The sequence below is a fragment of the Haliotis rubra genome, unplaced genomic scaffold (assembly GCF_003918875.1).
Source record: "Haliotis rubra isolate DU_JTF1 unplaced genomic scaffold, ASM391887v1 Scf1274, whole genome shotgun sequence".
NCBI lineage: Eukaryota > Metazoa > Mollusca > Gastropoda > Lepetellida > Haliotidae > Haliotis > Haliotis rubra.
The window spans coordinates 112356-184444 of NW_025765197.1; the positions used below are offsets into that span (position 1 = coordinate 112356).

The window sequence follows — 72089 nt, forward strand, 5'->3', positions numbered from 1 at the left end:
ATAGGAATTTCGTTGGCCCAAAAAGGGTTGTCGTTGCCTCCCTCCTTGTGTGTACATAAAGGGAGTAGATGAACACCGAGTGTTGTAAATACAAAGACCTGTGAGTACGAAGTATTTCGGTTGCGTGTATGGAGTTTCAAATGTAAATATATCTCTAATTAGTTCTGTGATCTAATTGTCACAATTTCATGAAAAAAGATCCACAATTAGTGAAATCCACGTTCTCATATCTTTGCGTGCATTTTTTTGTTGCTCTCAGCTCTCTTGCTGGCTGGTATTAGAGATGATGAACGCTTAAAAATACCGACAACCTAACACGTATGTAAACGTTTCAATTGTTTATACATGTCAGTGCTGTATACATTACCCACGCTGCTTATTGTAAACCCTCCATCTATAGAGCTTTGTTAGTATCCGAGATACAATACACGTAGCTTAAGCAAGGTTGTAATCACCCCATACTAACGACAATATCAGAAGGGAGCGAGAATACTGTAATTAAAAGTATATAGGTTATGTTTCTACAGAGGAGTAGCTGCTACTGACAAACGAACGCTCAACAGAACCAACACGTTTCGATACGTTACGATATTTACACTATTGTAGTCAATCACATCACGCTCGTGGTAAAGTGTGAATGTGAGGTCAGTCATAAAGTCACTTTGGTCGAAGGTCATCTACCTCACTGGACGTTTTTGTAATAGCCTTGAAGAAAAACTTACTGCTGGTGTAAGATTTTTTTACACATGATGGATGTTCACACATAGCTGTCTATATACTGCTATTGTTCTGTCATGTTATGGACAGATCTTATGTCCCATGACGACGAGAAAGTAAACAAAAAAACATATTCTTTTGTTTGGGGTGAGACAGGGCAGCTATATAAGCCCTCGTAAGTCTAGCACAGATGCACTGTCCACTGACACTCGCTGTTTTACACCATGTACTCGTCGTTGTTCACCCTTGCTGTTATCTTGGCGGTATACATGCCGTCAACATTTGCTCAAGGTAAGTGCAACATTGTATCATAATACAAAGTTGTAGTCTTTTACACTCAAGGTGTGTTATAGGTTTCCTCTACTATGTGTTAGTCTATTTTAGAGACTATCTTATCAAGAACACATTTTTAATTGGAATATTGAATTAAACTACGATTATAAGGAAACAATAATCTTAGTTCGTTATATGCATTTCGACTGTCATACATCTGAGATCAAGTCTACTAGAACATAATTGTCATTGATAGATTATATTTATTTTCTAATTGTGAATTAGCATTAGGTACATTGTATATTTTTTTCACTTCGACGACATAAATCATATATTCAAATGATATAGATAACTGCTTTTCTAACCTGATAACTGTATATAATTATATTTTTCAGAAATATCAGTGCTCTGCGCTTATTTCTCATTTCTCATTTCTATCTCATGTTCATCTAATTGTTAAACTGCATGAACTTGTCAGGAAGTGATGTCAGAAAAAAGGCTTTGAAAGATTTGTCAAGATGAAATGCAAACTGAGTTCTTTGAGAGATTGTACTTCGTTTGGTTGACAGCACTGTGCGACACTGCTGGTTGCCTAAATGGCGTCTGCGTCCTGCCACCAGTTACAATTATCCCTACGTGCAACTGTACTACAGGTTTCCAGACGACTCTAATCGACCCGAATGTGTGCTCCAGTAAGTTATATGTCACACATAACCTCGTACTTCGTAGCACAAGTAATGAAAACAAATATGTCAAGTATTTGACAGTCATTACTTTTCCGAATCACGAAAACCGGATACTGGATACATTTCTCATTACTACGGTATGCGACAATCCAAGCAAAACTCATCATGAATGTGAATTCCTTTGTTTCAGATATTGACGAGTGTTCAGAAAATAATTACCTCTGTGGGGTGAGTTATGAGCCCAATCTCCGCACCTATGTCCCCAGTGGGACATGCGTCGACACTGCCGGGTCCTTCAGTTGTCAGTGCAACCCCAACCTATCCCTGCCATCCTTCGACAACAGGACCTGTTTCCGTAAGTTGTGTCATGTGCAATTATTGGAGTGAGTGAGTGAGTGAGTGAGTGGGCTTCACATGTAGGGAATCGAACCCGGGCATTCGGCGTTGCGAGCGAACGCTGTAACCAATGGGCTTCCACTCACTCACTCCCTGGTGTCATTCGCAATGATATTGCTCAAATGTTGGAGTACTCGGGCACTCACTCACTCACTCCTGGTTCATAAAATAGTCCTACCCCACCGCCCCATAAATCATTGATGACCTTTTCTTTTGCTGCTTAGTATATAATAACCAGTACAAATATTTGGGGATATATGAATCCATCTAACCCGTGTGTATTCATTGGCATAGGGTGATGTAAATTAGCATTGATGATTCGGGCACAGAACTGTTCTGTGTGAAAAATGGTTTATGCAATGCACGCTTCACATTAGGGACAAATACATATTGATTTGATATTTGATTGTTTTCAGCTCTGCCTGTTCAACAACAGCAGCAGCAGCAACAACAACAACAACAGTTATTTCAAAGGCTTTTGAACCAGCTCCTGTTATCGGAGTTGTTGTAAATTGAATCTTCAATAAAACTTCCTATTCCATATTGAGAGAAGTTTGTTTCTTTACATCAACGTGGAAGGACTGCAGCTTGCCCTGTCCATAATGGCCAATTATATATGATCTTTTTCTATTTGAGATATACACATACTGACTGTGCTTCCAGGTGTATGGGGGCGGTGGGTAAGCCTAGTGGTTAAAGCGGTTGCTCCTAACGCCGAAGACCCGGCTTCGAAGGGTACAAGTGTGATGTCTGTTGTCCCCGCCATGATGTTGCTGGAATATTGCTAAAAACGGCGTAAAACCATAGTCACTCAATCGCTCACTCCAGGTTTATATGGGCTAGCACTATAAAAAACAGCTTAAGTCTGGGCTAGTACAAGCAGCCGCACATACACATACACACGCATGCTCGTCGTCATATGAGCGAAATATTCTCAAGCACGACGTAAAACCCAATTTCACCTCACCTCACCTCCAGGTTTATAAGGTAACAAATACAAGATATCGCTTACCAGCCGCAAACATGACATCAGTTAATAGTGCTTCAACTGAATTCAGAAAAAAGAACAGAGGCTTTTGCAAATCTGGATAAGGCATATATGTATTTCGGTTACCAGAAACTCATTCACCCCTGGTTAGATCAGTTACGACTCGTAAAGATACGGGTAGGAATTATTATTAAGCCACCATGCTTGTCATTGGCTCCTAAGACCCTAGAATGGGGTCATTTGGAGGCCTGGTTTTGTTTCTGAAACTACTGTGCCTGGCAATCGTTTTTAGCTCAATGCCGATCTCCTTGTTTGACGGCCGATCATAACTTTCATATTTCATGAACTCTTACATTGTTTGGGGATTAATACAGACACTGTAGACATGCATTGGAACAGAACACAAACACTATACCGATCCGAATGTTGCAAGAGAATGAAAATGTGTGCCGAACACTCCTTCCAATTGTCATGGGCAGATTCATCCAGACTATACCACCCATTTGATTGTTGACGACTGCAACTACAATGGCACAATACTTCTCATCTGGTTTCAGAACATTATCACACTCCATACAATATTAAGACATGGTAACCATTGAATAATGTGACTTTTTATTTGGAAATCTGAAACTCCAATATGCCGACTTGTGGCGTTGTGGCGTAAATTCCAAGTAATCTTTCCATTTATTGACAGGTTTATAAATCAGGTAGACAGGAACAAATTTAAGAAAGTGCACACATATGTAAAGGAAAGAAAACCATGAGCCATGCACAATGTACATTCATTTCTCTGTTTCTTCACTCTGCGCAACTTATTTTATGAATTTTGATAAGCATACTTGTAAATCCTTGATGGATGGTGCCCTGAATTGCAATATAGTGAGTCCAATAGCTTTCATTAGAATACAATATGTGTAAAATGTAGATCAATGAATACAGTATTTACAACGACACCCAAGAGCACGTGTTTCTGTTTTCAGTTCAATGAGATGCTGAGAGTTCCCGGGGGAACATGATGCTACCGAAACATACAGAAATATTCTTAAAAAGACGTCCTTGTTACATATGTATTTCGAAGCGCTTATTCCGCCACCTAGGGGCAGCATAGTAATCACAACCGGACTTCATATCCCATAACTAGTATCACAGATTCTTGGCAGTTAAGCATTTCCTTTCTGGAAAGATGGAATTCAAGCCAGTTGTTTCGTTAAAATGACAGCAGAGCCAAAACTATACACATTGAAATGAAAAATCGCAACACCTATGGTTTTTAACCCCAATAAACCAGACTATATCAATATCCTCAATATGTCTATTTGTATGATTATTCCGACACTTAAGGTGCACCATTCATTGACTTTAGACATGTGTATCCGTCATTAAGCAAATATCAATAGTTCATCAACACCGCAGATATAGTAAAATCACACAAAATTCAATAATTGAAAAATAACCGCATATAACGTATCAATGCTTCATGATTTACGAACGCTTATCTACATTTGTATCAGAAGGCAATTGTTGAACTAAATGTAAACAAGCAAAATTATCATTTGTATACACAAACAAAAAACACAATTATACTCTGAAGGTAAAGATCATTCGTTATGTAAGCTGATATTTGGCATCAAGTGTTTCAGATCTCCACAATTTCATTTCTTGATTAACAATGTCTGGCGTGTACCTCGATCGCTGAGCTAAAACAGAGATTACCCTGATGTTTTTTGATCGACTAGTGTTGTGACCGTTAGTGCTACAATTTCGACTAAACTAACAACCTTTGCTGTGTATTCCTACATGCACAGGGGCGGTGGGGTAGCCTAGTGGTTAAAGCGTTGGCTCGTCACGCCGAAGACCCGGGTTAGAATCCCCACATGGGTACAATGTGTGAAGCCCATTTCTGGTGTCCCCCCGCCGTGATGTTGCTGGAATATTGCTCAAAGCGGAGTAAAACCAAACTCAGTCAGTCAGTCCCACATGCACATGTACAAGAGGCAAAACAGGCTCACATGATGAAATTGAGACTGCCGTGAAGTGAAAATGTTGCAGCTTTCAACAACAAACGCATCAGTTTACAACACTGACACACCTGCAAAGACTGCCTCCGTTGTGTAGTGCTTAGAGCGTTCGCCCGGGGAGCGCAAGGTCCCGGGTTCGATCCCCTGTCGGATCATATCAAATTACGTAAAAATATAGTACTTGTTGGTCCCTCCCTGTATTAATGGGTACAACAAGGACTGGTCGGCTCAGTATAATGTGTCTGAGTTGGTATTCTTGGCATGGTATGCTACGGTATGGTATCTCCGTGAGCTGGCACTATGAAACCAGCTTAAGTCTGGGCTAGTACAAGCAGACACACGACGTTAAACCCTGATTCACCTGACCTCACATCACGCTTGTAAATAATACCTTTGGAGCAAAGTGAGAAAAAATGTCCAGGATTATGCAAATCAAACTTATGCAAGGGTATTAACGAGTGATTTGTTTCAAGTGTTTACGGAATTTGTTGAGTTCAGACACCTCTGTGTCACGCCTGTGGTCAGAGCTCCACGTTACCCTCGCCAGTGGTTGCGCCATTTAGGTCAGCCGGACTGGCCTTGGACTTCATAAGCAGCCGCCGCTACACGGATCATAAACTAACTCTAAATTCTGAAGAGTAAGATAGCCGTGTCGCGTTTAGTGATGATAAATTCGCAGATTACGTTGGAACGTGTACAAAAAGAGGTTAACTGCTGTTTTATATGTACAGATCAAAAGGTTGTTTAATGTTAACGATGTATTTGGCCAATTGCATGAAGATGCGGTAGTAACGGCAGGAGGAACTCCTTCATTGTCAGTTGTGTCAAGTTCAAGTGGGACACACACACACACGTCACTCTCTCTCACACACACAAACACAGGTCACTCACACACACAAACACACACACTGTTATTTTGGCAAGAAGAAAGATCAGTTTCACTGCACAAATACATACTGAGTTACATTGAGAAAGTTACAAAATTATACTTTTATAGAATGATAAACAATTACGGTTGGAAAAAGAACAAATGTTCATAAGGCTGTTTAAACCTAAGCTTAATTCAAGAATATAATCTTGTCAATGTAACTCAGTATGTATTTGTGCACTGAAACCAAAATGCATACACATCCACCACTATTGTTTCTAACTATGACGTCAAAAACATGATGACATCACAAACGTAACCTTACTGTCACCCATGACTACGTTTTTCGTCTCCCGCTATTGTCACTAATTGTAACGTCATACGCATGATGACGACATAGCTATTACCGTTACCTATTTATGTGTCGCCTATGACGACACTCAGCTTTCATTGTACACCTGAAGAGCCGTTGAACGGCGAAAGATCTTGTGTTGATAAAAAGGAGTTTGGGAAAGAAGAAATATCTGGACTCATATTTTATATATTTATTGCTTATAGACCTGGAGAAATCACTTATATATAAAAGTGACGAAAAAGTGGTGATGAAAAAGTGAAATATATAAACATGCCTACACACACATATATACTCAGCAGCAAAAATACGCCAGTACGAATTCAAAATTGATAGGCACTGTTATCAAATCATTACAGATATGGACATAAGTAAGCGGATCAAAAACATTTTTGTGTACAATATCTGGACCCACTCTCTGGTTCAGGCCTATTCCACCCCATACCATGACGCTTGCACCTCCCCATGAGTCTCTTTCGATAACACATCGGTCTGAGTAACGCTGGCCACGTCGTCGCCATATTCTTGTTCTGCCATCTGCAGTTGATACGCAGTACCGACTCTCATCTGTGAACAGAACAGTTCTCCATTGCCTGCATCGCCAGTTTTGGTGTTGCATGGCAAACTGTAGACGTTCACGCCGATGACGAGGGGTGAGGATAGGTCCACAGTAAGTTCTACGGCAATGGAGGTTCCCGCTGTTAAGACGTCGGCGTACTGTATAAGTAATGATTGGTCTTCCGTGTGTTCCCACTGTCTGGCGTGCTGTTTCGGGTGCCTGCATGAAGTGAGTCTGTACATGTTGTCGCACAACATGGCGGTCTTGTCGTCTTGTGGTCACCCTTGGTCTGCCAGTACGGGGGCGATCATTTGTGGTGTTGGTGGCCCGGAAACGTTGCTGCAGCCTGTAGATGGTCCGAACGTTAACCTGGAAGTGATTGGCAACGGCTTGTGCAGTGTGGCCAGCTTCATGTCTTCCTAGCGCCTGGTTCCTCTGAGCTGTCGTGAGTCGCGGCATCCTGCAGACGTTGTAATGTGAAAGTTTCAACTAGGTTTGGGGGTGCATTTTATAGGGCTGGTCTTTGTGAACAGCACGTGCAGCATGAGTTGCATGAAAAAGATCAGGTTGCGTTTTTGTGACCATTTCCTGGGTTCCATTCTGAGTTTGGGAAGGAATGTCTTTGCTCAGGTTAAGTTGGAGATGTTGTCAAAAATTTACAATCAAAATCATTAAATGAGCTTACAGTTATCCGTTTCTACGACGGAAAATTCCAAACTGACGTTTCTTTTGCTGCGTAGTATATATGGACCATATTTATGACTTTTCCGTACAGTCCAGTCCTTGTTGCATCGTTGCATTAGCATAGTTCAATGTAAAGCAACCCCAGAGATATATATCCCACTGGACCTTGACACAACTGACTATGAAGGAACGACTTGTGTCCCAACTACTGTCCCTATTGAAGTATGAGGACAATGGCATATGCATATGAATATCATATGTGTGTATGTATGTACGTATGTACGTACGTACGCACGTATGGATGGATGGATGTGTGTGTGTGTATGTGTATGTAAGTATGGATGGATGGATGGATGTGTGTAGGTAGGTAAGTATGTAGATGTGTAAACAGAAAATGGAAAAATCTTACTTTGAAAATGTTAACAAAGATACTTTTAGGCGTTCCTAAACACTTTTTTCACAATATCAAAGACACGTTGGACTTGTTTTCACTAATGCAAATCAACAGAAACTGTTTTGAAAGACTGAAATCATAGGAATGAGTCTTTTACACACTCTACAACAGTTGTTTCTTGTTTTAGTAGTTGAATAAATGACTTTAAATGGTATATATTTGTTTCACAGGAGATTTTTATTTCAACCTTTCTTTTGGACATCTAAGTCAGTGTTATTGGATAATTCAACTCTTCTCTAAATATGAATGCATTTGAGAAATTGTTGTCTTGATTTGCATAAAGCTGTGTTGTTAAGCTTTCTTGTAATTCATAAATGTTCGAGGGTAACGTTTCTTTTGGCGTTTAGTGTATATCTATAAATGGATAGATATGAGTAAGTGAATGAGTGAGTTAAACGTTTACCACGCATAAGCAATATGTTCAGCCATATCGTGAAGACCATAGACAGACATACAGGCGGATAGATAGATAGATAGATAGATAGATAGATAGATACATATGCAGATATATACATATGCAGATAGATAGATAGAACAACTAACAGTCTCTACCATACTACTCGTGTATTCTTACAGATTAACCTGATACATGCAACATTTAGACATGGTAACCGTGAAATATTGTTTATTTAGAAAGGTATAAACGAAAATCCAAAATGCCGGCGTGGTAGATATGTGAACAATTCATTTGTTAGTAACATGTCTATTTCTTAATCAGACAGACACAACTAATGCCCCACTACATTTAACTAAGATACATGTGAGAAAAATATGTGATTTATGCGAGAAAAAACGCAGTTCTACCTAATCATGTGGAAGAAACAATTTAATGATTGTGCACAAATATAAGAAAGATTTCCGTAAGCATGCATAGGAGTTTCTGTTTCATTCATCTATATCATAGTATAACCTGTAAAGAAGCACATATGTAAATGCATGGGAGATGGCGTTCTTAGTTAAAGCCCTAACGTGTGCCAATTCCTTTGCATGGAATATAACATATAATATATTTGAACAAAGTTCTTCAGTATGGTTAGGAATGACCAGTAGATGGAGAACAACAGATGTATTTACAAATTCATTCCTGACATTGTTTTCTTTTAAAAGTCATGTTCATGTTTACACTTCCTTGATAAACATGATGCTAATGAACGTACACAAAACCTTTAAAAAAATGCCCTTGTAACGAAATTATTTTACAATGCTTTTCCCTCAATCAAAAAAACGCGAAGCAATCAGAAGCATAAGATTTCCCTTCTCAGATATCACACATTTTCATCAGTTAGGATATTATCATTCATATCCCTTAAGAAAAGCAATGGTTACTGTTCCATATAGTTCTTGAAACGCTGTGATGTGTGTCAGTTGTCCGTGGCAAAGAATGAAGACCCAGAACTAAATAGCATTATCAACACTCTGACTACAAGCTAGCGTCCACGGCAGGAGAATGACCTGCTCTAGAATGGTTTTATTTCACGCCTCTTCGTGTTTGTCCTCCACTGAGGTGATGGGTTGAAGAACATCACCCTTCTGGCCTGCAAGATTCGCCTCCCGCCATTCGCTACTCGGTTCCAGTGAATTTGTGAATTTCTGAAACATTGTTATATGTTTGTAAAATTATTAAATATCATGCTACAATCTCCGTTAAAGGCCGTGGTATAGGTTAGTGGTTAACGCGTTGGCTTGGAACGCCGAATATTTAATTTACATCACCCTATGCGAATGAAAACACACGGGTTAGATGTATTGATATATCCATAATATATGTACCGGCTATTAAATTTTGGTAAATAGGTCTTTAATGATTTATGGGGCGGTGGGGTAGCCTAGTTGTAAAAGTGTTCGCTCGTCACGCCGAAGACCTAGGTTCGATTCCCTACATGGGTACAATGTGTGAAGCCCATTTCTGGTGTCCCTCGCAGCGATATTGCTGGAATATTGCTACAAGCGGCGTATCCTCCTACTCACTCGTTCACAATTTCCGTTAACATAAATGAACAATATTAACGATCCTCCTACTCACTCGTTCACAATTTCCGTTAACATAAATGAACAATATTAACGGCTAAATTTACATTTGAAAATGTGTTATGCAGTTGTAACCTTAATCTGTCGTCATCGATGTGATATTTAAGATTATACTATTTAAGCATTTTCACTGCAATATAAAAACTTATCAACTTCTGATGTAATTAGTCAAAAGCTTTTTAAAAATGAGATGTTGAAGATGTATCTTGTTAAATCTCCTTTTTCTGTCCCAGCATTCCAATCACATGTTTGGTAATACATGTACTAACCTCTTTTAGATTGGATCCCTTTGTTTTCCATACTTTCCAGACAAACACAGTCGGGAAGGGCAGGATCGAAGCCAGAGACACCATCCATCCGATTCCTGTTGCCCATGGAGGGTAGTCATAGTCTCCATATTTGGGAGGTCGGTAGGAATACAGGGAGTAGATGAACACCGACTGTGTGAACAGAAAAGGCAATGAAAAATAGATGTTTCTTTTATGTGCTTTAAAGCAGGAATATGTGGCGTTTGAATGTAATACATCTGCAATCACGAGTATATATATACGACTGACGCACTCGGTTTATGAAGGCACAATACCATTTAAAAAGTGGTCGAATGCAACATATGTTACATTTGGGATTACACTTTCTGAGTAAAGTAAAGACTCTAGTCCTGTTTATGGGTTGAGTCTCATCCGGGATTCGAACCCACACTATCAGAGTAAGGCACCTGATCGCCAGTACACCCACTCAGCCAACGAAGCCTCCACAAAACGGGAGTCGGACAACTGGTGGTCTAGACCACGACTTTGTGTACTCTGATGAGTGTACATGGCACGGCTTCCACGACCGAAAGCTTTGAATGCACACTGTCATTTAGAAAGTGGTCGGGTTCGAATCCCCACATGGGTACAATGAGTGAAGCCCATTTCTGGTGTCCCCCCGCCGTGATATTGCTGGAATATTGCTAAAAGCGGCGTAAAACTGAACTCAGTCAGTCAGTCAGTCAATAGAAAGTGGTCAAGTGTATCATTTGGATTTTCGGGATTACACTTTCCCAGTAAAGTACAGATTCTAGTATTTTTTTTTAGTTGAGTCCCGTCCATATATAACATATGTTATACTGGGTTTATTTCCACATAACCCGTGAAGGTCTGGGTTAGAATATTGGCCTTCAGTAACCCATGCTTGTAAGAGGCGACTAAAGGGATTGGGTGGTCAGGCCCGCTGACTTGATTGACACATGTCATCGGTTTCCAATTGCGCAGATCAATGCTCATGTTGTTGATCACTGGATTGTCTGGTCCGGACTCGATTATTTACACACCGCCGCCATATAGCTGGAATATTGCTGAATGCGGCGTAAAACTAAACTCACTCATTCCGTATTTCCACATAAGGATCCACTTTCAGATAAGTTGTATATATGTATATGTCATATTTGTTTAGAACGTTTCATTCGTTCACTAATCGTAAAGATACTGAAGTATACTACGCACTGTCACCGCTATACATGTGTGTTAGTATTCGAGATACTAAAGTTATTAGCAAGATTATCGTTGTCCCCATCATCACGCTTGTATTTGTAAAGAGTGATAAAAATTGTGATCGTGTATATAGAATATTTGGTTTGTTTGTTGTTTAACACAACACTCAGCAATATTCCTGCTCCGTGGGGTGATCTGTTAACAACTTTACTCTGGACCAGACTATCCAGTGATCAACAACATGAGCAACTGTTCTCGTAATTGAGATACGATGACATGTGTCAACCAAGTCAGCGAACCTGACCATCCGATTTCGTTAGTCGCCTGTTACGACAAGCGTGGGTTGCGGAAGACCAATTCTAATACGGATCTTCACGGGCCACATACAATACAAAATATACTGGCCACATGCCCACAGAAAATGTAGATATAGGCACACAGCGTCTTTATACATAAATACAGGCGTGAACATAGCAAGTATTGGAGACAATCAAACGCTCATGCACGTGCCAGGCGACGTGACGTCATTGATAGTGGCCTATGAACTTGCAATGTGTTACTGCACGTGCAGCCCGTGCAGCTGCACACAACATGTGAAACTTAAAAATTGCTGTCAGTGTCGAAAGCTTGATCTTTGGTCATTCAAACGTTCACAAATTCACATGACAAGTCACATGCACATCATGCCAAGATTAACATCTGCTCAACGTCATGAAGCCAATGGAATGGTTCGAGCAGGAATGAGCCAACAACAGGTGGCAGCACATTTCCAATGCCACGTAACACGCACAATATCTGCATTGGTCAGGCGTAATTGAAACACTAATGACGTCGCCGACCACCCACGGTATGGGCGTCCCCGACGTAACGATGCCAAGACAGGACAGATGGATTCGGGTGACTCATCACAGACACAGGTTCAAGACGGCAGTGACCACGTCCAAGACCATTCCCCAGGCCTTCAATGCTCATTCAGTAGCCTCTATGCGTCGTCGATGCACTGCTGTGCTTCACGCACATGGTGGTCATACCCGTTATTGACTTTGTGACTTCGTAGTGTGACGCCGTACCCGATTTTGAACTTCTGACGTCATCGTTACGGATATTGTTCTTGCTCTTTCCACATTTTCTTGTGGTCCGATACTTCAGGTTATAAAGTGTCTACATCATTTCGTCTTTTCTGTGTTGTATTCCAATTCTGAAGGAATTTTCTGTGTGCACAGTTTCTTTATGTGGCTAGTATATTTCAACTTTTACTTACAACAGTTTCCATTACGATTCATAAACTATTTGCAAGCAAGACATATTCTATCTGATCATTAATGTTTCAGGGTTAGTTGGATTGCTCTAAACAGTATTCCGGTCACATAACGGTATATGTACAGTTCAGTAACAATATTCAGTTGCTACACCATGGTGATAATTGCATTTGTGTGTATGGTATCACAGGGGCTGAGTGTTTCATCATGCGTTAATATTCAATACGTATGTGTTACAGGTCGTGTACTGGCAGTAAATTGGATTGAGTTAAAATTTAACGCACTGACTTTATTTCAGTCATATAGCGAAGAGATCAAGTAACTATTTAATATTACACCAAAATGCAGCACAATTACAAAATCATTAGAGACAGAATTATTATCATTTTCAAACATAACATTGGGATCATGGGGGACCTGCGGAAACTCAGCTCCATGCAGTCGTTGCTTGTTAGTTGTTGGTTTGTTTGTTGTTTAACGCAGCATTCAGCAGTATTCCAGCTATATTGCGGGGGTCTGGACAAGACAATCCAGTGATCAACAGCATGAGCATCGATCTATGCAATTGGGATACGATGACATGAGTCAACCAAGTCAGCGTACCTGACCATCCGATTTCGTTAGTCGCCTGTTACGACAAGCGTGGGTTGCTGAAGATCAATTGTAACCCGGACCTTCACGTGTCAGTCATGTTATCACTAACAGTCTCGCTAGGACTTACCAGCAATAACACTGGACAGACAAACTTGATTGCAATCATCATTACACGGGGGATAGCCTTTCCCCACATCGCCTTGATGTCTTCCTGTAATCTGCGTGTGCCTTTTGATGTACAGAAAGAGTGGGAACATTGGGAACAGTTTTATCAGTTTGACAATGACAACAATGATGAGAGATCCAATAAGTTGGATCCGGGTTAGATTGGTCTTCAGCAACCCATGCTTGTCGTAAGAGGCGACTAACGGGATCCTGTCGTCAGGCTCATCGACCTGGTTGACACAACAGCTTGAGCATCGATCTACGCAATTGGGATACGATGACATGTGTCAACCAAGTCAGCGAACCGGACCACCGATCCCGTTAGTAGCCTCTTACGACAAACATGGGTTGCTGAAGATCCAATAAATATATCTGTTGAGACAGAGATAACATTCACTACAGTGGAAACAGTGGAGACGGAAAAAACATTGCAAGCAAGGTGTTATTTTTGTTTTGAGTTTTGTTAAACCCAAGCCTCAGCGACATTCCAGTCATATGAGGCAGCCTTGTCTGTCTTGATCTGATGATCCTGTAATCATGTAATGTGAGTAACAGGGGTATCCTGGCTATCTACAGACAGCAGGAATATAGCTCATCGCGACGTTAAACAGCAAACCAGCCAACCTTTGGTGCCCTCAAGATTACGTCTTGCATACATGTAGGTTATTGGGAACTAATTCTATTCCCAATATCGACAATGGGCTGATATCATTTTGCTGTTTAACGCTGTACGAAGCAAATGTCAGCTGCATGCCAGAGGTCTGAAGGTAAACGAGCCTGGACGAGACGATGCCGTGATTGTCATAATAAGCCGAGATCTGAATATGACATGCACCAACCAAGTCAGTCTGTCCACTCTATGCATTTAGTCGGCGGTTGTGAGAAGCATGTGTTGCTGACACCAGTTCTAACACAGATCTCTATGGGTCTGCAACAGTCACAGAATTAAAACAGGAAAATCCAACACATACAGTCAGTGAGTAATATTTACCATAGCACCATCCTACCACAATGCATTCAATGGTGGCAAAGAGAGCAATCGAAGGAAAGTAGGCGAACCAGTCCACTAGAGTCAGCACGTAGATTCCGCCCTGCGTAAATAATAACGAAGCATTTATCACGTCATGTGACACACTGGCTAAATGGTGCAGGTGTATGAAAACGTGAAGGGTTACAATATACATTCCAAACTCACCTCCATCTGGTATAATATCAAAGTAGTGCAAAATAATGTAATCATTCAGAGACGATTGATAATGTTCTACAGGACTGTTGGAGCAACACACTTAGTCAGTCACTCACTCACCCAATAACTCACTCACTCACTCAGTCACCCAACCATCCAATAACTCACACACCATTGTGTGATAGTAATATGTTAAGATGTTGTTCTTTTGGGGGGTAAATTGCTCATGTTAGATTTATAAAAGTGCTCAATTTTCCTGGAGCTGCACTCATTTGTTGCATGCGAGTGCATCTGCACAAGTGATGAGAAAGTTACCTGCACATACCTGAGTAATGTACAGGAGACCAACGAAAAAGTAGGTGATCAGTAAGATGGCAATGACAAGCCAGCGTCGCTCAGAAAATCGCGGGAATCGATCCCGTACTGCCACAACTATGTTCTCAATGGGCGGAACCTGGAAACGATTACAGAAGCACAAGAAATACTCAGTGTATACCTCTGCCTTCCACGATAATATCTTTCCATACCCAGTGGAACAAGAAAATAATAAGCTTGGGAGAACCATCAGGAACATTCATCCATCAGCTTTAAGAGTTAAGTGAGTGAGATTTGAGTTTTACACTGCTTTTAGCCATGTTCCAGCACTATAACGGCGGGGCACACTAGAAATGGGTTTCACAAATTGTACCCATGTGGGGAATCAAACCCGGTCTTCAGAGTGACGAGCGGAAGCTTTAACCATTTGGCTACCCACCGCCCCACTGTTATCAACCGTTATTTTTATGACATTTAATGATTCTAAACAATACACAAAAGTATCTGTTATCATATTTTGTGGAAATATACACAAGATATATACACTACCAGAGTATCTAGCTCCAGGGTAATCAGCGTAAGAAAGGTCAAGGCCGACCACAACTGTGGCAATGGGAGGTAAGTGAGGACTTGTGGAAAAACGATAAATGCGAGGTTGAATCCTGAAACAATGAACGTTGGTTATAAACACATATTCATCTGGAATGACTTGAAACTGAGGATGGAATAGGCAAGAATGCAGTTATGTATCCTTTATTTGATAAACATGTTTCTTCTGATACGAAAATAACAATAAGGACTGAGTTTACTATTACCAATTGCCTGAACTGTTTTTCAGATCCATCGATCACTTGACTGTTTGTTCTGTTTTTACAGGCCGCCTTCACTTAACGGGGGGCACAGGATATAAATACTTAAAACCTTGAAGTGTGTACCAGACATTCTTATATTTCTCGCGAACACCTATTGTATCTTCTTTGAATTGCATTTTTGGAAGTTGGAGAATCAGATGAGAAACATTTATGGATGAACAACTTCTTTATTCAGGTGGATGCGACGTTTCGATAGGGATTACCTGCTGCAGCAACGGTACAAAAATCTGTATCGAAACGTCACATCACCTGAATAATGAAGTTGTTCATCCATAAAGTTTGTCCTTATCATTAACCTGTTGTATCACCGATTTTCGGTGATCCATTCGTATAATCTTCACAGTTCTTTCTCCCATCACCCAAAGGAACGTGTTTCTGAGTAACGTCAAACTTGGGTGGTTATGTTTTATATCACATGCTCTTAATCCGGAGGTATGAAAAGTAGTTCACGAAATACCTGACGATTCGAACGCTTCTACAGGCACCCCTCTCTGGTAGGCAACATGACCAATGATAGCAAAAGCCAATCCGATGAGGATGGTAACCAGCATATCCCCAATGCAGACGACAACTGAGTCTCTATTAAATAGGACGAAATGACCATCAAATTAGCACCTGGACTCAACAGAAGATCCTAAAAGCAAATCAGCTCAAAGCTACAAGAAGGTTGACCACGCCTGTCAAGAGTTTGTTGACAGCTCCGCGGTAATAAGCATCAGTCAAATCAGGGATCAAAGAACGAATTCTTCCGTATGTATTAATGATTGAAATAACTTAATTAATTAGATTAAAAAATGTTTTACGACCTTTTCGCGAAAATTGAGATGTGCAATTTTAATGTCAGTGTTACAGTTGTATAGGAATGGTAAAGAAAGTAAATCTTAAAAAATGACAGCTTTGCTAACTCATTTAAAATGAATGTTGAAAAGTTCATTTTTTCATATTGTACTTACTTGAATATGTATTGGTCACAACTAACCTGAAACAATTATTCCCAAACCTACTGTGGCTTGACAATGTCACGATTGATCCCATTGCAATTCCAAGCGAGTATAGGGCGAAATTACAACCCTCAATCCATACCTGGGCATAGAATGAAACGTGTTACACAACAAGACGGAATTACATTACAGTCGTGCAGGTACACCCAAAATATTCTTTATGAAAATATTTGTTTGATTCAATCTGTTATGGGGGACAGTCAAAGCTTGGTATTCTTCTGCACTGAGGTTGTTTATATGCAAAACATACGACGCGCAAAATTTTATTTCTGTAAGTGACATTAAAACGCTAGTATGATGAAGAGGAACGCTTGTTTATGGATCGACAACCTCTTTATTGCAATAGATGCGACGATTCGGTGTAGATCGCACCTCGTATGGATGGGAAAACCGCAATAACTCGGTGCGCCTAGTGGCTGCAAGAGTTGTATGATCTCCAGGGAGTTGAGATTGAGAGTATATGTCGTTGAGATTGACATCCAATGATCGAGGGGAAAAAAATACCAGCGCTTTGAGCATGCACTTGTGCGTGGATATGTGCGCTATATGAATATCCTATAATAATAATAATTATAATAATCTGTTGCAATAAAGAAGTTGACCATCCATTAAAATTGTCCCTCTACGCAAAAGTTAATCGACGAATATGATTATGTATATTAAAAAAATACCTCAATTTGACACATTCGGAACAAATATTGTGCAACATGTCGAAAAGTCAGTCTTCTACCTTAGGTGTTGTCAGTGTCTCGAGTTTGGGAACAAGATAGAAGTAAATCCCATCTGCCGATCCCGGCAAGAGACATCCCCGGATGAGGAAGATGATCACGAGGATGCAAGGGATGGCCACTGTCACGTACACCAGCTGTAACACATTGAAACGTGACTGAAGTGCCCTTGTGAAAAACAAAACAGTTTTGTACAACTGAAACGTTTGGCCGCGGAGTGTTCATAACGTGTAATTATAACATAGAAATGCAGGTACATATACCATATGGTACATGTACCATTAACAGATTAACATTGCCTGATTAACAAAGAAAAAAATCGTTTTTACTTTTGACTTCAATCTGGACTCAAGTTAACTTGGTACTGTATCTCAGTACATCACTGCTTTATAAACGTACCGAGTAATAATGAGTGAGTGAGTTGGATTTACGCCGCTTTTAGCAATATTCCAGCAATATCACGGCGGGGGACACCAGAAATGGGCTTCACACATTGTAACCATGTGGGGAATCGAACCTGGGTCTTCGGCGTGACGAGCGAACGCTTTAACCACTAGGCTACCCAACCGTCCTGAATAATAACGAATGGGGAACGGGCTATCAACTAAAAGGCACTACTCATTGGGTTTATGGAAGTGGTGGAAACTTTATTTATTCGAGAAATACCAATACTGCTGATCATGAATAGAGTTATGATTTCCTAACAGTGACTCTCCGCATTAAGATGTACTGGAGACTAACAGGTTGTTGTTGTACCTTTCCTGTAACTTTTATTCCTCGAAACACACAGAGAAATAAAACGGTGCAGCTGATAGCCAGGCTAATAATCAGGGGCAATCTTATGCTTCCTATGGTTTCTAGGCCATCTGTCATCTGCAAAACCTGGAATCTACAACATACATTAGACACCTACGTTACCGACACCTGGCGTGGTGTCGTTTAATATATAACCCGGTTCAGTTGTTTACTTGATAGGGCGTCTGCCCGATAAATGAAAGGTAGGTGGTTCAGTACTGGTTGATTTCCAAGACGTACCATGCTGGTAGAAGGACTAAAATAATATACTGAGGGAAACAAATAAGGGAACACCACTTCGTGGCAGTGTTCCTTTATTTATTCTCAGATTTCCTCCCACAGCTCTATTCAAAGCTGGTGATGAAAACTGGAACGTTTGAATTTTCCTGTGTTCCTTTGTTTGTTTCTCTCAGTATATATAATAACCGACAAGCTGAGGGTCAGCATACTAGGGTACCCATGGTAAACTGTTAGAGAGCTAACTCTGTACAACCGTGTAAGACTGTAAGTCACACACGCACGTACGTACACACGCTCGCTCACTCGCTCAATCATTCACTTACTGACACACACACACACACACACACACACACACACACACACACACACACACACACACTGACATACATATACGTAGACACACACACACACACACACACACACATACTTGTAACTTACAATATGATACAGTAATCAAATTTTAAACCCTATTTCAACGCTGCCTACCTTTAATCTTTAACCTGATTTAATGATGGAGGTCAACGCCTAGCACGCCAGTAGAACAGGTTGATGATCGGTTCACTGGCAGTTAAATTTTGTCATCCTACTAAGGCAACGTTTTTTCAAAGACATTCATCGCGAAATATTAATTGAAACTGATGTTACCTCCAGAACTCTTCTTCCGCTGTCATTCCAGCAACAGTACCATTGATGTCAGTTGCATCGTTGACCAGGCTGTAGCTGGTGCCGTTGACCGTCATGTTGGTTGCCGACGTTGAGTTGCCGTCACCAAACAGGGAGATACAGGTAGGAGTGTTCCAGTCATTGCCACAGTGGGCCCACGGTAGATGATTGGAGAAGGACACGTAGAAGTAGTACACGAACCAGCTGAAGATGACGATGAAATAGGATGCATGAATCCAAGTTCCCACGACGGTGCCCACACCTATACCTGTTAAAACAACAAAAGTGAGGGGTTTATTCCGTTTGCAAGGATCGTTCGCCTATAACTGGTCCTTCTACTCCACACTTGTAACCGTCACAGCTCCATGGACGACTTTGGTCGATATATTGACGTTTTGATATTTGAAGTAAACGCAATACGACTGACTGCCACTGTCACTCACTCACTAATGTTCATACTGTTCAACCGGGTAACGTTAATAATTTATGGCGGGGGAGGGGGAAGAGAGAGAGGGGTGGTGATGATGATTTTTAAGGGGATCACTCATTTATTCTGGGGAGGTAGGGGGGTCCACAATTTTGTACATTGAAAATTTAAAAGTTATGCTTAAAAGCATGGGAAGGGGGGATCACTTACTTTGTACATACATTTTAGGGGGATTCACATTGTACATGCTTCTCCAAAAAAAGCAGCATCACCACCACCACCCACACCTTCCTCCTCCCTTTGCAATTAATTATGTACGGTCTCTTATTTGGTTATAACCAAGAGGTTATAGTAGAGCACGCTAAGCTTGTTGTGTATAGCGGGTGCAATCGGTTGGGCAGTACATTTTCCAGAACACCTGGTGTCGTCACTGATTTTCAGCGATCCATTTACATAATTTCCAAAGCGATTTTTACCTTTACATCAAAAGGAATTTGTTTCTGAGGAGAGTCAAGAATGGGTATTCTTTTGCGCTTTCTATATTACATACGGACGTTTATATCATCCCCTGTTCAGAGGAACAACTATGCCTTTGCTTACTGTCTTGATGTCCTCCTATAGTCCGTGTGTGCCTTTTGTAGTACGGAATGAGTAGGACTACTGGGAACAGTTTTATCAGTAACACAATGACAACAACGATGAGAGATCAATGTTTTGTTTTGTTTGTGTTTTAGCGCTTCACCGTGAAGGTCTGGGTTAGAATGTACCTTCAGTAACCCATGCTTGTCGTAAGAGGCGACTAACGGGATCGGGTGGTCAGGCTCGCTGGCTTGGTTGGCACATGTCATCGGTTCCCAATTACGCAGGTCGATGCTCATGGTGTTGATCACTGGGTTGTCTGGTCCAGACTCGATTATTTACAGACCGCCGCCATATAGCTGGAATATTGCTGAGTGCGGCCTTAATAATCAAACAAATAAATAAATAATGCTGAAGGTGCAGTTTAGCCCGGATCTTCACAGGTATACCTAAATTCTTTGAGAGGCATTAACAAATTTAAGGTCACATGCAACGTAAAACACAACTTTGCAGATTCTGATACCTTTCGGTATGGACTTACCGAAACAAATCGTCAAAAAATGCAAATTCAACTTATAAAGTTGAAAAATAACGCGATGAAAAAAAACGCGCGAAATCGGAGATAAAACGTTTCACTAATTTTCCCCTGACTTTTGGGGGAAAACTGGTTTCAACAGCTGGGCTGCGCTCATAGCATGTGCGCAGTGAAAAAGGTTCGCGCAGCTTGGAAGCGGGTTGTCCGGTGAATACTCGGTGAAGGCTTTGGTGTGAGCTATTTTTCTAGTGTTTTGTTGATATCTCACAGGCGCGAGCTTTTTTATATGTTATGACAGTAAATTAACTGTTTATATAATTTCATTTGTCTATTTCACCACACGTTCTTCTTACCGAGTCACTTTCTCAGTACTCAGATACTTAAAAGCAATGTCATTATTTAGCGTCGACAGAATTTCTAACTGTGATATAGATATGTCGTTGCCACAGACAAAACTCAATGTCTTGTTTTATTGACACCTGTGTGTCTGCCTGCCTGTCTGCTAATGACAATATTCAATACACAGCTGCTATCACTGACCACATGCAATTTGAACTTAACACCAATCAGGCTATACACCATAAACAAAATGCATTGATTCATGGCCCGAGTTCGGTCTCTGTCACATTATGTAATTACACAGACAGGCAGGTGTGATACTTGAACACATGACATGTTATGATGTCTGTTGATTGCAAAATGTTATACACAAAAAATGAGCATGTATTTACAAAACCCAACATCTCTATATATACACACACAATGAGCCGTGAGGGCATCTGCAAATGAACCAGCCGTTACACTTCAGTGCACACCCAACCGCTCTGACTGGGTTCGGTATCCCGGCTGCTTCGTTTCTTGGGAAGTAAACCCAAGTACACAATATTGCACTTTTGATTTGCGATTGTACGCTTATAATTTTGTTTATATGTTTTTTCATAAGCAGCAATGAATATTATATGTCATGAATAAGTGATAATTGTGTTTTAATCATGTTTGATTTTTTGGTTGCATGTGACCTTTAAGATTTACGATCAATAAGGAAGGATGACAAAATACGGATGATCACTTGTTTGATAACTGCATTAGAACCTATACCGAACCGTCGTTTTCACTGTAATTAATATATTAAATAATTAATATTCATATATTATCCTCCTTCCTTATACCCAAATGCTGGATCCGGATATAAACCCATTGATTAAAGGTGTGTTCCGACGTTAATGGGATGCTTTGGGATGTACAAATGTATAAAAATATTGTCACCTTTTAAGTATTCATTGCTATGACACGTCAGCAAGATGAGACGTTTATGCAGTTTAGTCATCACTCTATGAATAATTATCCTCCAATGAACTCTCTCAAAAACAAATCTACAACAAAAGGGATACTGTTTCATCAGACATTTTGTGTATATTTTAAAAAAATGAAATGCAAATCGTACTCTTATAGTCAACTGCATATGTCTGGTCCCATTATTCGTCGGATGCCAGCACAGTCATCATGCACGTAGGCCGGCACATGTCAGAGACTGTAGACGTGTTAAAGGACACTCCTTGACAGGTAGAAGCTTTAAGTACAGCTATTACCTCATAAAGATACGTGGCTATCTGCGTAATTTCTTCATAATTGAGAAGCACTGGAAACAGTCAGTTCGCGGATGTTTCGATGGGTACACCTACAGAATACCAGCCATATTGTTTAGTGTCACGTCACCCTAATTTATAACCCTAATGCTAAACCTTACCCTAACTCTAAACCTAACCCTAAACCTTACCCGAAACCTAACCCTAACCTTAAACCTTACCCTAACCCTAACCAAAAGTAAACAAGCTTTCAAAGATGGCGGAAGGTATCCGGTATTCTGTAATCTTTCCTTTCGATGTTTCGATGCAAAAGTTTGGTCGTTGTTATTCAGTATTTCGCGGTTGTGTCGAACATTAACATAACTCGAAGTATTTACGTAGGTCCCTTCAACTTCGACAAAACAGTATCTGAATATGATTATTAGAGAGCTGGGGTTTAGGAACATGTCTCTGAGTCTGAGAACCTCCTTGTGGTAAGCGGGATTCAGGGGCCATCGGGACGTAAATGAAATCATATTTGCTGAGCAAATACGACGATGGTCAGTTTGAAAGTTCCTTCACAGATTTATACTTGTAGCAATATCACTTCAAATAGCACTCTGTTATGACCAGGAGTGCGTGCGTACATCAACATTCGAGCAATATCAGAGCAAATGACACCAGATAGTATGTTGTAGCCCAGTGGTTAAAGCGTTCGCTTGTCACGCCGAAGACCGGATTCGATTCCAACATGGGTACAATGAGTCAAGCCCACCTCAGTTATATTGCTACAAAAGTATAATATTGATAAATGCGTTAAAACATACTCTCATTTTACTTATACCCACTCACCTTTAAATGGCGGACACAGATTCCAGACTTCAACTGGTCCTTTTTGGGAAAACTGACCAATCACCATCTCCACAAACACAACAGGAATTGTCCCGATGAAGGTGAACAGGATGAAAGGTATTAAGAATGCGCCTGGAATATTTAAAACGATTATCACAGTCGAGAGATTATTATGTCCCCGGATAACCCAAGTAGCCCGTGGGGCGTCAGGTTACTAGTCACATGACTTATCCCATCGGGTACACATTTTCTGCTGGGTGACTAGAGGTAATTTTGAACAAACCCACATGTCTAAGGTGAGACCACATGCATCACATGTGCTTCGTTGTGGGACAGGACTGAAGTCCTAGAAACTTTCAGGAGTCGAGCTGCCAAACACGGTCACCCATCCAAGTCCTCTACGCGCTCAAGTCCTCACCTGATCAGTGACCTGAGCTCTATGCACCAGACCACACACCACCACATAGTTTAGTTAGAAAGCGTAATCCCAAATTTGAAATTTTAACAATTTTGATTTATATAATTTAACATTTGTTACGTTATTGTAATTGTTGAACATGTCTTGGAAATATTATCGGCCCAAAAATAGCAAAACTCTTGACATTAGATGCGACAATAGACCGCCGCCATAAAGCTGTAAAATTGCTGAGTGCGGCGTAAAACTCACTCACTCACTCACTCAATGCCAACATTGGTTGCTGGGGTCCAATTCTAACCTGGAACTAAGCCTCACAGTTTTAGAGTAAATCCCTTCATATGAAAATACACACAAAACATTATAGTAAAGAAGTTCCATATTACCTCCTCCATTCCTCATGCACAGGTAGGGGAATTTCACGAAGGACCCTGAACCGATTCCAAACCCAAGAAGGGTGACGACGTAATCCAGGTGGTGGCGCCATTTTTCATTCATCATATCTGTGAATGAAAACAAATGTTCACATCTCTCTGCTAACGACATGTTTGTAGCGAACGCAAGAAAACGGCACAAACAATTCCAACTGCAACAGAGTTTTATTTATTAATGATGCATTATGGGGACTCTTTTATGTGACAGCCACTTACTGCTTCATAAAACGTCGAGTTGAAAGATAATATATTGGTCTGAGTATTGTTATCATGTAATATGTATTTTTCTATGCATGACATATCAATAATATTCCACAGATAAGGTCAATGCCACAGAGTTATCAGTCTCGATTGTATTAGGCCTAAGAAAAACCATGATATGAAATAATGCAATTGAGTGAGTGAGTTTAGTTCTACGCCGCACTCAGCAATATTCCAGCTATATGTCTGTAAATAATCGAGTTTGGACCAGACAATCCAGTGATCAACAGCATGAGCATCGATCTGCGCAATTGGGAACCGATGACATGTGTCAACCAAGTCAGCGAGCCTGACCACCCAATCCCGTTAGTCGCCTATTACGACAAGCATAGATTACTGAAGATTCATTCTAACCCGGATCTTCACGGGTTGAAATAATGCAAAGTATATGAAAAACAGTAATGACACCAGGTGCTCGCGAACAGTGTAAGTAGGTACTGCGCTACCGATAGCATAAAAGATAACTGATACAGGATGCCACCCTGCAGTACACCTACCAGTGAGAGTGAATATGGTTTTACGCCGCTTTTAGCAATATTCCAGTAATATCACGGCGGGGGACACCATAAATTAGCTTCTCATATTGTACCCATGTTGGGAATCGAACCCGGGTCTTCAGCGTTACGAGTGGAAGCTTTAACCACTAGGCTACCCCACCTCCCCGTACTCTTACTTTCCGACAGCGTGATGTAAGGAAACCTGACAATCACGTAATGGACCTGGACATATCTTGTAAATAATATTGTTACTAACACAGCAATATTCATGACATTGGAGGGGCGGTGGGGTAGCCTAATGGTTAAAGCGTTGGCTCGTCACGCCGAAGACCCGGGTTCGAATCCCCACATGGGCACAATGTGTGAAGCCCATTTCTGGTGTCCCCCGCCGTGATGTTGCTGGAATATTGCTAAAAGCGGCGTAAAACCAAACTCAGTCAGTCAGTCAGTCATGACAATGGATATCATAGTACGCTTGGACTATGATTGAGGACAAAGCAACTGTGCTGCTTATTGCCACACTCGCAATATTGCAGCTGTAATCAAGTAATTTAAATACAGCGATTCGCATTTTCTTGTTTACAGAAAATGACACATCAATTTAGAAATACATCCTCTGTGCACTAGTGGGAAGATTTTGAGAATGGTAATATGGCTGTGATTGACATCCAAGGAAAAATTTACCAGCGCTTTGAGCATGCATGCTGGATGGACTATAGTGCTGTATAAATACCCATATAATAATACTATACACTAGTGCGTTGTCATTCATACATTTATGATTACTCTTTCATGCTAACACTATACAATTACACCTTATTCCTGATGGAATTTTAGATGAATTCCGTGAAAGTTGCATTCCTAAATAGGTTGGGAAGCGCACGTACAATCTCCATGACGAGAACGCACATTTCTACAGTCAAAGCTGACACGCCCTAGCTAGTGTTGATTCTAACGAGCATGTAGCATTTTATTTATGTCTTATCATGATGCATTCATTAATACAAAATCGTACTATTTAGTTTGAGAGTAGGGAGTAATTCATGGGCTGATCATCATGTTTACACTCGCGAAAATCTCCAGGCTACCTGTCGACAGAAACTTCCCTCCCCTGCCACAGCAGTGCCCCCGCCCCTCATCCCTCCCTCCCTGCCCCGCCACAGCATAGTCCCACACATACAAATGTGGGTCACCAGATCGCGTCTCTGCTGGCACTGTGAGAGAGCGCTTTGTACGCCACAATCCCACATATAACATATGTTATATTTACATGGAAGTGTATATCAGTCTCATGTTTATTGGAGGTTGATTCATTCAATACAATCACAAAAATGTGGGATTTGGGTATAACATCTCAATATCATCCCTGTTTCCTATACTTATCGCATTACAAGGCAGGATACAATGACAATATGGATTGGATAGGAAGTTCAAATATGGAATGTGATCAGCGGTAAGTTTGAAATACATTTGAAATTCTATTTAGTTGGGTTGTTTTCGTGATGGTCAAGATATAGACAAACTCAAACTATTTTCATGAGGCAATGAACGCTGATCTATATTGCATTGAACAAATGTGTTATAAAACCCTTGAACTGAACCCGAATAATTTCTTTTACACATATGTGTGCACATGTTAGACTAGACTAACGTTTAGTCTCTGAATATATATTTTTGATAGTAACCTAGCTATTTATATTGAAAAGGAGACCCGGAAGACCTGGAGGGACATCTAGACTTCATGTAGAGCCTTAGCACTGCAGGGAGGGCTAGGCTGTCGGGAAATAATATGGTTCAGGGACCGTGAGACAGGCTAATGTCAGACCAACGATTTTGAATACAACTTGAGGAGGTATCGTATTGCACCTTGGCTGAGTGAGACGAGGGAAGTGTGGAGGCAGCGAGTTTAATTCACCATGCCTTAGACTAACAACTAGTATCTGAAATGAACATATTTTACTGAAAAATGTTCATAGTAACAAAAAAATATAATATTATGAAAAGGAGCCCTGAGACTTTCTTCATTTTCAGAACTTGCCACATTTTCTAGACTTGCGTGGGCTTTCTTGGATATATTTTCTTCAGGGTCTGTACGACAGACTAACCATGCCTCAACGGCGCATGCTTTGAGATTTGAGATATAACAGAGTTTCTCCACAGGTGACAGAAAAGGTTATAGAGTTTGGAAAATATAAACATTTGTAAAAAGACATGTAGTTAGTGATAAACACAATTCACTGTCAGAGGGGGTTTATATAGGTAGAATTGAAACCGGATGAAACTAGTTTGTGGTCAGTGGTACAGTGAGATCGATAGTTGCTCTACGCTGATTGGTCCAAATTAATGGCGTGATGTCATGGTGTGAGCTATGACGTGTCATGTTTCCCACGGGGTACGCGGTCATTGACCCCCCAGTCAGCCTGAGTCACACCGGAGTGAGTTCGATAGTTGCTCTAGGATCTATGCTGATTGATCCAAAATAATGGCGTGATGTCATGGTGTGATGCTATGATGTCACGCCGGATCCGTTTCCCATGGGTACGCGGTCATTGCCCCCTGTGAAATGAGGTCAGCCAGGTGTTCGATGATGACGTCATTTGGGACTATTCCAACCCCTTAACAACAGTCAGGCATCTAATCGCAAGCACACAAAGTCAGCCGCCGCCTAACCCGCTGAGCCACCGATGGTTCCACAAAAATGGAAGTAGGACAACTGGTAGTAAAACCCAACAAAAGAATCTGTACTTTACTGAGAAAGTGTAATCCCAACTATAACATATATTACATTTGACTACGTTTAAAATGGCATATTGTATTTATAATAGTGGTCAGTTTTTATACGATATCCATCAATGGCGTCACTAACCCCGACCATCCGATACTGTAAGAGGCCTCTTTTAACAAAAATGATCTACCTCTGATTAGATCTAACCCTCATCCTCACTTGTACAAGAACTATTTTTAACAATTTATGACATCGCTATTCTGTTTGTAAATGGGTGACACCAACATATAGAAATGACGCTTCCAACTGATTGATGACGATGTCTCCAATCAAACCGAACAACCTGATGTATCAGGTTATACAACCAAGCGCACAGGGATATTCAATTATATCATACATCAAGGATGACAAACGACCGTTAAATACCTGCTACTGTACGCTGGTTCGTCCTGTTGAGGCTCTAGGTTGTCTCCACCGTATCCTCGGGCGTCTGAAGGCGATATGCTGGTAAGACAGAGATCCATGGGCATAACTAACTCATCACAAGTTGGTCCTTGGGCGAAATGCGTAGTAAAGTATGTATGCTGCATATAAGTCAGACAGTTTTATTCAAGGCAAGGCCTCCGGCATAAAATACACATGACGGTTATAATTCACCATGCAGTAATTTGCTCTCTATCATAATAATGTGGGGGGAATAAAGGTAGTAGGCTCTGAATCATCTGGGACAATATATGTTTGGTATTGTGTCTCAGTTGTTCAAAGATAACCTATCGACATCTCAGTAGAAATACGTTTTGATTGCATTAATATCCAAATTTAATGTTTCTAAATCGTTCTAAATCAGGTCATGGGTGGCATGAAGATGTTTGTTTGTTGTTTAACGCCGTACTCAGTTATATGGCGGAGGCCAGTAAATATTCGAGCCTGGACCAGACAATCTAGTGATCAACAACATGAGCTTCGATATACGCATTTGGGATACGATGTCCTGTGTCCACCAGGTCAGCGACTCTGACCACCCGATCCCGTTAGTCGCCTCTTAGGGTTGCTGAAGACTAATTGTAACCCGAATCCTCCCGTCGTAAGAGACAACTAACGAAATCGGGTGGTCAGGCTCATCGACTTGGTTGACAAATATCATCGTATCTCAATTACGAAGACAGTTGCTCATGTTGTTGATCACTGGATAGTCTGGTCCAGAGTCAAGTTATTTACAGACCATCTCACAGAGCAAGAATATTGCTAAGTGTTGTGTTAAACACGATCACAATTTTTATCACTCTTTACAAATACAAGCGTGATGATGGGGACAACGATGATCTTGCTCATAACTTTAGTATCTCGAATACTAACACACATGTACAGTGTGTTCCTCCAACAGTCCTGTAGACCATTATCAATCGTCCCTGAATGATTACATTATTTTGCACCACTTTGATATTATACCAGATGGAGGTGAGTTTGGAATGTATATTGTAACCCTTCACGTTTTCATACACCTGCACCATTTAGCCAGTGTGTCATATGACGTGATAAATGCTTCGTTATTATTTACCCAGGGCGGAATCTACGTGCTGACCCTAGTGCACTGGTTCGCCTACTTTCCATCGATTGCTCTCTTTGCCACCATTGAATGCAATGTGGTAGGATGGTGCTATGGTAAATATTACTAACTGACTGTATGTGTTGGATTTTCTGGGTTAAAATTGATCTTCAGCAACCCACGCTTGTCGTAACAGGCGACTAACGAAAGCGGATGGTCAGGTTCGCTGCCTTGGTTGACACACGTAAACGTATCCCAATTGCATAGATCGATGCTCATGCTGTTGATCACTGGATTGTCTTGTCCAGACCCCCGCAATATAGCTGGAATACTGCTGAATGCTGCGTTAAACATCAAACAAACCAACAACTAACAAGCAACGACTGCATGGAGCTGAGTTTCCGCAGGTCCCCCATGATCCAAATGTTATGTTTGAAAATGATAATAATTTTGTCTCTAATGATTTTGTAATTGTGCTGCATTTTGGTGCATTTATAAACTGTTACTTGATCTCTTCGCTATATGACTGAAATAAAGTCAGTGCGTTAAATTTTAACTCAATCCAATTCACTGCCAGTAGACCACACCTGTAACACATACGTATTGAATATTAACGCATGATGAAACATTCAGCCCCTGTGATACCATAAACACAAATGCAATTATCACCATGGTGTAGTAACTGAATATTGTTACTGAACTGTACATATGCCGTTATGTGACCGGAATACTGTTTAGAGCAATCCTAAATCCAACTAACTCTGAAACATTAATGATCAGATTGAATGGAAAGTGTTGTAATAAAAAGTTGAAATATATTGTATTGTATGTGGCCCGTGAAGATCCGTATTAGAATCGGTCTTAAGCAACCCACGCTTGTCGTAACAGGCGACTAACGAAATCGGATGTCAATTACGAAGACAGTTGCTCATGTTGTTGATCACTGGATAGTCTGGTCCAGAGTCAAGTTATTTACAGACCACCCCACAGAGCAGGAATATTGCTGAGTGTTGTGTTAAACAACAGACAAACCAAATATTCTATATGCACGATCACAATTTTTATCATTCTTTACAAATACAAGCGTGATGATGGGGACAACGATAATCTTGCTCATAACTTTAGTATCTCGAATACTAACACACATGTATAGGGGTGACAGTGCGTAGTATACTTCAGTATCTTTACGATTAGTGAACGAATTAAACGTTCTAAATAATATGACATATATATATATATACAACTTATCTGAAAGTGGATCCTTATGTGGAAATACGGAATGAGTGAGTTTAGTTTTACGCCACACTCATCAATATTCCAGCTATATGGCGGCGGTGTGTAAATAATCGAGTCTGGACCAGACAATCCAGTGATCAACAGCATGAGCATAGATCTACACAATTGGAAACCGATGACATGTGTCCACCAAGTCAGCGACTCTGACCACCCGATCCCGTTCGTCGCCTCTTAGGGTTGCTGAAGACTAATTGTAACCCGAATCCTCCCTGGAAGGAGTCATAAAGAACATTCGAAAATGACTATTTTTAAATAGACATAACTCAGCTGTCAGCGTCTTCAAATGTAAATACAATTTCCCTTTTTGAAAAGTGTTAATGGTTCAGGAAAAGCTCTGCTTTCACTGATGTAATCACCTTAAACGTCAATTGCTTCTCAGAACATCCTTGAGGCTATTACACTATCAAATTCAGTGTTCCCGAGATGTAGGACAACCAGACTCTCACACCGTCACTGAGCCATATTATTCGGCCCTTCCGACGTTCCCCTACTGAAATAGTTTTTGACCCAGCTTTTTTCCAGGTTCATCTCACTTGGTCTCTTTTTCAATTTCAAAAGGAGTCGTGTTTCTCTACCCAGATTATGTTTTCCGGAACAATGCGCTAGTCAAGACAACCACCTACATGATAGAAGCAGAGAAGGTCGTGGGACGCCGGTTTCCCGGGGCAAATGTAGCTCCTTATATTTTTCTAGCCGAGGGTTCGTGCCGCCTGAGGGCGCTGGAGGTGCATGTCAGTTTCGTATTACCTGGAGGCATAGAGCTTTCCTTGTGACTGATATATGTTTAAGTGCTTAAGGTTAACGGATGCGATGTGTCTATTTAGTAGAATGTTTTGCATATGTCAGTGACAATAGAACAGGAAGATGAAGTCATGTCATCAGCTGGCGTCCATCAGTGAGACAAATGACACGCCGCAAGCCCTCTATTGCCAGCATGAATATAAATCGTCAACACTTGAAAATAACTGGCCTCGACCAAACAAATTCCGTAGGGGACAAAGGGCAAAACAGCCTTGAATCGTAAGTGAATGAGTCAGTGAGTGAGTTGAGTTTTACGCCCCACTCTTCAATGTTACAGCTCTATGTTACAAATCAATTGATAGGTTTATGACATGGTTTATGTCTAGTAATCGATTTTTATTCAAAGTTTATCCCTGTTCGGACGACCGATCATAACAATCATGCACTCGTACATTTTGTGGATTTTAATATTGTTCGCATTATAGTATTTAAAATTATGCTATTTCTCGTTAATTCTCTGCTGTCTAAATTTGTGTAGGCGTTGTTTGAGCACCACCAAGAAATAATGCATTTCACACGGTTACGCCATACGAAAGTTGCAAACTGTGGTAGATTACATGTATGTCATTGTTTTGAAATAATGAAATCGAACTGACCGTCGACAAGATCATCATGCCAAATAAGGTACAACTCAACAACACTGTTGGTTGGTGTATTGTTTTACTCCGCACACATCAGTATTTCAGCTATATAGCTGTGGTCTGGCTGTTAAACCCGTGAAGATCCGCGTCAGAATTGATCTTCAGTAACCCATGCTTGTCGTAAGAAACGACTAACGGGATCGGGTGGTCAGGCTCACTGGCTTGGTTGACACATGTAATCGTATCGCAGTTGTGCAGATCGATGCTCTTGTTGTTGATCACTGGATTGTCTGGTCCAGACTCGATTATTTACAGACCGCCTCCAATTGCTGAGTGCAACGTTCAACAAACATCACGGTGACATAAAATAATCAACTCTGGATAAGACAAACCAGAGACTGACAGATTTTATATCGACATCCAACGCAATGTATAAAGACACAGCTAACCACGACGCCAAATCTGTCAGTCTGAATCTGTCAGATGCCTATTGAGACAAGCTCGCTCTTAGGTCAAGTGGGGGAATTTGAAAACAGAAATCCTGTCTGACTTTAACCCCGGAGAGCGGAAGGTCGTGGGTTCGATCCCCGACCACGTCATACCAAAAGACGTTAAAATATGGTACTTGTTGGTCCCTGCCTGGCGCTCGGCATTAATGGGTAAAACAGGGACTGGTCGGCTCGGAGTCAGTATAATAATTTGTCTGAGTGGGGTATTCATGCTTCACTGCGGCATGGTATCTCAGTGGGCTAGCACTATAAAACCAGCTTAAGTCTGGGCTAGTACAAGAAGCCGCACATACACATACACACGCATGCACGTCGTCATATGAGCGAAATATTCTCAAGCACGACGTAAAACCCAATTTCACCTCACCTCACCTCTGACTTTAACAAATGTCACCGCACGAGAAGACCATATTTTATATAAATATGCATACGAGGAAATGAACCTGTCATCGGAAATGTGGGTGTCACTTAGCTACAAAATGCAGCTCATAAAATAAAAGAACATTTGCGAGACTATGAATATATACTCTTCAAAAAAGTAGGGAACTTCATTTTTAATTTACGGTTGACAAAATTGGAAGATATATCGGAATCAGTCAATGTTGACATGATAATAATGAATGTTTTTAGAGTGCATCACCACTTGAGTGGAAACTGGGCGTTATGAAAATATTGTATTTGAAAATAAAAAAATGTTTCAATTGTATTAATGATGTTGAAGATGAATTACATGTTATGCTTCACTGTGTTTTATATGATGATCTAAGAGAGACCCTTTTTAACAAGTGCAATACTTTATGTCCAGATTTTTTAAATAAATGTGATATTGATAAAATGTGTTTATTTTTAGCGATCCTTTAATATGTTTTAATACAGCCAAAATCTGCTTCCTTATTTTTAAACGTAGAAAAGATCTATTATATGGTTAAAACTTTTAATCTTTTTTATGTCTCTCATAATTCTATTTTGAATGATTCTGTACCATTTTATAAATGAATTATATGTACAATTGTGTGTATATTTTAGCGCTGTACAGAAGTGAGACGTTAATAAACTATTGTCTGTCTGTCTGTCTTTCCTTATGACCATCGTTGTTTGTACACTAATCGCTTTTGCAAGATGATTGATGTAATTTGCATGTGTAGGATTTTCATTTTCAGACCCTCTTGAAAACCGTCAAAATCACGAATGATACTCCATGCAAGTGTATGGGGCTACTGCGCTGTGCACGTGCATCCCATGCGTTGTGTTTAGGAATTGTGATACACAGAAATGGTGGTGCATTCATGAGATGTCTGTCTTATAAAAGTTTGTTGACGCTTATACATACTTCCTATCCAAATTGAAAGTTCAGGTTCCCCTACTTTTTTTGAAGAGTATATATAACAAAAACTATATATCTGATACATTTCAAGTTTCCGGTGTAGGCTGCGGATTAGATAACCCAGACCTCTTCGACGCAATGCTATCAGGTACTAGTGAGTAAGTGAGTGAGTTATGATTGTCACATCGCCGCCATATCGTGACTAAAGCAGTTATAAATTCCAGTAATGATAAAATTCGGACGAAGGAGACTAGATTACACAGTAATGTAATTGAATCTAAAACATTTTAACTAGAGGGGACACATTATAGATGCTAACAACCTAAATGAGTGAGTGAGTATGATTGTACGCCGCCTGTAGCAATATTCCAGTAATCACGGCAGGGAGACACCAGTAATGGAAACCGGGTTTTCAGCATGACGAGCGGACGCGTTCACCGTCAGGCTTTAATGAGTGAGTGAGTGAGTGAGTGAGTGAGTGAGTGAGCGAGTATGTTTGTACGCCGCTTTTAGCAATATGGTTTTCAGCATGACGAGCGGACGCTACCCAACCGTCCCCTATCAGGTTTTTAGCTAAATAATGACTGATAGAGAGAAGAAGGTATAAACCTTTAATATGATATGAATATTAAAACAATGCTGTACATGTGAGTACACTGTATATTGGTTTATACTCATGGTGACAACATTCTGAACCTTTTGGATGTAATGACTGTACAGATGAGTTATGAACAAATGTGGTTGTTTTAAGGAAACCGATTCATATAGACAGGTTTACATCAGCATGAAAATACTTTTGCTGTCCCCGGAATACATGTATTAATTTGACCATTCTCAAGTAAATTCATGGTTATCAACTAAATTTTACGTTGACAAAGAGTTGTTTTTCTAGTCCCTTGAAGGATAAATTAATATGTAAGCTTTTCAAGGTTGAGAGGCGTTCAGAATTTATATTATGGGTAAACGTCAATCTGCAGACGCATTTATTCTACACCAACGATGTAGTTTTCATCCTATGACTTTTCGCACTGTTTCTTCGGAAAGAGCCTGCACGCACAAACCTGAAATTTGTTGGTTGATATACGACATGCGTGTATTTTTAAAATGGTATATCTAGACAATACTAAACGATGTCGCTCGTCAGATACCAAACCATTCACTCGTTTCATAAAGATTTGTACGGGCGGTGGGGTAGCCTAGTGGTTAAAGCGTTGGCTCGTCACACCGAAGACCCGGGTTCGAATCCCCACATGGGTACATTGTGTGAAGCCCATTTCTGGTGTCCCCCGCCGTGATGTTGCTGGAATATTGCTAAAAGCGGCGTAAAACCAAACTCACTCACTCACTCATAAAGATTGTATTACACGGGACATCTTTTAGTATTTTATTCATTACTCACTCAACATTAGCAAATAATATCTCAGAATTCAACTTACAGAACGAGTGCATTACGCCGTCATAACAGGGGTCACGCGTATGAATACATATCATGTATGATTGTCAACATAAGTCTATTTAATTTGATGTTTTGAAAATAAACAAGGTGGAATGAAAAAAGGCACCAAATGACTTCAACCAACATGTATATTTTTTTATATAAATGCTATTGCACGCCACCGAGCAAAGAACAGTTGAATATTGCGACTTCGAGATGTGTTGTGGAAGACAGCCGACATTTTGTTATGATCACGTCACTTTGTTAATGTGACCGAGTGCAAATAGTTCCGACAGCACGAGATGCCATTACACAATGTGTAATAACATGATTGCAGATTTATTAAACAGTGATAGCTTCACCTCACTTTAACTTCTTATTGAAGCAATAAAAGGCTCACTATCCCTTACGGCTTGCCTGCAATCGATAATTTCAACTCCGAGGGGGAACAGCTTCCAAACAGAGTCGCTTGCCATATATGGATTATACACAATTACTCCGTACATCGAAAACTGTTGCACGCGGTGTTTTGTTTGCCGAACTGGTTTCAGTCACAGTGCGTAGGATATTCGTAAAGAGCGCCCCAAGGGATATAACTCTACGGGGTTCGCTTGAGGGCGTTGCATTAATTCTTTCTAACTTTTTTATTTCATATTTTAATCTAAATAGGTAAAATGATTTTGAATAAATTATATGGTAGCTTCCCTGAGGGCTGATAGTTAGTATTATTGAGAGAAATGTATTATTTATTTTTAGAGAAATGTGGCGTGATATAGTGCCTTTAATATGTACATTGTTTAAACATGAATTTCGTCAAGGTCACTTTGTACCATATGAAGTAAACATATGCAGTGATTATTTAAAATCATTCATTGACACACACTGCGATTGCAAACGCGCAATACGATATACAACATGCTTTACTTCCACGACACCGATTATGTGCAATTGTGTTTTTCTGAACTTATAAATGCCCAAACCTTGTTATATCATATTGTATGCTATTTGCATGTACATGATATCGTTAGATTAGTGTTACTTTGTCTGATCTAAACATATTATAAATGCACGAGTGTACTCGTAATTACTGCGTAATTTAAATGTAGATTAGTGAGTTAGATTTTACGCCGTCTTTAGCAATACTTTAGCAATATCAGGGCTGGGAACACCGAAAAATGGGCTTCACACATCGTACCCGTGTGGGGTAAAATGTTGATAAGTGATCAACTGTCAACATAGAATATAACAGAAAACTGGAAAACAGGAACATCATTTAAAACCATACAATGAATGAAGTGAGCATGGCTTACCTTAAAGTAACCAAGAGGTATTTCATCAGTGACATACCCTGAATAAATGCCGTTATCTATACCATCGATGCTCTCAGGGTCCGTGATATAATCGCATGTTCAATTCATGTCACTTCTTCAAACAATACTGCTGATCAACACTGCTGACTATCTGAATCTTGAGAATGCCTTGCAGCTTTGAAAACTTTGAGTACGCAGAAATTACTAAAAAAAACATTCTCGGAGAGAGTGTGTCAGAATAATGTTTACTTCACCCTCCGGACATGTATTCTTAACATAACTACAGAAAGCTTATCAAGTAAACTTGGCAATGAAGACGAACGTATATCGACACTGACGGATTATGCACTTTGGACTTGGATTTTGTACACATATGTAATAGCTTTTCACAGTTTCTCATAACCCGAAATGGGTGGGTCGTTAATTTATTTTATTGTAAGGTATATATACTGAGGGGAATAAATAAGGGATCAGATGAAAGCACAAGTGTTCCCTTATTTGTTTCCAGGTTTCTTCACAAGGTCTGCGATACAAGGCTTGTGAAGAAATCTGGGAAACAAATAAAGAAACACTTATGCTTTGATGTGATCCCTTATTTTCCCCCTCAGTATATGTACGAGGGTGAGACTTAAACAATATATCTCTCTGTCTGCATGTAGTCTTAACGCTTGACACACAACGCTTATTAGCTTATTTTTCCCCTCAGTATATGTACGAGGTGAGACTTAAACAATACAGTAGAACACGGATATAACGAACTCCAAGGGACCATGAAATTTAGTTCGCTATATCCGGTGTTCGTTATTCACATTTGACCGCCATCTTGGATTGTAGAGATGTAGAGACACGTATATGCTGAGGCTACAAATATTTATTCTTGTACATGTACATTGACATGACATTAAAATTCTGAATTTATCATTCACAGACATTAGCTAGAACATGTTTCACAATTACAACAATACATGTATATAACTTAATTACGTTATTCGAGTATAATTTTGATGATATTATAAAGGACTGTTGACGGGACTTTTAAATTTGTTCGCTATATCCGTTTGTACGCTATATCCGTGTTCGTTATATCCGTGTTCTACTGTATATCACTGTCTGCATGAAGTCTTAACGCTTGACACACAACGCTTATTAGCTTACATTTTGGATGCTTTTAGTGGTCACATTATTGGATAAAATCCACACAATGTGAAGTCCTATTTTAGATAGTCACACTTATTTATATAATAGAGAAGAAAACATGACGCATTTTGGAACTATGACATAATGATATATGGAGGTGACGGGAACTTGTGATTGTTTAAAGGGTAATTTGTTCTGAATGGCATTATGGTCAAATGATCGATTCTGTATACGTACAGGACATATGGACATGTAGAATGCAATAACAGAGATTATAGACAAAGGGACCGTCATCATGTCCTTCATATCAGAGACCACAAACGTTAATCGTACAATTTTGGCATCCCTTCATGATTATAGTGAACCGATGAGATCTAAAATTGATCACAAAAGGTGTTAGTGCACTCATACACCTCAACCCCTCTAGAGCGTGACGTACTTACTAAAAGTAAGCAAAACTACATTTGTAAATAAGTATAATTCACTTTACCTTGTTTTCCCTTTGCACAAATTCGCGCGAAAAGTAAAACATTTGGAAAGTACAGCTTGCTCAGCTTGACCCGATCAAGTAAATACCAATGCATTGCATAACCATTTCACAACTGGTTTGGTCTATTATTGAGAAGGGGTACACCTTTGTCAGTTGATTGTCAGCATGTCCGAACAGCCAAGACAAGGTCGCCGTTTGACATCTCAGTGTCTAGAAATCGTCAGTAATGTCTTAACTTTCCTTAAAAAGGAAGCTACAGGTAGTTTAATGTTTTTCGACTCGGGCTTTTAGGCATTAATAACATTCTCTGCTCCCCTATTTAATGAAGTTAACTCGACCTGCCGTTTGTGCCATTTGACCTCCCCGGTCATGCATATACAGAGTCAAGCTGAACAAGCTGTATAACACAAGTATGCATAAGTAGCAAATATAATGTTTCATATCTTTTTGACGAAATTATGTGAATGAGAACGGATGAGAAACATCCAAAGTCCAAGGTCAGTAAATATCCGGAAACATACGCAAATATGGTTATACAATGTATTTGCTGATGGATTGAGACTGATTCTTAGGCATAAAATGTGGCGTTTGGTCCCATGAGGTCTGCAAAAGGAAGTCGGAATGAACTGAAATGTCAGTAAACACGTCTTTTTCTGTGGTTTTCGTATCCAGGTGTTTTCATATGCGTCCTTGCTGGTACTGTGAGTTGGTCAACAGGAAAAATATTGCGCGTGGTGCTATTCACACAGGGCGAAAAATTTCAAATGAAATTGAAAAGACATCATTTTCGCATAGAAATAGTGTTTCAGTCAGCCTTTTAAACGCAGAGGATATTCCAGGCTGGTGTGTTATCTTCATTCAATTCATATCCTGGTGACACCACCATCATTTCAAGGCTTGACAATGGTCAGCACCTCGAAGATCCTGTGTGAATTTTCACTCTTTGAAATGTATCAGGGTTACAACTTTACAAATGCTAATGCTTTTCGAACGATTGATATCAACGGATGTTACTGATATTGATGGTGACTGTCGATTATCTGCTTTGAATACACACGGGTTATATGTACTGTTACAACACCCAGTCCAAACACCTGTCATTTGTTGATTCCCAAATTGAAACAGCGAGTGATGTACACTGTCAAAATGTGGTATGACTTAGCATTAGGAGCAGCACGTTTGGGCTTTGGAAGATAATAAGATTGTGATACACACATGACGAACATGTGCACCAGATGTGCCCGCACATGTGCACCAGATGTGCCCGAACAGTGCACTTTTGCACCAGAAACCATCCCTAGGTCTCAGCCCATCCCGACCTTTGCTATATAGCATATTGCCGTGAAATGTCTACCTAGTTACACAACACAAGGATACCCTTCCCTGAGATTATAGATTTCCTCACTTTCCCCTTTCCTGTTAAGACGAAATATACTCCCTATACCGCGATTGCTGACTGCCTTCATTTTGTGTGATCAACACGTATCAATTGAGATTATGTACCGAACATGACGCGTTCAGTACCGAGTTGAATCAATAAGTTAACGGGAGATCAGTCAGTAATATACTCAGCATGAATAAATCAAGAACCAAATTAATTTGATGTAATAAACACTTGTATTCTAAAATGAACGAAGTCAATACAAATAACCACAAAGGAATTACAATGGCAGTGGAACATGGGGAAGATGTACCAATACAATGATGCTACGTTATATGTCATAGGCGGATGGAAGTGGCGTGGGAGTGGGGGTGTGTGCAGGGGTGCGCACCCCCATTTTGTTCTGAAAGATTGTTAAATGACCATTGAAACTCGTGAAAACGGGGGAAAATGAAGTGTGCATCCCCCTTTCTCACAAGTGTGTACCCCTCGCCCCCCTTTCTAATAAAGCTGCATCCGCCCCTGTATGACACAAAAGCACTGTTAATAGCAATCAAGACAATGATGTAATACTCACCGGCTGCAACGGTAGCCAATGTTCCAAAAATAGCCCTAATAGCCCAAGGCTGAGGATGTAGGATGACCTTGATCTTCACAGCACTGGTGGTCTTCTTGTGATTCTTGATGAGATGTGAGATGGCTAAGGTGAGAGTTAGCTCCCTTTATATACATAAGCAGCTACCCGGATGTTCGTACTGTCTGTGCCAGGCTACACTGGAATATTCTGGAATATGCCAAACACGTCTTGTCTAGCCTATCTAGACGTAGTAACCAACACACCACTGACCTCTACTTAACCATAGATGAAGTACAAATGCAGCACCGTTCCACATTGAAAAAAATCAATAAAATTGCCTCATAACTGACTGTGGCCCTATTTTGCAACTAACCCAGTTCCGCATAGTTTGTGAGTGCTGATGGGTGATCTCGGACTGACCACAGTTTGTTCCTGCATGTTCCTGCATGTTCCTTCTTGTTCATTTGTTCCTTTTGTTACCTAACAAATTGCATTGCATTGTGTGCATGCACACAATTGCACGTGCACATGCAAATATATCTGTGGTAGCGGTGGAGGGGCAGTGGTAGTGGTGGTGCTAGTGGTTTGAGAGGCAGATACAGATGTCGCCGTGTTGGTGGTGGCGGTGGTAGTGGTGTTGGCTGGTTATAGTGGTAGTGGTTGTAGTTGCAGTAGTGGTAGCTAGTGCTAGTGCTAGTAGGGCACATATATGTGTGGTAGCAATATTTTAGTAGTGGTAGTGATGTTGGTTGGTTATAGTGGTAGTGGTGGTGATAGTAAGGACAGTGCCAATGCGTGTAGGGCGTACATATCTGTCGCAGCAGTATTAGTAGTTGTAGTCGTGTTGGTTGCAGGGGCAGGGGCAGTGGTGGTGGTAGCAGTGGTAGGAGAGGCATAGGTAATTTGTCACTGTGTTACTGGTGGCGGTGTTAGTGGTGTTGCTTGGTTATAGCGGTAAGAGTTGTAGTGTTAGTGTAGTGTTAGTTGTAGTAGTGGTGTTAGTAGTGTTAGTTGTAGTAGTAGTGGTGTTAGTAGTGTTAGTTGTAGTAGTGGTGTTAGTAGTGTTAGTTGTAGTAGTGGGGGTAGTAGTGTTAGTTGTAGTAGTGGGGGTAGTGGTGTTAGTTGTAGTAGTGGTGTTAGTAGTGTTAGTTGTAGTAGTAGTGTTAGTAGTGTTAGTTGTAGTAGTGGTGTTAGTAGTGTTAGTTGTAGTAGTGGTAGTTGTAGTAGTAGTGTAAGTGGTGTTAGTTGTAGTAGTGGTGGTAGTAGTGTTAGTTGTAGTAGTGGTGTTAGTAGTGTTAGTTGTAGTAGTGGGGGTAGTGGTGTTAGTAGTGTTAGTTGTAATAATAGTGGTGTTAGTAGTGTTAGTTGTAGTAATGGTGGTAGTAGTGTTAGTTGTAGTAGTGGTGTTAGTAGTGTTAGTTGTAGTAGTGGTGTTAGTAGTGTTAGTTGTAGTAGTGGTGTTAGTAGTGTTAGTTGTAGTAGTGGTGGTGATAGTAGTGTTAGTTGTAGTAGTGGGGGTAGTAGTGTTAGTTGTAGTAGTGGTGGTAGTAGTGTTAGTTGTAGTAGTGGTGTTAGTAGTGTTAGTTGTAGTAGTGGTGTTAGTAGTGTTAGTTGTAGTAGTGGTGTTAGTAGTGTTAGTTGTAGTAGTGGGGGTAGTGGTGTTAGTAGTGTTAGTTGTAATAGTAGTGGTGTTAGTTGTAGTAATGGTGGTAGTAGTGTTAGTTGTAGTAGTGGTGTTAGTAGTGTTAGTAGTGTTAGTTGTAGTAGTGGTGTTAGTAGTGTTAGTTGTAGTAGTGGTGTTAGTAGTGTTAGTTGTAGTAGTGGTGGTGATAGTAGTGTTAGTTGTAGTAGTGGGAGTAGTGGTGTTAGTTGTAGTAGTGGTGTTAATAGTGTTAGTTGTAGTAGTGGTGTTAGTAGTGTTAGTTGTAGTAGTGGGGGTAGTGGTGTTAGTAGTGTTAGTTGTAATAGTAGTGGTGTTAGTAGTGTTTGTTGTAGTAATGGTGGTAGTAGTGTTAGTTGTAGTAGTGGTGGTAGTAGTGTTAGTTGTAGTAGTGGGGGTAGTGGTGTTAGTAGTGTTAGTTGTAATAGTAGTGGTGTTAGTTGTAGTAATGGTGGTAGTAGTGTTAGTTGTAGTAGTGGTGGTGATAGTAGTGTTAGTTGTAGTAGTGGGAGTAGTGGTGTTAGTTGTAGTAGTGGTGTTAGTAGTGTTAGTTGTAGTAGTGGTGTTAGTAGTGTTAGTTGTAGTAGTGGGGGTAGTGGTGTTAGTAGTGTTAGTTGTAATAGTAGTGGTGTTAGTAGTGTTAGTTGTAGTAATGGTGGTAGTAGTGTTAGTTGTAGTAGTGGTGTTAGTAGTGTTAGTTGTAGTAGTGGTGTTAGTTGTGTTAGTTGTAGTAGTGGTGTTAGTAGTGTTAGTTGTAGTAGTGGCGGTAGTAGTGTTAGTTATAGTAGTGGTGGTAGTAGTGTTAGTTGTAGTAGTGGTGTTAGTAGTGTTAGTTGTAGTAGTGGTGTTAGTAGTGTTAGTTATAGTAGTGGTGTTAGTAGTGTTAGTTGTAATAGTGGTGGTAGTAGTGTTAGTTATAGTAGTAGTGGTAGAAGTGTTTGTAGTAGTAGTGGTGTTAGTAGTGTTAGTTGTAGTAGTGGTTGTAGTAGTGTTAGCTGTAGTAGTGATGGTGCTAGTGCTAGGGCTAATAGGACATAAATATCTGTGGTAGCAGTATTAGTAGTGGTAGTCGTTTTGGTAGCTGCGGCAGGGACAGGGGCAGTGGTGGCGGTGGTAGTGGTAATAGTGGCCATAAGGGTAGTGGTGGTAGTCGTAGTCGTAGTAGTGATAGTGCTAGTACGGTAGTGGTGTTAGTAGGGACAGTGGTAGTGGTGGGGGTGCTTGTGGTAGAAGAGACAGTGGTAGTTGTCGCCGTGTTAGTGGTCGTGGTAGTAGTAGTAGTGGTAGTGGTGTTGGTAGCAGGGGCAGTGGTAATGGTGGCGGTGATCATGGTAGTAGAGTACAGGTAGCGGTGTTTGTGGTAGTACTAGTATGGAAGAAGCGGTTGTGGTGGAGAGTGAGCTAAAAATTTAATGTCACATCGGCAGTGGTTCAGCTACATCGTTACTATGAGAGTCGTATTGCTAAAGATATACTTACACGATCTAAATACTCGGCGTTATTAATGAAGGGTCAAATGATACATAGCACATGCAAAGAAAAGTTTCCCAGAAATAATAGAACTAAGAGTGTCATTATAATGTTTAATGTGTTGACAAACGTGACACATCGTGGCATACAGGCAGAAAGTTCAAACAGCACCAGCTAACATCAGTTGTATAGACCAACACCCCAAAATGAAAATGACAAACATGAAGCACTCGCCCATTCAATATATTTTGTACCAAGCTGTATATATTCCAACCAAAAACCACTTTACCACTTTTAAGAAATAGTGTTACCAACAGCTTGACCCTTCATTAATAATGACGCGGAGTATACCTGACGACAAAGGACAATTGAATTATAACTTTGCTATAACAGGTTTACATTTAAAACTAGCACGTGACAATAAAATGAGATTTCAATACTCAACACGCTATAAAAGTGGGTTAAAGGTCGCCAACAACTGAAGGTAGATCATCAGGACCCAGCCCATTGTACACCAACACTTCAGATTATTGAAGCTAGCTACTTATTACTAGCTACTATTGACAAATTTAAACGAAACCATATTCTAAGCTTATTTAGAGTGAGTAAGTGAGTTTGGTTTTATGCCGCTTTTAGCAATATTCCACGAATATCAAGGCGGGGACACCAGAAATGGGTTTCACACATTGTACCCATGTGGGCAATCGAACCCGGGTCTCCAGCGTGACGAGCGAACGCTCTAACCACAAGGCTACCCCGCTGCACCAAAGACATGGTAGGAATAACATACTTTGAATGACGTGGCATTTATGTATCATCTCAGAGGGACAATTTTACACTACTTTAGCTCTCTTCGAAGGTATGGCCACAAACTCAGTTACCATATGTTTTCTACCAGTCATAATAAATTGTGATCAAAATCTGTGAAGAAACTCAGTTTCCTTTCATAAAATATATACAACTAAACGAGAATCTATGGTGGCGGTGAAGTAGTAGTGGTAGTGGCGGTAATAATGGTTGTAGTGTAGTAGTGGTAGTGGTAGTGTCAGTGTCAGTGTCAGTGATAGTGCGTCAGTGTTAGTGTTAGTGCTGGTGTTAGTATTAGAGTCAGTGTCAGTGCTAGTGCTAGTGCTATTGTTAGTGGTAGTGGTAGTGGTAGTGTTAGTGTTAGTGTAAGTGTTAGTTTTAGTGCTAGTGTAAGTGTTAGTGTTAGTGTAAGTGTTAGTGTATGTGTTAGTGTTAGTGTTAGTGCTAGTGTTAGTGTTAGTGTTAGTGTAAGTGTTAGTGCTAGTGTTAGCGTTAGTGTAAGTGTTACTGTTAGTGCTAGTGTAAGTGTTAGTGTTAGTGTAAGTGTTAGTGCTAGTGTTAGTGTTAGTGTAAGTGCTAGTGTTAGTGCTATTGTTAGTGTTAGTGCTGGTGTTAGTGTTATTGCTAGTGCTAGTGTAAGTGTGAGTATTAGAGTCAGTGTAAGTGCCTAGAGAAATTGCCTTGCAGTTTGATTTGTGCGCTATACAAGAACACTTATTATTATTATTATTAAGTGTCAGTGCTAGTGCTAGTGCTATTGTTAGTGTAAGTGTTAGTGTTAGTGTTAGTGCTGGTGTTAGTGGTAGTCTTAGTGCTAGTGTTAGTGGTAGTGTTAGTGCTAGTGCTAGTGCTAGTGTTAGTGTTAGTGTTAGTGTTAGTGTTAGTGTTAGTGTTAGTGCTAGTGCCAGTGTTAGTGTTAGTGTTAGTGGTCTGGTGTTAGTGTTAGTGTAAGTGCTAGTGCTAGTGTTAGTGTTAGTGTTAGTGTTAGGGTTAGTGTTAGTGGTAGTGTTAGTGGTAGTGCTAGTGTTAGTGTTAGTGCTGGTGTAAGTGGTAGTGTTATTGTTAGTGGTAGTGTTAGTGGTAGTGTTAGTGCTAGTGCTAGTGCTAGTGTTAGTGTTAGTGTAAGTGTTAGTGCTAGTGCTAGTGCTAGTGTTAGTGTTAGTGTTAGTGTTAGTGCTAGTGTTAGTGTTAGTGTTAGTGTAAGTGTTAGTGCTAGTTCTAGGGCTAGCGTTAGTGTAAGTGTTAGTGCTAGTGTTAGTGTTGGTGCTAGTGTTAGTGTTAGTGTTAGTGTTAGTGTTAGTGCTAGTGTAAGGGTTAGTGTTAGTGTTAGTGTTAGTGCTAGTATTAGAGTCAGTGTCAGTGCTAGTGCTATTGTTAGTGTTGGTGTTAGTGTTAGTGCTTGTGCATGAATGAATGAATGAATGAATGAATGTTAGTGTCAGTGCTGATGTTAGTGGTAGTGTTAGTGCTAGTGTTAGTGTTAGTGTTAGTGCTAGTGCTAGTGGTAGTGCTAGTGTTAGGGTTAGGGTTAGGGTTAGGGTTAGTGCTAGTGCTCGTGTTAGTGTTAGTGCTAGTGTCAGTGTTAGTGTTAGTGTTAGTGTTAGTGCTAGTGTTAGTGTTAGTGTTGGTGTTAGTGTTAGTGTTGGTGTTAGTGTTAGTGCTAGTGCTAGTGTAAGTGTTAGTGCTAGTTTTAGTGTTAGTGTTGGTGCTAGTGTTAGTGTTAGTGTTAGGGCTAGTGCTGGTGTTAGTGTTAGTGTGAGTGTTAGTGTTAGTGTTAGTGCTAGCGCTAGTGCTAGTGTAAGTGTTAGTGCTAGTGTTAGTGTTAGTGTTAGTGCTAGTGTTAGTGTTACTATTAGAGTTCAGTGTTAGTGTCAGTTCTAGTGTTAGTGCTAGTGTTAGTGTTAGTATTAGAGTCAGTGTCAGTGCTATTTTTAGTGTTAGTGTCAGTGTTAGTGTTAGTGTAAGTGTTAGTGCTGGTGTCAGTGCTAGTAGTAGTGTTAGTGGCAGTGTTAGTGGCAGTGGTGGTAATACTGATTGTAGTGGTAGTGGTGACGGACTTTAATGGTAGTGGTAGTGGTGTTGATGATGATGGCGATTGCGCTTGCGATGGCGGTGGTGGTTGTGCTGCTGAAGGTGGAGTGGTAGTTGTGGTGTCAGTAGCGGTGACAGAGGTAGTGCTGGATGTGGATGTGGATGTGGAGGTGGAGCTTGCGGCAGTGGTGGCGGTGTTGGTGGCTGTGGTAGCGGTGGCAGTGACGGTGGTACCACCAGGAGACAACAAATTTACGGTAACGTTAACATTAAGCCTTAAGTTACCTTTCTCTCAAACATGTCCTAGTAATAGGGTTGAACACCAGAGATTTGAACTTTACCAGCTGTGTTCCGTACGGTTTGTTTTCGGACAACTTCTGTTTGTCCATATCTCTGTTTGTACGAAATATATTTCAGAAAAACAGTTCGATCTACCACCATGTATAGTGTAATAAAGCACTCTTTCACCCTGAACTATTATAGTTAAAGCACGAGGACGTATTTCTTTTCTAAGATGCGAAATTTAATAGTATTACTTTCTAAGGATAATTACAATTAATCTAAGGCAGAAAACAAACGACGGTGTCGGTGACCTAAATAAAGAATCCTCGCAGAGGACTGACTGACGCGCTGCTCTATCGATGTGTCTGTGTCAGCATATGCGAAAATGAAACAAAGTGAACCAGATATTTCACACTGTGGCACACACTGTTATCATCCTGTTTTGGTACAGGTGACACCTGAAAATACGGGTCAGAATTGACCTTCAGCAGCCCATGCTTGTCGTAAGCCTTCGAAGGCGACTAAGTCGATCGAGTGGTCAGGCTTGCTGACTTGGTTGACACATGTGATCATACCCCAGTTGCGTAGACCGATGCTCATGATGTTGATGACTGGACCGTCTGGTCCAGACTCAATTATTTACAGACCGACCCCATATAGCTGGAATATTGCTGAGCGCGGCGTAAAACTAAACTTACTGACTCACTTGGTATATAAACATATCTGTTTACCGATTTTAAGATTCAGAACAAGTAATCACCACCTCCCTATAGAAGTTGGCCGTTGGGCAAATGTTCCTAGAGAATATCGTTTTTGTAATTTATGTAGCTCTCATGCAGTGGGAGATGAACTCCATTATGTGTTCAAATGCGAAGCTTTACCACTGTATAGACAAACATATTTACCTTCTTACTTTATGGAAATTCGTCAAAGTGTTCTAGTCTTAACAAAAGCGTAATCGTAGAAATCTTACATTAACTTTTGGTTGTTTTTCTTTAGATTTTATCTGCCATCTTGACATGTTATGTAATATGAATATAGTAATTTTGAATGCTCATGTACCACCGTTGGTGGTGTTTCGGGAAATATATTGAACTGAGTTGAATTGAACTGAACTAAGGCGTGAATACATGTAGAAACTTTACAAATGTTTCCTCGTGTAAGAGCATGTCCAATTTCTTACATGTTTTAAGCATAGAAAGGTTTCCAAAATTACATCACGTAATACAATTAGAATTAAAATTTACTGTATATTTGCTTTGTTTCAAAGGTATAAAATGGGCTTCACACATTGTACCCATGTGGGGAATCGAACCCGATCTTCTGCGAATGTTTTCACCACTGGGCTACACCACCGCCCTCTGTGTCAGCAGTCAAGCACGAACGCGTAACATCGTCAAATAATAATCAAAAACAATATATAATGCAGTACCTACTATTTTCTCTCCGCAGGTGGAAGAAACTGGCTCAGACTCCTGCACATCGGAACTTTTCTCTTTGTCTGGTAAAGTGGTCCACCTTTTCAGTTGTATTTTCTTACAGCCTGTCAAATGAAACATGCAGAGACCTGAAACGAATACGCATGTCTGTAATGTAAACGACCACTCTTTTTCAAAATCAAAGTGAACCTTGCACAATTCGAAGGAGGGCCATCCACAAAAATGTAATGTAATTGACCCCTTGTTGGTAATGCTTGACAGACTCTGTTCCAACTGTTATCTACAGACCTCCGCCATTAGCTGTGTAATTGCTGAGTGAGGAGTTCAACAACAACAAAAGCCTAGATACCTTGATCTTAGATGGTTGATGAATGCGCATAACGATCATAATAGAGTTCCATCTTGGGACCCTTTCACAAAGCAACCTTTACTAAGGTTAACGTTAACTCTCATTCTTTGACATTGCACTAAGGTTACCTTAGTGACTTACGGTCACCTTAGTGCTTTGTGAAAGGAGACCCTGGTTCAGACCAAATACAGACCCATCCAGACACATTACGATAGTGGGTTCAGACACACAAGACACGCGGTGAGATCATGACTTGAATCTGGATCTGGTCTGCCTCATGCACCACTTGTCATTTATGTCTAGTCTTACTACATTACGTATTCAGGACATGAGATTTTTTCGCAAAATAGGATCTAAAATATCTGTGCTGACGTATTCACATCACTTATACACCATTGTTGAACATATTTTCGCGAAAATGTGACACTGATGTGTTTAGCATAACGCTTGACAGAGTCTCAAACTATCACAAATTAGCGCGTACACAGTTTCACCTCAAAACACGTTCACCCCAGCACAGTTGCACCCCAGGTTGTTTCACCAAATTTCACCTCAAAACACGTTCACCCCAGCACAGTTGCACCCCAGGTTGTTTCACCAAATTTAGAGGTTTCACGCCATCAAATAATGACTATTATTATCAACTATAAACTTGTTTCAATATTTTATTCATCTATGTATAGTGTCGAAACAGCATATTCACATTGTTAGAATAATCAGTTCATTTTGGCTGTGTTGGATCGGGTGAAGTCCTATACAGACACTATAGACAAGTAAACAGTCAGTTTAAAGAATAATAACAATTTACAGATTAAATCTACTAATTTGAGATTTAGAAGGTATCAATTAAACATTATTTATCAATGGGTATTAAGTATATAAGGGCTGGGTCTATAAAAGCACTGTGTACTTACATGAAGACAGACAGACAGACAGACAGACAGACAGACAGACAGACAGATGAACAGACAGACAGACAGAGGCATCTGAGGCAGATCTCCTAACATGCAGTCGCCATGGCAGAAATGAAATTGTAATGGCTAATTCAATGTTGACTTATTCAAATGTTCATTTACATTTTAAGCGTGATGAGATGAGATTAGACGAAATTTAAGCATTAATACCATTCTCCATGTATACTCAGTTCGTTTGGTAAAACAACTCTTGATTAGGGGTGAAATTGACCTAGTTTGGGAATGAGATGAAACTACTTGAGGTGAAACTACCCAGAACCCAGCGTCATTGTCCTTTTTCATAAATGATCAACACAGACCAAGAGAGTCTGTCTGAAGAAAACAAAACTATTATAGATAAAAGTACTCTTTTGAGAGACTAGTAAAGACACGTGTTAAAATTGATTTTCAGCAATCAATGCTTGTCATAAGAGGCGACCAACGGAATCGGGTGCTCAGGCTTGCTGACTTCTTGATGCATGTGATCGGATCATAATTGCGTAGATCGAAGCTCATGTCTGTCACTGGATTGTCTGGTTCAGAATCGATTATTACAATGCTATAGGGTGTGTAGTTAAGTGCATTCATGGTTTGACGATAATATAGAGCTTTTTGTTAACATAATACAAATTATGACATTGCATTTTTAAGACACTGTGCTCCTCTCGAGAATCTCCAAACGAAAAAATCACGTGTTGTATCCTCACTGACTTCGTGTCATCGTTTCCAATGCCACAAGCTTCACTAACTTCTAAATGTCAATCAAACAAATAAAACAAAAGCCGTATGTGTTAATCGTTGCTTCTACTCTCCGACAGATATGATGTGAAGGATCAAAACCCACTCCGAGGGTTTGTTTGAAAATGTAATCATGGGGAGAGGAAAATTGGCGAGGGCTCGGAAGGCCCGACCCAATTTCCCGAGGCCAAGGGCTTACGTTTTCAAACCAAACCGACTCCAAGGTTATGGTCTAACTTATAAACCGACCGAAGAGATACTTTAGGTATAATTTTTGATATTTACACTTCACTTCACTTCACTTTATTCAGAATTGAAGGCCATGTGGCCAAGAGTACAACAGGTAATACAGCATTGTCATGGTGTGTAGAGTTGAAATATAATTCATAATACAATTATTTTAACGTAGGTTTTGTTTCAGGAATATACATATTCCTTTAAGAACAGTGACACTGTGTATCTTCATAAGGGCTCGGAATTTGACAATTGAAGGTGGGCTGTAGAAATAGGCTGGAATACATTGGGATCTGCATCGGTTATAAAATGGACATATTCGCAAGCAAGTGATATTCGTCTTCAAAGCACGTTTAAAAATACATTTGTTACAAACTAATTCTTTATATGGGACAATAATCTTTGAAAAACGTTGTTTTTGCATATTCAAGTTATGTGATTGGCATCGGAATTTGATCAACATTCGCATAAGATCTTTGCTTAATGCGCCACAGGAAATATACAGTTCAGGTTCAAGAAGTGACTTAAATGTACTATAATTTACAAGAAATGATGAGTTTCTTATTTTACTATTCCAGTGTTGTATATTAATATCTATACAGCGTTGTTTGAACTCAAACATGAAGTGATTTACATCGCCACAATCTTGGGCTAACCAGACATAGGAGAAACCTGTAGTAAATAGAAGCATTCGAACATGTGAAACCCAGTTTGTGCCTCCGTTATCATCATAGGCTTTCATCATCTTATAACAGGCATTCGGGTATCTATTTTGGTCCATACGAATAATTCGGCACCACTATTTAATACACCTTGAATGGTAATGTACACATAAGTTATATCTGCCAATTTCTCCAAGTACAGCACATGATGCAGTTTTTTTTACAGAGTGACAGAAATCTTTTATAGTACTCACTATAGTATAGCCCCAAATTTCACTTCCATAGGTTAGAATTGGTAGTATCTTACTGACAAATATATTATTAGCAATAGTTAAAGACATACTTTGATACTTGGTGAACAGTTGAAACAGAGGGAAACATGCACGTTTGGCTTGTAAAGATAGCGTTTCACATGCTTTGGACCAAACTAAACGAGATGAAAATACAATTCCTAAATATTTATAATAAGGGGTGGCCTCTACAGGTAGACCTTTAAAAAAACACTTTTTCATTTCTCTTAACGCGTCCTCCGTTTCGAAAAACAACCACCTTAGATTTATCCAGATTTACTTCAAAGCCCCACGTGTTACAAAAATCTTCAAGAATGTTTAATTTTCTTTGTAAATCAACAATGCTATCTCCTAGTAGTGCAACGTCATCCGCGAACAGTAATATCTTAAGAGCTTCTATGTATTCATTTACATAAATTCCACGAGTATTGCCATGATGGAGATCGTCTGCAAGTTTATTGATGAATAGGATGAAAAGTAGCGGACTGAGCATGCAGCCCTGGCGAACACCATTATTGGTTGAAAAGAATTTTGGTATTTCCTGTTGAAATCAACTGGGATGCAACTGGCAGCCGATGCGCTCAATGCACGTTCTCTGCACGCGCTACCCGTGTCCTGCAAGTGCGCTGCACTAACGACCTGGCTTGTAAGGAACACATGGTTCATACTGACAAACAGTCACATTCTTCTCAGCGATCCTTCGTAGCCTTGTGTATAAAACCGTCAAAGTAGTAAGCTAATGGTTGCCGGTTCGAAACCAGGCATCGGCCCAATAAATTGAAAGTGTTGTTCAGTAATGCGATATTTTACGATAGTGTTCAAAACTTGTACAAGTAAAATAATCCAAAATCAAGGGCTATTCCTCATAAAAACCTAGCACAATTCTGTAGAAAATCCCCGGGATTTCTTGAAGAATGCCCGCGAAACTGTAGAGGTTTAATCGGTAAAAGAAGAACCCAGCGAGACAATAGAGTGGCGTCGCTGGAGGCATGTAATATGCATCAGTTGTCTAAAAGTAAGACACAGCTTGCATATACGTGGCAAAATGTGGCAGATAAAGCGAACTAGAATAAATTATAAACACGCATGTTGAGGTCAAACAATTGGTAAAAGAAGCATTGAAAAGAACAAACATCTGATGATGTCACGTTGTCGCGTTTGTTGTTTAACCCTGCCAGCTACGTAGCAGCGGTCATTATTCGATCTGTATGTCCAATCAAGTCTGGACCACTAGGCAATCCAGAGACTGGCATCGTGCCCATCTCCCTACGCAGGTGGGATACGGTGACATGCATCAACCGAATCCGAGAGCATGACCACCAGAACCCGTCAGGCACTTCTGTGACAGGTGTGGATCTGTTGAAGAACAATTTTAACGCTGATCTTCGCGGTAACGTCCTGTTTCCATAGTTATGATATATACTAGGAGCCAAGCTATTTGTAACACTATTTCTTAAAAATGCAAAATCATCGCTTTTGTTTGAAATACAACTGAATGTTTTGCAAACTTTCTTAACAATATGGAATAACATATCCGGCCGCTGAAATGTCATTATTACGTTCCTTAACGTCAACAAATGGCACATGTTTTACTCAAATTGTCAATATGGAAATCCACCTGCCACTGAATGTCAATGATTTGCACGTGCAAGTCGCTCTATCCATGGGAAGTGGAGGACAATACACATGCATTGATGCTTTTTCGCTGTCGTTCACTGTTCAGGTACGTTGTTTTACACTTGATGAAAGGGGTCAGGCTAAGGCCTTTTGGAATCTGATCAAACTCAGCGGTTGCTGTCCACTTTAATCTGAGTCAGAGTGTTATTGGTAGACTGTGGCAGAGATTTCAATCCAATTGGATCCGTTGAATATGTACGTCGACCAGGTCGCCCCAGAGTCACAACTGTCCGAGATGATAGGCACACGATTAACACTGCCTTACGTAACAGATCCCTCAACGCAGCAGATCTTCAGACAGAACACTTCAATGTTAACAATGTAAGGATATCCAGGAGCACCGTTCGTCGACGTTTAAGGGCAGCCGGACTCCGCTGTAGGCGACCTGCATTTCGTCCACCACTAACACCACGTCACAGACAGGCGCGTTTGAGATGGAGTAGACATCATGGCCGCTGGCACCAACGTCAATGGTCTCGTGTGCTCTTCAAAGATGAAAGCAGATTTAATTTGTCCTTCCATGATGGTCGGCAGAGGATTCATCATCACAACGGAGAGCGATTCACAGATGCAACTGTGGTCACACAGGCGCGTTTGAGGGCATCGGTCATGGTTTGGGCAGAGATAACTCCTACTGGACGTACTCCACTGCACGTGGTCGACCGTAATCTTACCGTACAGCGTTATCGGAACGAGATTCTGGTTCCTATAGTAGTACCATTCCTGCAAGCTATGGATTTCTTTTATGGTCGACCCTCTTTACTGAAACACGACAACGCTTGGCCTCATAGGGCCAGGATTGTCACGGAACTCCCTTGGCAGCAGGGTGTAGATCGAAGTGGCCAGCCCTCAACCCAATTGAGCATGCCTGGGATGAACTCGGTCGACGTCTGTACACACGCCACCTAGCACCAGTGGGTCTCCCAGGGCTCCGCAGAGCCCTAGTAGAGGAATGGAATGCGATTCCGCAAGCTTTCTTTCTGAACTTGATAAGGAGCATGAGAGCAAGGTGGACGCGATATTGAATGACCGAGTGCTTCATGTTTGTCATTTTCATTTTGGGGGGTTGGTCTATACAACTGATGTCTGGACTTTTAGTCTGTATGTCACGATGTGCCACGTTTGTCAACACACATTAAACATTGTGATGACACTCTTAGTTCTATTATTTCTGGGTAACTATTCTTTACATGTTCTTTATATCATTTGACCCTTTATTAATGACACATAGTATATATGTAACAGTAATAAATGCAATACCGAATGTGAGTAAAATGCTTTATTTGCAACCTAAACGCGGTGCATGGACAAAAACGATACATATACATGGGCATGAACGACACATGTACATGAGCATGAACGATACTGGCTGCTGGGTTTCACATCACTTTCAGTACATCACTTTCATGCATGTAATAGACTTATCTATACATATTCATGTACATGCGAGTGTAAAAGACTAAAAACGTAAGTGGATTTTTTATAAATATTTTCTTAAAAGAGGTCAAAGTCAAACAATTCGTCGAATAGAAACAACGAATAAGGATTCTGGAAGAAGTTCTGTTGAGGTGGTTGATAATCTGCAAAAAAGTCAGACATTTTAGTCAATGCTTTTTATGTAAATATTATGAAACATTGTTTCAGTACGGGGCATGAAGGATAATTGACGAGTATCAAACATTTCTTCGCAAGTGATAATTGTTTAAGATGAAGCACTGATTGCATTATAGTTATGTTCTCTTCACTTTCACTCAACCAAGCATGCAATATTTTATCACTGACAAAGTATTAACATTTTATTGTAGCTTACAGGCCTCTCCTATTCCGTTTCTGACGAATGCAAAAAGAGTGAGTGAGTATGGTTTTACGCCGCTTTTAGCAATATTCCCTCAATATCACGGCGGGGGACACCAGAAATGGGCTTCAGACATTGTACCCATGTGGGGAATCGAATCCGGGTCTTCCGTGTGACGCGCCAACGCTTTAACCACTAGGCTACCCCACCGCCCCAAATGCGAAAGGTACGTTAAAGGGTTTTAGTATGTGTTGATATGTGCTGTGAATAAGTTGCGTCCCTAAGGTACGCCAGGGACGATTGTTGGTTCGAATCTGAGTTCACCACGGTTAGATTTCTAGGTTTGTTGACACCATACACCCCTGCTCTTACGTCTCAGGGGCGGTGGGGTAGCCTAGTGGTTAAAGCGTTCGCTCGTCACGCCGAAGACCCGGGTTCGATTCCCCACATGGGAACAATCTGTGAAGCCCATTTCTGGTGTCCCCCGCCGTGATATTGCTAGAATATTGCTAAAAGCGGCGTAAAACCATACTCACTAACTCACTCACTCTTACGTCTCAGCAAAATGGTAAACCTCTATGACCTGAGGTTCCCTACACTCAACTGAAACGCCGATATAAAGCTGTGAGTGAGTGAGTGAGTTATAATTTATCGTCACATCGGCAATATTTCAGCCATATCGTGACGGGAACATTTAATTGTTATGCATAGTAATTTATGGTAAATTATAAAAACCTGTCATCGAAGGACAGTAAAACCGACTAGAATATCACAATATCAAGAAATAAAACTAGCATATATCTCTAAAATAGGATTTCAGATTAGGACAATACAATATAAAAAGGCTGAGGATCGCCAACAACTGAAGGTAGACCACCACTCTAGGGACCATGGGGACTTACAGTACTTTGGCTACCTGCATGGACCCTAGCTGGATTTATACCATCCCTTCAGCCATTGGCGATTGTGCTGATAGTTAGCCATAATAAAACAACAAATATTCTACGATTAAAAAAGAGTGTAGATCCGAACAGACTTTGAAAGTTTTGGGACTTATGTACCCTCTAATCACACTGGCATCTTACCGTTGCAAATGGTGGCGTTTGTGGGTCGAGTTGAAACCCCTTGAGAACAACTGCATGTGGGAGCAGCTACAGCCGGGGGCAAGAGACAGACTCCATTCAGGCACCCCACAGTGTCGCACGTGGCTGTGAGAGCATGTACAGATATAGTGTTGGAAACAGCAGAAACATGGACAGCTAGTGCTATTTTAGTCAATGACATTTGAGGTAACTTTTACTCGGCCAAATTTTTATATTGATTCAGCATTGTGCAATGTACTTGCCATTAGAACTCTTTACCAGAAAACGGGAAGACGCTGTGCTAGAGTGCAAATTATCAACTAAACATCACTGTCTGATTCCAGGACAATAAACTACGGATATAATGAAGTTACCGATGTAACGAACTATTTGGGGTTCCCAGACACTTGCTGTATGAAATATTTATCTCAAAGTACGGTTATAACGAACAAAAACTTTGCGTTCGTTATATGCTCAAAATGGATCACTTTTTCCCTTTAGGAACTTGGAACAATTAGGAAGTTAGCAATATTTTGTAAAATAATAATGTCTCATTTTAAGCAACGTCACCACAAAAAGACAATCGATAACGCATGAATGTAACACTGTTCATTTAACTGGTTAAATGTATGTACATACAGTTTATTCTTACAACCAATGATATGTATCTATATATGACCACTTTATGTTTCATACTTGTATTTAAGTTGTACATTATGATGTAAACTTGTACCTCTAATGCCGCAGAACGCGACCGGAGTGTAAATAATGTTCAGTTCAGTTCAGTTATAACCGTAGTTTCTTGCATTATTTGTGAGCTGTGGAGACTTCTGAATCTGAAATAGCGGTGGTGACAACAGCCTTCCATATGATATGTTATTCACTGAACGCTTAATCTCAACATTTTGTGTACCTACCTTGAGCATCAGTGTGGGGTAGATGGACCCCAATCACAAAGACGAGGACGGCAATCACCAACGGGGTTGTGTAGATCTGCATTGTGCGAGGTGTAGCACTGGATATTGCAAGGTAGGTCTCAGCAGGCCTTTTATACCTCTATGCATCCCCTACTTTGGGGGGACGCAAACAACTTTATATCACTCGGTGTCAATTTTCGTTCAAGTGAAGAATTCGACCAATCCCAAGGTCGCTGTTATGTCTTCTTACCTCTATATACAATCATATCCTAAAGAGGGAATACCGCAGTGCTAACATGACTTATGGGGAAATTGCTTTTTTGCCCGTAGGCTTATGCACTGACCGCATACTTTTCTCACCGCGCGTGTCCGTCAAAACAGTTGCCACGTGTTGTTTGTGCCGGACATTACCAGCAAAAGATTTGTCTTGCAATACGACAAAGTAATGATATTGAACCATGCAAAATCCCTAGTCGGGGCAGTCCTGTAGAAATCCATCATGATATATCTAAGAGTAAAATATAACACTTTGTTATTTGTTATGCTTTGAAGAAGTCCTTAATCAAGTTATCTTGCAAAAAACACAATCAGTTACGTATAGTGTTAGCGCACGGAAAATATTCTATGTTCAAGTTTACCTAAGACAAACTGTGGATCATCAATATAATTAATTTCACCCTTGTGTCAAACAACGTTTTGATCAGTACTAAATTCATATTGAAAGTCTCTCTAACACTCTTATGTGTTAATGTTTATGTCTATTTGCATTGGTATTTTCGCCTTGTGGTTGACTATTGTCATATTATGACTAGGTATTTTTGTGAATAGACGTGAAAAGAATTATCAGCCAGAAAGGACGCAGATAGCCGAGGAATGTGATGGTTAAGTAATGTTAAAAACAGTATGAGAGACTTTCCAGTGTATGAGAGAGTTGAGGGGTCAGTGCATGACAGTGACACATTTGGGCAATTGTTGAAATTCTATTTGTCAACAATTGTATAAAGTCTCCTTTGGGGCCCATTGTCATTTTCTGTGTTTTATAATATAAGCAACAGAAACGCCGATCCTGCGGCTAAAACAGCTCCCTTATCGACTGTGCTCATGTCAGACAGTGATTTTAAACAAACCAGCAGGTATACTCAATAGTGGGGCAGGTAGGAGTCAATAGTCGTAATTCAATCAGCAATACTTAGGTTGCCAGCAAAGACATTTTGCAATTATTTACATTATCAGTGTTGAAAGATCATTTGATGAAAGGCATTGCCTTGTATCATAATTTAATTGTAAATATGATGGTGTAACTGATTTCGTGTTAATACTGGCAAGTGAGTGAGTGAGTTTAGTTGTACGCCGCACTCAGCAATGTTCAAGCTATATGGTCAGTAAATAATCGAGTCAGGACCAGACAATCCAGTGATCAACAGCATGAGCATCGATCTGCGCCATTGGGAACCGATGACATGTGTCAACCAAGTCAGCTAGCCTGACCACCCGATCCCGTTAGTTGCCTTTTGCGACAAGCATGGGTTACTGAAGGCACATCTAACCCGGACCTTCACGGGTTAATACTGGCAAGCATTGATACAGTGTCCTTGAATGACATTGAGAAGTGATACACATAAAGGGTGAAAATATATGGATGTCAACTTGGGTAACATTACCATATAATATAATTTTTCATCCTTTATTTAAAAAATGGTCAGTAAATCCTGCTGCAGTATCGTACAGGATGCCAAGATACCGGAAGTCCCCATGGTCTCGTAGGCGGTGGCCTAATGTTGGTTGCTTGTGACCCATAGCCCATTTTTACTTTGTATTGTTATCAATAGTAATATTTTAATGATTAGATACAAGTTAGAAATGTTTATCCGTGATATTCTATTTCATTTGCTATGCTTTGAGGAAAGTGAGTGAGTTGAAATTTAACGTCACATCGGCAATATTGCAACAGTTGATACCAATATTCAAATCAATAAATGTATAACGTAAAAACCCGTCATCGAAGGACAGTAAAACTACTAGAATATCACAGCTCTTAATTTAAAACTAGTACGCTATCATAAAAATATATCAGAGAGACAACAATACAACATAAGAACGGGCAAGAGATCACCAGCAACTAAAGGTAGATCACCATACTAAGGACCATGGGGACTTACAGTACCTTTGCTACCTCCATGGACCTTTGAGAAAAGATTTTATAATTGTACAATGTATTGTTTGTGTATAACTTGGTAGTCACGAAGTGACGGAAATACTGCTGACGTGACTTGACATGACTTAACTCACTCACTCACCACTTGGTATCAAGCGAGGTGAATTAGATGCCGTTGCAGGTTGCTTATACAGCCCGTGATTTCTGCTTTTGTTATTAACATTGTTATTCAAAAGATGAGTGTTTTCTTTTAGATCTAAGAAGACTTATATTAATGAGGAATATATTATATGCATAAACGTATCTCGGCGTTATGTAACTGCTGTATCGTCTCAGTGCAAAACCACTGTCCTCTAATGGTAAAATCTTGAGATATTAGGTAATGGTAATATCTTGTCTGTCAGAAATGATTCAGTAATATATAATAACTGAATATCACAAAAGATGGCAATATCACTGAATCCGAAACATGATTATTAACTTTGTCAATATTATATCTCAATATATATATACGTTTTTTGATATATTCCATTTCGCTTTAGGTCTGCCCTGCCCTATCACGTACTCAAGATCAGGGTAACCTACAATGTAATATTTTATCAGTAGTATTAGCAACAACAAAGATTCAGAGACTATCAGACGTTTTTGATGATTCAACAGATTTATGTACTGTTATTTTAACATTTCCTGTGACATAAAATGCATTCTGCGGAGAGCCACTTTTTAGTATTGGTACAATTGTGTCAAATTTGGATAAACTTGCTGATAATCACAAGCTGCTAGAGGGATGGTGTTTATCCATCTGGGGTATCATGAAGATTCCCGAAGTATCCAAAGTCCCAGTGGTCACTTGTGATCTTTGACCAGTTGTGGATAATGCTATGTATAACAACATGCTTAAGAGGTACGTACATACTATCTTTAAATATACCCCTATGGTCGTGTAGTCTTCGTAATATCCTTTCTAGACGGAGTTTCTAGTCTGGAATTAAAAATTTCCATGAACAATGTTGCCATGTTAGGGCTGAAGTTTCTGATCGATTTTAAGTCGCACTCCTCACTCCATTCTTGGGTCGTAGAATTATTTGGGATGACCCTTATAAAACCACCATCATCACACTTCACAGGTCTGTTCAAGCATATGTCCATGCACTATATTGAACCTTGTCATCTCAGTTACAGAAATCAAGGACATACTCCCCGTAAATTAGTTTCTGAATTTTCCTCTTTCCTATTAAGACGGAATTTACTTCCTCTGCCATCGATTACTAACTGCTATCATTTTGTGTGGACAACACACATCACCTTAGATGAAGTTGAAACAATACCTTAACTAGAAATCATTCCGTAAAAAATGCAAACAACAAAGTACTTATACTTATACTTATAAAGTACTTGATATAATCAACACTTGTATTCTAAAATGAAATGCATTCCGAAATGTACAGGTCAATTCAAGTGACGACAAAGGAATTACAATGACAGTGCAAAATGGGGAAGATGTACATAATCAATGACAATATGTTACAAAAGCAGTGATAGTAGAAATCACGACAATGATGGCAATACTCAGCCGCTGCAACGTTAGCTTCCAACATAGCCCAAGGCTAAGGATGTAGGACGAACCTTGATCGTCACAGGACTGCTGGTCTTCTCATGATACCAGATGAAGTGTAAGGTGACTAAGGTGAGATTTATATACTTAAAGAGCTACCCGAATTGTTTTCCTGTCTGGGTCAGACTTCACTTGAATATCCCGGAATATTCCAAATTCTTGCCGTCCTGCTGAACGTAGTAACCAGCACACCACTGATCTCTTCTGAATATTATCAGAAGACTATGAATAAATGAATACATCCGCCACATAACTGTCTGCAGACGTACATTTCACATGGTACCTGGCCATATTGTACGTCTGTGTTTGTGCGTGCTGATACTTGGGTGAGCTTCATGTTTACTTTTTAATATGAAAAGACACCTTCTGACACCAAACACCTTGCTTTTAAAATGTGTCCACATACATAATTGCATTTGTGGAAGTAGTAGCAATAATGGAGGTGGTAGAAGTGGCAGTGGTGTTGGCGCTTGTGGTAGGGTTAGTGGTCGTAGTGGTAGCGCTGGCGGTGATAGAGGTTGAGGTAGTAGAATTTGTGGTAGTTGAGATCATGGTGGTAGTGTCAGTGTGCAGTGCTTGAGTTGTTTGTTTTAATAGTGTTTGTACTTTGTAGTGATACTGGTGGTTGTGGTGGTGATATTAGTTGAATGAATGCATGAATGAATGAATGCATGAATGAATGCATGAATGAATGAATGAATGAATGAATGAATGAATGAATGAATGAATGAATGAATGAATGAATGAATACCCTCAAAACATCATGGTTATGTAATTATATAATTAAGTAGCAGAATACTCAACAGACATCCACATATATATGCATACACAGAATATGGGAACATTTCCCCAGATATATGCAGGTTATCAACAGTCAAGTATTGGTAAGATTATTACCACAAATGACTGAGGATATCCTTTAGTTTATGCAAATACTTTGAGAACTCTATAATAGGAGAACGCCATGTTAATTCATCTATATAATTCTTACTAGCCCCAAGAAAGAATGCTAGCATGTCATGCTCTTTCATCATCTCCATTTTGACATTCATTTCGACATCAAGATTATCAATTAGAGTTGAAAAGAATATATCTCTCTCTGAAAAAACATATATTAAGTTTAGGATGACATGGTGATAGTAATCATTTGCAAAGGTATTATATTTTGTACATTCTCTTGATATTTTGCTTCCGGGTCCAATCCTTATTGCTAAAAGCGGCGTAAAACCATACTCACTCACTCCAATCCTTATTGAATTCATGTACTGCAATTCTTCTCCCAATTCTGGCTATAACAATACCATGCTGTATAACACATGAGGTGAAAGTGTTGTGTGGAGTTTAGACAATAGAAAGGTCAGCTTTACATGATAGTTTATATTCCCATACTTCTTCCTCGTGGGTACTTATTTCATTTTTCACAACCTTACCCGTGAAGGTCCGGGTTAGAATATTGATCTTCAGTAACCCATGCTTGTCGTAAGAGGCGACTAACGGGATCAGGTGGTCAGGCTTGCAGACTTGGTTGACACATGTCATCGGCTCCCAATTGCGCAGACCGATGCTCATGCTGTTGATCCCTGGATTGTCTGGTCCAGACTCGACTATTTACTGACCGCCGCCATATAACTGGAATATTGCTGAGTGCGGCGTAAAACTAAACTCACTCACTCACTCACTCACTTTACAAACTTTCTCCACTTATGTTTCAAAGGAAATTCTCCTGTGCAGATGTAGTGACATATATGAGGAACTAGGTTATAATTCTTAGCTGTTGATAGCAGTACACCACATAAACTGTCTACGTTATTGTTATGCGAATAATAGAGTGACGAACGTGCACAGACGATGGTTTTCCAGACTGGGACATGTGATATGTTACAAAGACGCCAAAGCAGCTATAGTCTGCATTTATCTATATAGCCTAGATCAGTAATGGTGACATTAATAGGAGAGCGTTTATTTAAAACTTCGTACGATCCTGGCAAAGTAACACTGGGTGCTTTCAGTTAATTCAAGATCTCTGGAGAGTGCGTAGTAGTTCACAGCCATAAAAAAGTCATTCTTTTCTATATCATAATACTTGCATACTGATGTAAATCCCTACTGTTGAGGACCGCCTCAGTGGTGTAGTGGTTAGAGCGTCCGCCCGGAGAGCGGAAGGTCGCGGGTTCGATCCCCGACCACGTCATGCCAAAAGACGTTAAAATATGGTACCTGTTGGTCCCTGTCTAGCGCTCGGCATTAATGGGTACTACAAGGACTGGTCGGCTCGGAGTCAGTATAATGTGTCTGAGTGAGGTATTCATACTTCACTGCGGCATGGTATCTCAGTGGGATAGCACTATAAACCAGCTTAAGTCTGGGCTAGTACAAGCAGTCGCACATACACATACACACGCATGCACGTAGTCATATGAGCGAAGCATTCTCAAGCACGACGTTAAACCCAATTCCACCTCACCTCACCCTACTGTTTAAACCAACAGAGAGGGACGAATTAACATAGTACAGCAGTCCTCAATATATAGTTTAAAAGAAAGATTACTTTGGAGAAAAATACCCGCGTACTTTACACTGTCAGACAGGGGTATGTCATGATCTCCAAGGTGATAAACATGCGTACCCGTTAGTTGCTTCTTTTTATGAACACCATAAAGATACTATTTTTTATGCATTATAGATTAATCGCCATTTGTACGCGTATTCAACAACTATGTCTAAAGCTTGTTGTAGACGTTTAAATAATAAGTGTAGTATCATCGGCAAGTAATGCACATGGCAATCTAACGTTATATATGTTACAGGGAGTGTGTGAAACCAGGGATTTCACGTAATCCCTGAAAGATTCAGTGATTTCGCGAAATCACTGTGATCCCCAGGGATTTCCCTTATTCCCTAAAAGTTCCAGGGATTGCATGAAATTACTGATTTTTATGGTGTTCCATTACACACATTCCCTGTTAGGATATCAGTGAATGTGTGAAATTAATGTTTGTAGCTTAAAACTTTACTGTTGAGTCTCATTTCATCCCTTAGTTCTTTGGAGTTGAAAACTTTGACAATTTACCGATGACACTTTTGGCTACTTACTGCCTTGAGTCGGGATACCAAGTTAATTTTCTCACGGCTTTACTGTTTAGTCTCATTTCATCCCATAGGTCTTAGGAGTTGAAAACTTTGACTATTTACTGATGACACTAAGTCAAGCTAAGAGAGGGAACTTACCGGGTTTCGATAATATTCCAGTTGATGTTTTGACAAATGACATCTGTATAGATTAACTTCCTAAACTGTTTTCTACATGTTATGAGACTGGTCATGTACCCTCCAACTGGGCCCAGGGGATTATTACCCCTACCCCTAAGCCTGGAGCTGACAACCTGAGAGACCCAATGTCTTATCGCAGCATCACACTAGTGCATCTTATTGTTATGACTAATAATTTAATCAATATTCCTTTTGTAGTTTCAAAAGTTACAGACATTGTTTTTAGCGATTTCGTTTATAAATGGAAACAGGACCTTTTACAAGTTGGTAGTTTAACTGGTTGGTAAGGTAATAAGCTACACACGTACTGTACTTTAAAGGTGGATTTTTGCAGTGATTGTTATGTTAATTGTAATGTCTCGCTCTATGAGAAAAGCAATAGCTTTGTTTAGATGTGCGGTAACGCCGCTTAGAATCGAAACTGTAAAGATTTTATTGAAGATGAGTGTCATGTTTTATTGCGTTGTCCTTTGTATGCTGATGAGCGATTGCAACTGTTATCTTAATGTACACGTCTTTTAGATGTTTATTTATAAAATCTGGGTATGTTGAAAAAGTTAGTTTACTTCTAGCTTGTCCAGGTGTATCGTTTTTATCTGCCAAATCTGCCTTAATATTCTTAAAAAGCGTACTGCAAAGTTGTATATATCTTCTTAATGTAACTTGTACCCTTATTATTGCATTTTTAATATTCATATATTATACTCTGTATATTGTGGCACAAGTGTCTCTCATACTTCCGTACGGAATGGCTCAACATTTTACTGTGATATAGCATTTAAAAACATTTGGTTTTCTTTATTGAAAATAGACGTTTAAGTTTAAACAGACTAGACCATTCATAGAAATAACTTGGAATATACATAATCCCGCTGTTGAAGAAGAGATTTTGGATATGGTTTTGGGAAGGAAAAGGTATTTTTCAAACCATATTTCATATTTGTCCTCAGCGTCTTCTTTCTACGAATGATGTTACAATGGACAAAGACCTGTTTCTCCACACAGCTGTGATTTTCGAGTCGAATTGTGGTGGTCAGGGTTTCCAGAAATGTACTAGTAACTGTTGTCCTAACCAGTGTAAATCGATACGTTGTAAATGTTTTAAAGTGCTACTGAAGTGTAATAGCTTGTATGATAACACTCTATCTTGTCCCAATTAATGAATTTTATCAGCATATACTATGTACTCGCATTATAAATTTGGTGTTCTCTATTTCAATAAGGGCTTACAGGGATTTCATTAAAATCCCTGAGCTAATATTTCAATAATTTCATGAAATCCCTGGAAATCTTAGGGAATACATGAAATCTCTGGGAGTCACAGAGATTTCATGAAATCACTGACTCTTTCAGGGATTACGTGAAATCTATGAGAAAAGCACTAGCTTTGTTCAGATGTCGGGTAGCTCCGCTTAGAATCGAAACTGGCCGTTACGTTGGTTGTGCTCTAACTGAAAGAATTTGCTTTTACTGTAAAGATTTTATTGAAGATGAGTGTCATGTTTTATTGCATTGTCCTTTGTATGCTGAGGAGCGATTGCAACTTTTTTCTAAATGTACAAGTCTTTTAGATGTTTTTTTAAATCTGGGGGATGTTGAAAAAGTTAGTTTTATTCTATCTTGTCCAGATGTATCGTTTTTATTTGCCCAAACCTGCCTTAATATTCTTCAAAAGCGAACTGCAAATTTGTATATATAATCTTAATGTAAATTGTACTCTTTTGTTTTGTTGTATTTGTAATATTCACATATTATACTCTGTATAGTTTTGTTTGCTCAGGTGTCTCTCATAATTCAAAATGGAATGGCTCAACTTTTTACGGTGATATTGTGTTTATGTACGTAGCTGTTTTTGTACCGTGTTGAGGCGAAACGTAAATAAATAAACATCTATCATCTGTCCTATCCCAATTGTGTAGATCAATGTTCATGTCAATCACTGGACTGTCTAGTTTAGACGCGATTATTTTCAGGTCGCCGTCGTATAGTTGGGAAATAGCTGGGTACAGAGTTAAACAACTAACAAATAAAACTTCATTACAGCTGAAAAGGAATCCAAATGGATGAATGGATGGATGGATGGCAAACAAATGAAGTTAATAAAAGCAACGATTAAAGAACCAATAAACTTTGTTTTTTGTTACTCTTTTAACTATTACATATGAAAGATTTGTGGTTAGTCTTATGCGGAACACCAAATTCATTCTTTAAAAACGTGTGGTTAATTAATACTGAGCGATTAAAAGTGGCCAAAAAGTCGCCTGCTTCACTCTCGCCCGCAAACGATACCACAGACAGTTTACGTAACTCTGTCGCCAGAGCACTGCAGTGACGTCATATGAGGAACGATTTTCAGTTAGTTGTATAGAAAGTGTGTAGCGCGCTCATCATTTTGATGATTTCTCGACATCAACGACGACATGCCGAATCTTTGCTTTGTCGTCAATTGCTCCTAGGGGTCGGGCGATGGTGTCACCATGCACAGACTTCCACAGGACCCCGCAGTTCGTGCTAAATGGGTTATGTTTGTGAGAGCGAAGCGAGCGTTGTGGAAGCCTGAAACGATATCTTACTTGTGTTCAGATCGCTTCACGGAAGTTAAAGATTCAAAACTACTTACTAGTTGTACTAAAATATGTATATGATTGATGACCATAAAGATTTTCCATGACACATCTTGTGACATAACGATTTCTTCCTCGGAAGTGAGGTTGTCGTCGAAGTAACAATAATATTGTAAGTAGTATTATATTGACACCCACCTCGCTGCCAGGAGAGAAATTGTTATGTTATACGCTATGTCATGCAAAATCCTATTGGCAATCAATAAAATACATATTTTACTACCAGTAGAAAGTAGTTTTGATTTTGTAACTCGGTGAAAACAAACCTAAATAGCATTTATCCTCAGACTGGCGGATGTTCCCAACAGGGCGCCGCCTTTTTTGAAAATCGTAAAGTCTGTTAAAATTAATGAGATTATAGTTTGTTTTCATCAAGTTAGAAAATCAAAACTTCTTTCTACTCGTAGTTAAATATGTATTGAATCATAACCAAACGGATTTTGCATGACACAACTTATAACATAACGATTTCTTCCACGGAAGCGAGGTGGGGGTCGAAGTCACAATACTGCGCGATAAATTTCTTGCTACATTCACATGGTTAATGTCCAATCACCAGTATGTAAATACTAGTCAATGTGCGTCTTTATATTTGGTCTTATAATCCTAACTAGTTTATTATCATACTTGTATGCATTTTGAAACTAAATAAAAAGCAGACGATCTGCTGATACTTATAGTGAATTTATAACAGAACTGTAATATATAGACATTTTATAGTTTGCCAATGTGAATCATAATTCGCACACACACCCTAGTGTATGTTGTCTGTCTCATTACACTTCACGGCGAAAACAATGATTCTGTTGAATGCTACGACAAATGAATAAAAACAACATGCAAATATCAATATTAAAACAGATTAAAGTTATAAGAACAATATCAGGCCATTACCTTGTTCGAGGAATGTATCCATCAATATCCACAAAACTGTTCCAAATGATGTGTCTTTTAACAGTTTGATATACGAAAAAGTGATAAATCTTTTCAGGTATTGGTGTATAGTCTCACTGGTCACCCAAGATAGCACACCTGCCAACTAATTGCATAATGTCCGCCTTTCTTTCAAAACAGTAAATTAGTTAGCCAATAATGGGCAATCAATCAATGTATTGCCGGTTAATCCTTTTGAAAGAAGGACGTTGTTTTTACGCAGACACCGACACGACAGAGTGTATTCAGTATAGATTAGTAAATCTACATACATAAACACTACCTTTTGACAATTCCGCTGTATAAGATAAAAGTAATTAATTAATCAGCGTGTTATCGGTTAATCCTTTGATCGATGTTTATAATGTTGAATATTTACTCCAGACACAAGAAATGCCAAATGGGAACCTTTTGTCGGGTAATCTAAGTGTGTTACCACTAATTATACCTGTTATAAATTCATTAACTGACCATCAAGTGAATGATGACAAATAACATGTGTAGGTTTATACCACCTTACACGGGTTACAACAAGGGAGTATTAATTGCTGTATTGCATGTGAAAACTTATGGGCCGACACTGTTTTGAGAATACAAACAGATTTTTACATGACATGATTAAATATCGAGGTAAAACACAGAAATGGGATCAATTTAGATCAGTCATTATACAAATAGGGCCTAACGACACCAATCGATTTTGACAGAATCGTCTCAGAAAACAAGTTGTAACTCGGAAACTAGGCAAAGCAGGAGACAAAATTAAATGCCAGTAGATTGTGAGAACATATAGCTTTCATTTTCCACAACAATTGTCACGATTTCAGGTTTATACAAGCCTGTAAACAAGATAATTTACCCCCTAAAATGTAGATGAATTCTGCATCGGCCCTCAAAGCTATTCCTCATATGACGTCACAGAGACGCGCCGCTCTGATTGGTTGAAATTTAGTTCGCGGGTGAGAATTGTGCACTGTTGTCAAAAAGGTCGATTTAAGTCAATTAAAGGTCGAAATGAGTAGTTTTAATGACGGGGTTTCATTTATAACGATGCCAGTTAGTGATTTATGTATTTGTACCCCCTAGGGTTTATGTGACCTGTAACACTTTCGGATTTGATTGGCATATTTGACGTTAGTGAAAAACAGCGGCTTCGGACACAATGACACGCAGTCAATGGGGACACAGTACGTGATCTTGCTGTTCGCAAATCTCGAGAGTAGTACAGTGTCTTAAAATACACTTTTACCATTCTCTCGTTCCCTTCTCTCTGCATGCAAAAACAAGAGGTATCTATATTTATGTCAGACCGATCATGCAATTAATTACACATCAAAAGGCATTGTTGCTTTGCTACCTTGTTATACCCACAGTTTAAGGATTGTCTAGTGTTCCTTGATTGCATGCGGATACCTGACATACAGCAGCCATTGAGAATGTATAAACAGTCCCAGATGGTGCGGTAAATATTCGATGAGATTTCTAGGTTTCTCATATACCACGCTTGGGTCTCACCAAAATGGTAAACTTCTTGGACTTGAGGTTCTCTACACTCAACTGAAACGCCGTTTTAAAGCTGGACTATTGTTATGATGTGTTATTTACCAAACCCATTTGCTGAATGACATGAAATACGTACAATAGTAACCTCTATTCAGATAATGTGGCCACGCATGGCGGATAACACATACAGCTGTATGACCCTGGGGTGCTAACGCATGTCTAGTTTGTTCTGTAACCCTTCACTCTGAAACATTCCAGCTGTATGCCATCGGTAAATATTCGTGCGGTATGTCTACTCAAGTGTCGACCACTAGACAATCGAGTGTTTGGCATCATGGGCTTTCATCAACCAAGCCATCGATTCTGACCAAACGAACCGTTAGTGGCCACTTGTAAACAGCTCCCTCTTGAGACAAGCATGGGTTGTTGAAAAAACTAATCTAACCCTTTTGTTCACGGTTACGTCCAATTTCAATAGGTATGACATATATTGCAGGAGTGCGTGAGTGAGTTGAGTTTTACGCTGCGCTCAGCAATATTCCAGGTACATGGCGGCGGTTTGTAGGAATAACTATAATGCCGATTTGCGTTAACTGCTTTATTTGAAACCAAAACAATGTGCTATGGCATAAACGATACATGAACATTAACATAAACGATGGATGAACATGGGCATAAACGATACATGTACATGGGCATAAACGATACATGTAAATGGGTATAAACGATACATGTACATGGGCATAAACGATACATGTAAATGGACATGAACGATACCGGCTACTCATGTCAAATAACTATAAGCAAACAACGGTATAAACACGAAAACAAGATAAAAGACATACAATTATACATGTAATAGACTTATCTAAATATAGTCATGTTTGGGCAACAGTAAAATATTAAAAGCACAACTGAATATTTTTATTTTTTATTTTTTTAAAAGAGGTCGAAGTCAAACAATTCATCGAAAAGAAACAATGAATAAGGATTCTGGAAGATGTTCTGTTGAGGCGGTTGATAATCTGAAAAAGCCAAGACATTATTGTAAATGGTTTTATTCAAACATCAGCCATTATTTGGGTATGTGGCATGAAGAAGAATTTCATCGCAAGTCATAATTCTTTAAGCTGTCGTAGCACTGATGATATTATATACATGTCCTCCCTCACTTTCACTCACTCACCCAAACGTGCACTATTTGTACACACACACCGGCATACAAACTATTAACATTTCAATGTAGCTTATTCCGATTGTAATGACGAATGCAATATCACTCTACACGTTGGTATGATAGCTCATGTGCATATTCACAAATTTGAAGTTGCGTACCTTAGGTAGGGTTCGAATCTGAGTTATATAGTATCAGTTATATGTCAAGGTTTGTCCGCACCATATACCCTGCTTGGCATTCCCCGGCGCTTTGGTCTCACCAAAATGGTAGACCTCTATGACCTGAGGTTCCCTACACTCAACTAAAACGCCATTATAAAGCTGAAATATCCTTATGATTAACCAAACCCACTCAATTAAGGTCATGGAATACTTACAGTAGCAACTTCTATTCAGATATGTGGCCACGAATGGAGGATAACACGCGCAGTAGTACGACCCATTGGTGTTTACGCATGCGCCGGTCGGGCCGTACTGGCCGTACGTAGGGTTGTAGGCGTAGCCGCAGATGTACGGGTTGGCGGCACACTCGTCGATATCTGCAGCGACACAAAACGGACACAGGCATGTAATTAAATGCTTTGTTGGATTCGAAAACTGACCTAAAGGGTGGTATTTTCACATGAAATAAAACGATTACCAATATGCAAGCCAAAGATCTTTGAATCATGTTAACGAAAATGACAAGACAGTTTAAACATAATCTGATATCATTCTAGCGTTACACTTTATCAATCCTACACATTTTGTGATACGAAGGAAATCAGTTAGAAGATCGTGTTATCATTCAGAAGAATAGGGCCTCTTTTATTGCTCAAAATCATGATACAATGTCGTTTTGGACATTCATTCATTCGCAACAATGGCCAATATTATTATTATTATTATAGGATATTTATATAGCGCACATATCCACGCACTAGTGCATGCTCAAGGCGCTGTTATTTTTCCCTTCGATCATTGGATGTCAATCTCAACGGCACATCTTATTATCAATCTCAGCTCCCTGGGGAGCAGACAACTCTTGCAGCCACTAGGCGCACCGAGTTATTGCGGCTTTCCCATCCGTACGAAGTACCCATTCACAGCTGGGTGGACTGGGACACATAGTCACAGTATTTTGTCCAAGTTTACTGCACGTTGCAAAACCTGCAACTAGGTGTTTGCACGTATTCATGTGGCCACCATCTTGTCATATACCAACGGATTCGTGGGTTCTTTTAAGTGCACAGGGTTGTGTACTGTACCAAACAGGATGAAGCGTTCAATACCAGCAAACTGCAATACCGCATTTTTTTTCAATTATTACAATGTAAACAAAAAGTCCAATAAAATATCGTCAGTTTAAGAAAATTTACTCCCGAATACTTTTCACGTTGATTGTTTTCATTAAAGGACATATGAGCTTGTCAGTTAGCTCAACAAATTTGCATCACGTCGATCTGATCAATCTGTCCTTTTGTGGTCTCAAATATTCTAAAATGTTGAAGGAGAATTTCCGGACTTGCGCTTTTTACATATAAACTTTCCATAATGATTATTTCTGTAATACGTTGAGGCCTCTCGTTAACAGACCAGGGTGCCGTTCCACTAACCGATCTTAGCCCTATGCCAATCGTTAACCCCTAAAATCCCAATCTTAGCGTGACGTTACGATCGGCATACCGTTCCACTAACCAATCTTACCTAAGTCAATCGTAAAGTTAAGATTCAAAGTCTAAGTTGCTCATGACCAAATTAGGATAGCTAAAATCAATCGTAGAGAAACCAAAATGGTGGCTTTCCTATTCTATGTGAAAAATAAGAGCGAGCATTTCACCTTGAGCGTCCCCTAAAATCCCCCATGAAATGAATTTGTATATTTCTGTGATGTAAACAAACACTGCCCTGAAGCCTTACAAATGTCAGGCCAGTCTGACCACTGTCGTCATGGGAACACAACCGAGCGAGTCGGTGTGACACCTTTGTACAACAATATTGCAACGTCATGGTTAAGAATAGGGACAGCCGTGAAGTGAACAATGTTCTGAATCAAAAAGATACAAATAGGTTTGATTTTACTGCGCATATTTGGTGGGGGATTCTAAAGGCAAGCCGCGTGTGATTCAAGATTAAATTACATTTGTGACGTCATTCCATTGTCTGCTCACTCGATTACTTTTCAGGAATGAAGCGATGTGTACCAGCTTCAAATTAAAGACTTCATTTTGTCATTTTGACATATAACTTTGATAACAGAAATATTCCCAATACTTTGAATGTCATTGGATTGTCTGGTCCAGACTCGATTATTTATAGCTAAGATACATAGCGTTCACTAACATGAACGCTCATGTTAGTGAACGCTATGCATCTTAGCTAGATTATTTACAGACCGCCGCCATATAGCTGGACTATTGCTGAGCGCGGCGTAAATCTAAACTCACTTCGTAAA

General features: G+C 39.9%; 1 protein-coding gene across 2 annotated transcripts; it reads right to left on the reverse strand.

Moving 5' to 3' along the window:
- Positions 1-8606: 8606 nt before the first annotated feature.
- LOC124266714 (sodium- and chloride-dependent GABA transporter 3-like) lies at positions 8607-40205 on the reverse strand. Of its 2 annotated transcripts, XM_046701512.1 has the most exons (15): positions 39994-40205; positions 28033-28110; positions 24076-24192; positions 23275-23406; positions 19299-19584; positions 18375-18507; positions 17621-17755; positions 16869-16972; positions 16347-16468; positions 15567-15679; positions 15028-15156; positions 14508-14607; positions 13479-13579; positions 10296-10466; positions 8607-9588 (listed from the first exon to the last, which is right to left on the reverse strand). In XM_046701512.1, exons 3-15 carry the CDS (start codon positions 24188-24190, stop codon positions 9472-9474), a joined length of 1758 nt encoding a protein of 585 aa, XP_046557468.1. In that variant the 5' UTR covers positions 24191-24192; positions 28033-28110; positions 39994-40205; the 3' UTR covers positions 8607-9471. The 2 variants fall into 2 exon arrangements, with proteins under 2 accessions (XP_046557468.1, XP_046557467.1); XM_046701511.1 differs by lacking the exon at positions 39994-40205 and having other exon boundaries at positions 28033-28160.
- Positions 40206-72089: the final 31884 nt, after the last annotated feature.

Bases quoted from the DNA above. Each gene is read 5' to 3' on its own strand.
- LOC124266714 (XM_046701512.1), bottom strand. From the start codon at position 24,190: ATGATGAATGAAAAATGGCGCCACCACCTGGATTACGTCGTCACCCTT. The intron at 23,407-24,075 runs GTAATATGGAAC...TAAATATTCCAG, and splicing joins GTGCATGAGGAATGGAGGAG to GCGCATTCTTAATACCTTTC. The intron at 13,580-14,507 runs GTAAATATTACT...GTACATCAAAAG, and splicing joins TGTGGTAGGATGGTGCTATG to GCACACGCAGATTACAGGAA.